The 72089-nt window shown below is 33.2% G+C and overlaps 2 protein-coding genes across 2 annotated transcripts; both read right to left on the bottom strand.

Annotated features, from left to right (window-relative positions):
- Positions 1 to 25687: 25687 nt before the first annotated feature.
- On the bottom strand, positions 25688 to 27241 carry LOC149150373 (uncharacterized). The gene is made up of 2 exons (XM_089441362.1): positions 26903 to 27241; positions 25688 to 26209 (listed from the first exon to the last, which is right to left on the bottom strand). The coding sequence occupies exons 1-2, from the start codon at positions 27022 to 27024 to the stop codon at positions 25999 to 26001; spliced, it is 333 nt and encodes a 110-aa protein (XP_089297488.1). The 5' UTR covers positions 27025 to 27241; the 3' UTR covers positions 25688 to 25998.
- Positions 27242 to 51103: 23862 nt separating this feature from the next.
- LOC149150374 (uncharacterized) lies at positions 51104 to 52346 on the bottom strand. The gene is made up of 2 exons (XM_089443541.1): positions 52150 to 52346; positions 51104 to 51568 (listed from the first exon to the last, which is right to left on the bottom strand). The coding sequence occupies exons 1-2, from the start codon at positions 52269 to 52271 to the stop codon at positions 51358 to 51360; spliced, it is 333 nt and encodes a 110-aa protein (XP_089299667.1). The 5' UTR covers positions 52272 to 52346; the 3' UTR covers positions 51104 to 51357.
- Positions 52347 to 72089: the final 19743 nt, after the last annotated feature.

Below are 72089 nucleotides of genomic sequence, written 5' to 3' on the forward strand. Positions count from 1 at the left end.
TGTTTTTTATTTTAGAGATATTTTTTAATTTTGACTTTGTATTTCCTTCTCATTTAACTATAGCTTCTTTTATATTATTATTATTATTATTATTATTATTATTATTTTACTTTTGTTTTCTTTTGTTTAATTTAATTTTATTGATTTCCATTTCCTTTATAGATTTTTTATTCTTTAAAATCTCCCTATTTTTATGGCTTTTCTTTTATTTTTATTTTTCTCATTTTAAGGTTTTCTTTGATTAATTAATAAATAAATAATTTAATAAAATATTATAACTATTGGTAGATCCTAGATTTTTGTGATCCATATTAATATGAGATTGTGCTGAGGATGAACCATATTAGATGGTTCCAAAAGTCAATCAAATCTTAACGATGTGATTAATATGAAAAGCAATGTCATATGACTATTGGTGTTATCAATATGAAAAGCAATGTCATATGACTATTGGTGTTATCAGTGGCATCTTTATGATTAAATAATGGATCAATGAATAAATATATTAATAAAACATTTTGATATCCTATTGAGCTATCCATCTATGTCATGATGATGAACCATAGTAAGTGGTTCCAAACATGTTGACTTGAAAATCTATTTGTGATTTACTCTAGAAAATAATCGATATGATTATTTATTTATTTTCTTATATTATATAGGAAAATCACCCCGTGGGCAATTTGATCGTCAAATTCCATCTTGGTCATGAAACTTAAATTATACTATATTAAGAGTAGCATAATTATATAAATTAAATGGCTGGGTAATTGTGCATAGGCATCAAAACACGTGGCTCATAAGATAGCTCACATTACCAAAATTAAAGATAATTATAATTTTATTTTAAATTGTTATTATTTTTAATATTTATTATCAATTAAAAAAAAAAAGATATGAGTTGCGCATATATACATTAAAAAAATATGTAACTTGTAAATAAGCTTTATTAGAATACCATAGGCCAATACTCCCGATTACTAATATGACATGTCCAAAATTCATAACTCTAATCCAAATTTAATTTGTTTTAATCAAAATCTTGAAATGATTTTTTCAAGAAGCCCCTAACTCATTTTGAAATCAATCCGAACCCTTTATATGTGCATTATATTATGAATATTCTCTAGATATTTTGTGGAGGTTAAATTTCCATTCTCCACCCAATTTTTTCACATGAATAAATTAAAATTATAGAAACCCAATTCCAAAAGAAAACGCTTATGAGCATAATTATATTTTTTCTTTTTAAATTTATGATCTTTTTAATTTAGTAATTTATAAAATCTTTGAAGCCATATGTTATTGTAATGAGACTTATGTTTCAATCTTGCATCATCAATGGGGTAGAAATCATTGCAGTGGTGGAATGGTGGGAGATGCCAAGTATAGGTATATATTGAAAATGTAATCTTCATGTAGGAAAATTCCTTGTATACGACCCCCAAGCATAAAAATCCACTGTAGAGGGAATATTTAACTTACAATATGGATAAGAATACCATATTAACTTTCACATAACAAGCATGAGAACTTAAGGCTTGGACAATGGTTTAGAGTGCCCAAAAAATATGGACTTAAGACCTAATAGAGCCTTATATCACTCATAGGCCATGCAAAAATCCTTAAACCACCACACAGGGATTGCAAAGGAAATCATTGATTTATAAGGGAGATTAGGGCATGGCCTAGGCTAGTCTTAAACGAGTAAATAAATCCACAACAACTACTTTTGAAATTCATGAGAATGCATGTCACTCCAAACAACCACACAATATTTATAAATGGAATGTTTGACTTACAAGTGGGATATGGGCATCACTTCAAGGATTTGTTCAACTAGGATAGGATTGTAGGACTAGGATAAAATTTGGGTTAAAAGCAATGACTTCAGGCCTAAGAGTTGCTTATAATATTCGTGTTCCATGGGCTTATTGAGACCTGCATCTATTACATGAAACCTCAAAATGCTGAGCATATCCTAAAGATTAACCCTATAAGGATAATATACTAGAAATTGCCCCTAAAGGTGCAAAGATACATCGAAGGTATCGAAGATTTGGGAAGATCATCTGGCCAATATTTGGGAAGATTTGTCTTTCATCATTGTGCTTGAAGTAGCAAGTTTGTCTTGTGATTATGCATACAATATCCTAAATGAATTATCACCAAAATATGTGAATTGTGTGTGCATTTACATCAATTGTCCAAAATTTAAGGATTGGGAGTGCGGTAATAAATGTCAAAACAAAACTCTTTGTATGGAGAAGCTTGCATTGGTACTCCTAGATATACCACCTTGTAGCCAACAACAGTATGGACATTGTGCAGTGATTGGTAATTTAGGCGACCTTTTAAAAACAAAGTTTGGAAAAGAGATTGACAATTTTGATATTGTCATTTGAGGGAATGGAGCTCCCACAAAGGTTAGTATGCTTAAAATCATGTCTCTATGTTTCATTTCAATTTTCCTTTATGATATTTTCCATTCAGGCTAAGAATAAATTATTACAATGAAGTGTTAAATTGTGATAAAATCCTCTAGTATTCTCTATCTAGTGAAATTTTATATCGAGTCACATTCTATGTCTTCTGCAAATTTAGAATTATTCACAATGTGTGGGGAAGAAAAGTATATTTCAGCTTCTCAATAGGGTCAGCCAAGGCCCTTAATAAAGTTATAGAATTGGATGGTAGTGTTTTCTATTCTATAGTTCATATCCATTTCATTCCATTCAAATACAATCTTAACATAACATATAGATGAATACAATTCCATTATTCTAATAATATGACATGTTTATCTTTTTTGCACAAACTGGGTAAGTTTTAATTATTAAAACTACCATCCATGACATTATGAGTAGAATGATTCGGGTAGGTAATTGACCTCAACTTAAAATATTTCTTTTAAAAGTATTATTATAGGATGCTAACTAACTTCAAAAATTTCATCTAACCTTTCCTCTCTCGCTTCACATGCCTCGAATGCCACTTAAGTTGCTTATACCCTTCACTAATATGGTCTCAGCGAAGGCAGGAAGTTCCAATTTGGAATCCTGTGTATCTGATGTTAGGCACATCCTTTGGATCTTCGGCCAAAGTCATAGTAGTCAAAGCACTTGAGTTTTCTCTCCTTATATGTGATTCTATTGACATTTATGGATTTACAGTGCACCCTGGTTACACTGAATGGTAATGCTTGTAGAGTATATAGAGCTAAATATTAATATTTTTAATAGCTAGAATCAAGATTTATGTAACATAAAATTTCACAATGCAATGATAGCATCAAGAGTAATGACAAGATGGCTTGAAGGCTCGACAATGTTGTTTCATATTTAAATAAACAAATAAAAGGCTCAGATGGTCATGCTTTATTCATGATTACCAATTACTTTCTTTTTATTTGGAAAAAATGTATAAACATATGAAGTAATGTGCCATTTTAAATTCAATGATGGTCTATGTGGCAATTAAAGAGGTACTTTTTTTAGAGGGTGGAAGCATGGACAATTAAATTCACTAAACAATTATTTAAAACGAACCAAAGATTAAATTTTATTGATATGAAACATTATGTCTTTTATTAACATTTTGTTGTTAATATTTTTTCATACTTTTATTAACATTTTGTTGTTAATATCCTTTGATACTTTTATTAGCATTTTGTTGTTAATATCATTTCATACATTTAGAAAGTATCATGTATTTTATAAATATTTTTTGTTAATATCCTTTCATACATTTAGATGTACTATAGTAATTTTTTTGAATATATTTTTAAATTATGACGAGATTTATTATAATACGGTTGTTAACCTTCATTTCAATATTTGAATTATTATTTTAATTGTGTATTACCAATTTAACACAAATACATTAAACAACCTAAATCTAATACAACAATTATTATTTTAAACCAATGTACAACTTTTCCAATTTAACAATCCTATCAAACAACATAAATCAATTACAATTGTTTAGATGGTTATGCAATCAGTGAGCTTCCTTGGCCCTCCATTCTTCTTGACCGACTAGTCCATGTGAACTCTCCAAAGATGACAATTTTGTGCATGACAAGAAGCCAAGGATGTGATGCTTTTCTCAGTCCAGGTCTTATTCCAATCATCAATATATTGACCCACATTATTTTGGGGTATTCCTAGGCCTATCAGACACTCCACAAATTTGGCTGGCATTGTTGGTGCTACATCTCCACAAATTTGGCTGGTGTTGTTGGTGCTACATGAACTGGATATATTCTACAACATGATTCTTGGAATGACATACTTGATTAGAAGGGAAATAATTTAATATTGTTTGTTACCCTTTGGGCTTTTGAAAAATTGGTTCCAAATCCAAGCCTTGCAATATTTATAATAATGAAACCACGATATAAATACAAATACCCTGAGGCGTCTTTAAATATGAAATAATGTCTGCCAGAAGACATAAGCCATTTAACGAAACAAAATGAAAGAGATTTCCTCACTGACAAGAGAAGGTGTCAAGTATACACAACCTAACAAGAAAGAGGTGGGACACAATAAAAATTTCAAAGACACTAAGGCTTCCCTAACTTATATTATCTACAATATTATGACTTAAATTACAACAACTCCACTTTATAATCACTTCCTTGCTGAAAAACACCAACATAGAAAACAAGACTAACATCGATAACTATAAAAAAACTATTAATTATATTACTACAAATACAAGACGATATATAATACATGTAACAACCATACATAAATATTGCATCAATGGACATCAACATGAGCTCTTTGCTGTATATGCTCTGCCTTCACCAATAGCAACTATTGCCTGCAAAAATGTTGTCCCCAATATAAAATACATAGCAACTACACCCTAACATAAATGTACACTGATATGACTAGAACTTTGGATTGACCTAACCACTAATAGATTAACCCACATAATATCAAACTCTAACCTGTATTCAAATCATATTTAACCATAATTTACTATATTTTACTATGATTTATTATAATTATATTATTGAACATGGTTGATCATTGACCATAATTAAGAATTGAGTGTGGTTGCTATATATTTAACTATGATGAACAAATAACCCACTAAATTTTAATCTATTAATTTAATCCACAAATCACTAACTCTAAAACAAATTATCCTTTCACGTCTAACTCACTAATCACTTTCCTAATTCTAAACCACTAACCTCTAAATTAACCATTAATTGTTTCTTGTTTAAAAATATAATAATATATTATTAATTAATATTCAACATACTTAAAATTTACATATAAATTAACACAAATTAAAATGATATTATCATTATCATGATAGAGATGAAACATAAAATGTTAATATAAACGAGTTATAATTGTTACTCTAGAAAAGAGATCTCCGTAATATAAATTAATAATATGATCATCAAAAAATTATGATGTCAATCATCAGTTAAGGTTATTTCATTCAAATTTGAGAAAGGCAATACCATCCATCCATATATATTCAATTTATTTGATTTGTAAAAAGTTATAACCGATTAAAAAATGCATTGTGCTCATTTGAGAAAAGACTTTGATTACATATTGGGACATATGTTCAGGAGGTTTGGATTTATGGAATATACAAATGAGTTGTCATGCCTAATTTTATGATGTCTTATAAAAGGTATGGTAAATCATTTTAGAATTATTTGAAGGAGTTGTCATGTCTAATTTTATGATGTTTTACAAAAGGCATGGTAAACCATCTTAGAATTATTTGATTTTTCTTTAATGCAAATGACTAAGAGTGATCAGATCATTTTATCTTACAACTTAAAAGATGAAATGAGCATTTGGGAGAGATTTTCTGCAGAGCAAGTTTAATAGTATCACCTTGCTGAACAACAACTCCTTTCTTTTCCACAAGTACAATATGGATAATATCTTCATAGTTTCCTCCATCCTGACAAAGAAATGCAACGGCTGAACAAAAACTCCTTTCTTTTCCACAAGTACAATATGGATAATATCTTCATAGTTTCCACAAAATGATGACAGAGCGTTTTCCTCCACTACTCCACAAAACGATGTTGTTGTTGTCGCTGTGGGACTGCGTATCTCACATTCAAATCTGTAGCCTTCTAAACCTCTGTTTCATCTCAGTCCTGCCAAAATAAATCCAAACCTAACAAGATGTTGATAATGTCATTAAATAAATAAATATGCCAAAATATAAATTAACATCAAATAACTTGCCTCATACGTTGAATGTTCTGAAAGGCTGTAGCAAGCATTCCGTGATTTTCTTCAGTTCTTCTGATGAGAAAAGGGATCACTTTCTCCACCAGTCCAAACATAACATATTTGCTCACTTGGAATCCCGCTTTCACCAGACCTAGCGATAGACTGTTAGTCATGCCCTTCTGTTGAGTGAATTGTAACCCACCATGACCTTTTCTCACAATCCCCAATTCTTCAGCCTTTGACGCAGCCAATTTTACTAACAAAGCATCGTCATTAGAAATGGATAAATCAAATCGTTATTATTTAACAATCTCGTATTAGAAAAATAAGAAAGTAGCAAGAACAAGCTTACCAGACTCGAAATTGTGAGTAGCTAGTACTAATGATGCTTCGCCCTTAGCAGCTTTTTCCAACAGCAATGTGGCGCAAACATTGTAACAATTGTGTGTGTCTAAAATCCGAGAATGTACAGGTGAAGGGGCGCCCAATGTTATCGCCTTGGCATTTTCTCTTGTGATTTCCCCCCACCAAACTTCCAATGCCAAAGTTTATATACCATATATTTCATACTAAATGATCATATACCATATTTTAGGGTTTATATACCATATATTTCATACTGAATTATCATATACTTCATTTTCCTAGTCATGGTTAATTAGAGAGTTAAGGGATAACAAATTATACATTTGGAAGTTAAGAATGTAGGATGATTGAGAGGTGATATTTCAGAATAAGTTGTACATATATGTAATTAATGGTGGAAGGAAGTACAGATTAATAATACACTAATCCCTACAGTTCCAAAATATAAGTTTTTATTGCTATTTCCATTTATAGTTTGAATGTATTAAATGAAGTAGAAAAACAAGTATATTACCAAATTAGAATCCAAAATGAAAATCCCACAAATAAGTCAAAACTACTTTGAAATCACAAAAGGTTGTACATATAAGGCATTACATTCAATTAAACCCTACAAAATAAACCTTAAACATTTTCTTCATAGATGATCATTATATACTAATTTATGGAAACTAGTGGCCAACTTTCATAATTCAAAGCTTGTGTGAAAGGAAGACGTTAATGCTAACTTAGGGACACGCAATAAAAACACCTCTCATGCACCAGTAGTAGCCAAAGGACATATGAAACTTACTCTAAGATTCGTTGATCCTCCCTAAAGTGGTGGTCACATCTACATTTATGTAAGTCAATGGAAAAGTTGAACAAATCCTCAACTAACTAGCGCACAACCTGAATCGATATTTGAAAAGCAATGTGTATTTTACTAAAAAGATGTGAATCACAATGGTGCTTGAAACCATGAACATGACTTTTCCATCATTGTTGATAAATAGTCATTCTTTGACACATTTTAAATTACTTCAAATTTATTTGTTCTTTCTTTCAAATATTACTTATGCATAAGTTGAAGGAGGTAGTTTTGGAACAAATTTTATAAAGAGAAAATGTATATTGTTGTTAGAAATAGTCAAATTCATTAAAGTGAATAAGAAAAATGCTACAAGTTGTGTATTTTTCTATTGTGCTTTAGGATTTCATAAGAAAATATAAGGATTCACATATCTTTATTTGGAAAGTGATTTATTAATTGGAATAGACTAGTAATGATATTAATATGTTCTTAATTTTAACTAGAATTAAAAAGACTTAACTAACAAATTAGTAAATGTTAATTACAATTAACCTTCCTCATCCTACCCTTGTTCAGTCTACCACAAATCATACTCCCTTAATCTAGCTCATTCAATATTATGCCAACATAATAACATGAAAGATAGTGGACATGTGACACCATGAAAACATATAGGAAACAAGAAGTTTAAATTAAGCCATTTTCATGAAGGTTCATCCATTCTTAACCGTTTATGTTTAGACCTTTCCCAAAGGAGAGGGGTGTTTTCTTTTGATTTCCAATATTTTACCATCAATGATAGAGCCTTTAAAGCGACCTCTTGATTTTGAGATTTGTATTTTCAAAGATACTTTTGTTCGTGGATAATCATATGTTCCAACATATGAATTTGGGGAGAGCAACCCAAATTTGTTTGAAGAGGACCTTTCCTTGGAATGTTCTAGCATAATTTTTGTGCCAAACCTTAAACAATTTTGCCATTGAGTTTAGCGAGATAACTCTTACAACTAGAGTTTATAATGTCTTGTACTATAATTCCTTAGTAAAGTTACATTATAGAAGGATATTTGAAATATTTTATTTAGTTGATAAGCATAATGGTAACCAAGAGGGACCATCGATGTCCTTCTTGACTAGCTTTTCCACTATGATAAAATTTCAATGAGCTAAGAGCCAATAGAAAAAGTTAATTATGTGGATGTTATTGGTTTTTTTAACATTTCATCATAATTTTGATTTAGGGGCCTCACCTTGTCAAAACAATATTTTTTGATATATTTTTTGACTGTGTATTCTAACTTTTACATCGTTGAGAGTCTTATTTATCTAGATGATTTGGGGCACACCTTGACAACTTTCGAAGGAATATTCTTACCAATTCTTTGAGATTGTCTAGAGAATTGTGAAAGTACCATCCTAGCCACCTCTCATGCTCATCCTAGCATAATAAATCCACTAGAGAATACTTATCATGTTATGCCAACCATTCTTGGACGGGAAGGAGGGGGTATGAATCACCTAGGGGAGGTTGTCCCATAATGTTGCAGTTTCAGATATTTATTGATCGACAATTTCTAGGAACCCATTTTATGTAGTTAATAATCAAAGAAGTTGTTCAGGATATTAACCTCCATATTGTGGAACCTCCTCGATGTGAAGGAGGAGAGTTAAGGAAAATAAATATGTTTCCATTTAAGTGTTTACGAATGATCATTGATTTCTACCATTCATCTTTTGAGGAGATGAGTCTCCATGCCAACTTCACACCAATGGGAATATTAATTACGGATGGATCTCTTATACCCAAACCACCATTACTTTTCGAAGTACACACGGTTGCCCATTTAAGCCTATTAAATTTTTTGTCTTCATTTTATCCCCTTGCTATATAAATTTCCTAATAATTTGGGAGTTTTTTTAAAATAACTCTTGTTGGGGCTAATAATGTGGAGAATTAGAAGAGGGGAATATATGAAAGAAACAAAATTAGTTATAATTATCCTTCTCGCTAAGTTCAACCATACGGATCCCCACTGTTCAAATTTTCCCCCAATTTGGATAGAATTGGTGTTCAATATAGGTGAGGAAATGGCGTAATGCAAAGGGGAATTCACAGATATTTCAACTCTGACCAATTTTATACAACTTTAAGTCCATCAATCTATTTAGCAAGTAGTTATGTAAATCACCAAAACATGGGGAATTAATGAAAATTAATACTTAAATGTCTCATGAAGCTTATATGAAGTGGAGGCCTTATAAGGTGTGTAAATACAATAATATAGGTTACGTAAAATTGAAGATGAAAGGGTAAGTTAGGAAAAAATGAGTTACATGGCATTGTTAAACATGTCAAAATTGGGTTTCAACAGTGTAGCTTCCTAATAATGAAATTTATGTGGAGGATGGATTGATGGGTGGCTCAAACTAGATGAAAATATGCTAAATATATTTCTCCCTTATCACCTTGATCTTGTAGGGGGGTCCTTTCCAGGGAAGCCAAAGATGAGACTAGTCAATTGTGAAGTAGCCTTCTAACATGGTGGACTAATCTCTACTAGGTAGCATACCCTAGGTTTTGGGGACATCTATGACCATATATCAAAGATCTAGTGGAATTGTGAGCTTGCAAGCAATTAGATAAGGATGTCTTTCCATTCCACTATGACCTTAACATAAATCTAATCTAGTTGTATAATTATGTTAATATTTTGGTTGGGGATCCCTACCTAAAATATTTTTCTTAGGAATTCCATATAACATGGAAATTTATTCCATATATATTTTAGAAAAAAATATTTCCTTATATGTTGATTTCACTAAAACAAATTGAGAATCCTTAGTGAACTTATCCACCACTGCCATGACGAAATCACGTCGCCTCATAGTCCAAGGCAATTTTGCAATAAAATCAATTGAAATAATTTCCCTCTTCCACTCTATAATGTGTATGGGTTGTAATAATATAATTGGATGCCTATGCTTAGCCTTCACCTTTTGGCATTCCAAACATCTGGCTCTATAAACATCCACTTCCTTTTTCATGCCTCGCCAAAAATATTGATTCTTGACAGCTAAAATTGTTTTCTAGTACCTTGGATGTCCAACATAGGGCACATTGTGCATCTCATTTAATACTATATTTTTCATCCCATACAAATTTGGCACATAAAATCTATCCTTGTACATGAGGATTCTGACCTCTTTCCGTTCATAATTTATGTACTTTGGATTTAAGTTACCTTGTTGTATCTCTTTTGTTTTCATGTATCACTGATATTAATTTTCAACCTCTAAAATTCTTGTCTTTAAATCAAATTTTTATACACTTATAACAGTAAGACGCACTTCATGCACCCTCTTGTTCATTTAATCAATTATCTTATTTTCCTTCCCCCTGATATCTTCTTAGTTTTGGAGTCATATTCATCTAGAAATATAGCCATGTAATTTGTTTGGCATTCAAGATTGGCTTTCCCAATAAATTGTTTAAACCATTGTGCCATGTTTTCAATTCAATCATATTTACCATGAGGTGATGATGCCTCCACATTTTTAAGGCATGAATTATGAATTCCAACTCCAAATTATGAGTGGGATACTTCCTCTCGTGCTCCTTCAAATTATTTAACTCGTAACATATTGCATGCCCATTTTACATGACGAATCTTTTAAGCCCTCCCATTGCATGCATCGATGCATAAAATAAAATCTTCATTTAATCATGTATATTAAGAATCAGTGCACTAGTTAATGATGATTTCAATTGCTAAAAATCATTTTCACGTTTATGAGATCACTTAAATTTCACACCCTTCTTTTGCAAAGAAGTGATTAAGCATTCTATTCTTGAGAAAGCCTCAATAAATATTTTGTAGACTTGGCTTGCTAATCCTATGAAGGATTTTACCTTAGTAATATTCCTTAGTGTTGGCTACTCATTGATTGGTTTGGTCTTCACTGGGTCCATTATCACACCTTCCTTGAGATGATATGACCTAAATAATGAATCTACATTTAGTAAAATGAGCATTCACCTAGTTTGGAGTACAATTGATGTTTCCTCAACACTTTTAAGACCATCCTAAAGTGTTGCTTATGTTTTTTTTCCAAATTTTGAGTAAACAAGGAGGTCATCCAAAAATACAATGAAAAACATGTCTGAATAATTATGGAAAATGCCATTCATAAGGTATATCAAGACACCCAATGTATTCGAAATCCCAAATCGCACCACCACAAACTCATAATTTCCATATCGAGTTCTAAATATTGTGTTACTAATGTCCTCCTTTGAATTATTACATGATGATATATTTACCTTAATTCAAACTTAGAGAAAATTATAGATGATCATATTTGATCAAAGAAGTCATCTTTAGTTGGCAAAGGATACTTATTTTTCCTTATCTCCTCATTCAACTACTTGAATTCTATACAAAAACAAACTGTACCATTTTTTTTTTGTTTTGACAAGGAGCTCTAGGGCACCCCAAGTTGACAAAGTTGGGTATATGTACCCCTTCTTAAAAATATCTTCTAGTTACATTTGCAATTATTTAAGCTCTACTTTTCTCATCCTGTATGGTGTCTTGGATATGAGGAAAACTTTTGGTACCAAATCTATGAAAAAATCAATTTCCTCCTTTGGTGTACAACTAGGGATTTCAAAAAATACATCCTCACACTCATAGCACTAGATAGTCTTCAATGCTTGGTGCATTTTCCCTAATGCATCTTCCTTGTCAGTTTCATGCCCTTTTCTAAGAGTCTTCTTTAGCTACATATTTTCTATTTCTCTGATAGAAATTGACATAGGAATCCCCTACACTTATCTTTGTTACCCTTCTCCATCTAGCGAAGTGAATGCCTTATAATAGAAATCCAATATATCATGGTGTTTTTCTCTCTAATCCATTCCAATTAGGAATTAAAATGAACCCAAAGGTATGGTATTTATATCTACTTTTGTGCAAAATACATTCGTGCCAATTTGGCATTTCATTTATCCTTTTGTTAACCCTTTATAGCTAGATAAAGCAACCAAGTCCAACCATTATTGGTTCTCTTCAAATGAAATCTTTTAACGAGTTTAGGATCAATATAACTATGCCTAATTCTAGAGTCAATTAAAATGGTAATTCAATTATCATTTATCTTACCTCCAAATTCAATCATATTAACTCGATTATAAATCAATATGTTGTCCAATGTTGCATAACTTTTGGGCATTATTCTACCCATGTCATCCATTGTATTGGTTCCTTGAATGTGGTGTATATTCCTCACTTTTTCTCCCTTTCAAGGGAATTATTTTTACATATGCTCTCCCTCACAACCCCAACACTTGATCATGGGCTGAAACATTGGATTTTCTGCCAATGAATCTACTCTCTTTGGTTCACTTTGAATTGGCTAAGATTGTTGATTTTCTTGAGAACTACTCCTGAAAAATGAAGGTTTGTATCCCTTCTTCCCTTTCTCTACCTTGGCCTTATATTCTTGTCATCCCAAGATTTTTGGAAGGCTAGCTTATTTTTGTTTTGCTCATAAAGAAAGTTTCCCTTCCTTATAGATTTCTCTAGTGTTTTAGGCACATGAAACTTATTTTTGTCACTATAAAATTATGGTAAACCATTTAAAAACCTTTATAATTTTACCTTCTCATCCTTAATGAAACAAACATACCTCAATATTTGAAGGAAGTTCCTTTTATACTCCTCCATTATCATGCTCCCTAGCTTGAGTTCAAAGAAATCCTACACTTGCCTATCATAGTAGAGCTTAGATAAGTATTTCTTCTAGAGATACCTCTTGAACTACCTCTATGTGATCCTATTATTATCCAAGAGCTTGTCTTCTTTGAGTTCAACGAAGCTCATTGATGTCTTACCCTATAAGTGATAAATTGCAATTTGGGTCTCCAAGTTAGATGAGTATTTGTGCAATTCGAGATATTTTTTCATCTCCAATAACTAGTCTTTGGCTTCCTCACCCTTCTAATGGCCACCATCAAATGTAGGATGCTTAATATTCTTCAGCTCTCTTTGAAAATCATTCAAGTTAGACTTCCTCCTTTGATTTTTAATCGGTGATATGCTTAGGCTACTTCCCAAACTATAAAAAAGATAATTACCCTTGGTTGAATGTGTTAGTGAGTGATGTTGTTTTCTACAACACTCCTAAAATCCCTTGAAATTTTGTCACTCCTTTTTTACGTCAGATTTGTGTTGTTCTTCCTACCCTAAATTAGATCTCTTGTCTATCTAACTCTACAAATGAATTAATCTTTGCAAAAATTGAGTATTAATATGGTGTTTCTCCTCTTGGGCCATAATCAAACTTTGATAATTAGCCTTATAGGTGAGAACTTATAGGGTATTTTTTAAGGATTCAAATATTATGCCTATATATAGTATTATAGGTGACTATTCTAGTTTGAAAAGTCATACATATAGAATATAGGAGACCATTCAACAAAAAATGTGTAAATTACAATAAAACTCATAATGTTTTGGTAAAATATCATCAATTTAATCATATATATGTAAAAAAATACACAAATTTTTAACCAAATGAGTGAATATTTTCTTAGAAAGTGCCTAAAAAAATCACAATAGAAAAATTTCCCCCGTAAAAATACTCCCTAAGCACGTCCATCTTGAGACTCCTCATGGTCTCTACCAAGTCTCTATTCTATGACTTGCTCCTTTTATCTCCATTTGGTTATGTTTCAGAATTGCCCATTCTAATATTCATTTCGTTGAATCCCTCTTCATGGATCTTCCATACTAGGAAAGTGTGCCAAGTGTCCAAGGAAAGGCATGCATGTTAGGTTTGTGTCCAATGGTAACTACAAGGTGGGTGAGTGTGTGTGACACACACACAATTTTTCTTTCCATTTGAGAGGAGACTGCATAGAGAAAATCCATATACTTGTTAGCAGTTACCGAATAGGATTTTGACCAACTCTGGGTGCCACACTAGCAAAAAACTCAGTAAATTTTAAGAACTTTTTCTAGATATCCAAGTCATAAACTTCCAGGGAATTTTTGAGGACATAATTGACATTTCTAAATGTCAAAAATTCCAAGGACTATAAACACATATAGTCCTAGGTATCTCATAAGAAAGAGATTGGATAAAGCTTTCCAATGAGATACTACAAATGCAAAACAACTTTAATATGAGAAAGTTACACCTGAAATAATAAAAAGAAAAAAAAAATTGGGCACTAATTTACATCCATTAGGCACAACTCCCTAACCAGAACTTAAGCTAGGACATAGAAGAAGCCACTAGAAATATTTTGCATAATAAAACACAACCATGGACTTAGATTTAAAATCAAGGTACTATGAAAATTATTAAGAAGATTTTGTAGTAATATAGGAGGATAAAGGGTATGGAAGATGCTCAAGGGTCCACAAAGTCTTTCAATTTTATAGTTATTTTTAGAATATGTTTTTTTATTTTTTTTAATTCTATTTGAAAATAAAATAATAATAAATATTCTCTATTGTTTTATGAACTTTATTTTTTCATTTTTCCTTTTCTAAGTTGTTTTTCCTCTACTCTCAGGGTGTAGATCAATTAGCAATATAGTGCATTTTTTAAGCACTCATTGCGGCATTGTTGGTTGAAACCCCGTATTAGTCATGTGTGTTTCCTAGGGTTGTGTTTGTTTGCTTAGAGGTTATAGTGGCAATGATCAAAATTAAACATATAACTTGTGATTACAAGCTCGTCCCAGTTGTCAATTTCACTAGTGTATAAAAGAAAAAGAAAAAGAAAACCTTATGATTTATTTTAATAAATATTAATTTTTTAGATTATGGTTTCAACAATGTTACAATGTTAACCCTAAAAAAAATGTTATACAAATAGCACATTTGTTCAAACCAAAGGTTGGTTTTATAATTTTGGTTGCAATAATATTGGTTTTCAAAGCTACAATTGCAAAGCAACTGCAATTTAAATTACCAAAAAAAGGCTATACTAGTAGCACCATTTTTTATTTAATGGTTTCTTTTAAGGTTATTGCAATATTATGAGGTTTTAAGACCATGGTAGGAAAATGTTATAATTTTAATACCAAAAAGGAATAAAAGTTATTCTAATAGCTCTACTTTTTGAAAAATAATTAAAAGAAATCACCTAAAAAATAAAAACTTTAAAGAGTTCTTGTCAAGTTGGTAACTATAATATTGTATTTTTTGATATTAACGTTATCAAAGCAATCAAAATTTTAATTAAAATTTGAAAATAAGAAATAAATTCATAAATACATATTTCTTCATAAATACAACTTCTTCCCCATCATTGCCATTTTATCAAACAATAGTATCATATAAAATCTTTCATTCTATTTAGCTAGGAATTATAATGGGATTAACATTCATTATAATCATCCATTTGTGTCCCATTTCCAACAAATATCTAGTTGAGCAATTTATCCTTTTTGAATACTAAAAATGTGAAAAAAACACATTGAAAACATTGATAATGACAAAGAGCAACAGAAGATACTTATTGATTATTCGTATGATGTAAATTATATCAATGTAGAAGAAATTGATGCATAGGAATCCAGAATACCCTCAAAGGACTGACGAACATGATGCAATTGGTATTATTAGTCCCTGCCCCTTCGAGCCTGTAGGGACTATTGTAATCGGTTTGCTGTATTTCATTAATAGTCTTCTTTGATTGAACACATTTAACTTAAGGTTTTCATCTCATAATTAGAAGCACCTTTTTCTCAACTTATGAACTTCTTCCGGCCACTATTTCATCCAATAAAAATATTTGACATCTTATTTGGCCTCATATCGAGGCAAGATGTAGAGGAAACGTACGATAAATGTCAAGTAATATCAAGAATTTCTGTTTCAATAAACTAATACCAGCATTACTTCATAAACATTTTCTGTTTAATGTGAAGACATTTGATTTCATTTTATTTTTTGGAGACACGTATTTTCTCCACAAAAGACATGTGGCAAACATGTGGCGAAAGCATCTCCACAAAGAACATGTGGCGAGAGCAGCCATCGATTCTGTAACAATCCTTCATTATCAGGGAGACTAGTTCATCATTTATCCGAATACTATCCAGTCGGAAGTTCCCATGGTTGTAATTTTTTTAACCTCCTGTACGCATTATTTGGTAAGACGTTTTGCTAATTAATTTTCTATTTTTGTCCAGTTTCATATCCTGCTATTAAATGTTTCTATTGACATCTTCTAAGCCATGGTATTTTGCAGGCAACAGATTACCTACTTGTTGTGGTGCCCGTACATGTATGCTCAGGTTGTTGTACACGATTGCTTGTTGAACCTCGTCTTGTGCTGCTACTTTCTTGGAACTTTCACTGGGAAGATACTGGGCAAAGCAAAATTCCCCGCTTAGATTATTTAAGCAGTTCTTCCAAACTGACTTGCAAGGACCGTCTCAGGCTCCTGGTTTCCTAGAGGATTATGCTTTTCTAATTTCTGGCCTTCTTGATTTGTATGAGGCTGGAGGCAGAACAAAATGGTTGTTGTGGGCAATAGAAATGCAATCAACTCAGGTAGACTTTGTTGCATATCAGGTACAACGGTAGTTCGAGTATAACTAAAAATACCAATAGAAATAGTAGTGAAATTACCCAGATAACAGTGGCACAAAAAGCATATTTATCTGTTTGTGTTACCCCTTTCTAGCTTGTGCGATTGCAAACACATGGAGTTGGAGTTCCTCATGAATTTATGTCTTTGTTGATAGAACGTTGAGCCATACCAGTCAGCCAATTAAGAGTCCTAGGGACATGCTTTCCACTCGTTTAGTTGACTGGCTTTAGAACTGTAGCTTCAATTGCGACTGATGAATTTCTTACTCAAATCAGTTGCTTATTCCTTTGTCGTGGAATCTGCACCTAAAGATTTCCACTGGGACTCGGTAAAAAGAATCTATTGCCAAACACCAGTGCTGCCGAACATTGTCAATCATAACTTCCTTAGTCTGTTGTCATAGCCATACATAAAATCATAGCTACCTTAGCTTGTTGTCATAGCCATACAGAAACAACGGTTGGTCCAAGAATGAACGACGCTCTTACTGGTTGCATTCAAAACCTGAATGAACAACGCTCTTACTGGTTGCATTCAAAACTTGAATGAACGACGCTCTTACTGGTTGCAATCAAAACCTAGCTTTTTAGCTGGTTGTTAGATAAACTCACCCACTCTCAGACAAACGTGAGGGCTCGCTTGCTTCCTCCTCCTCTTTAATGGATCTGAGAAAGAAATCAGAACTTACACATTCTGTGGTTTTCTTCTTCCCTGATTACACAAGTCAAAAACTCGCAGCATCGAATCCGATGATCTGGTCACAGAGGAATTTGGATCTGGCCGAAAAAGTTTGCTCTTTGTGAAACCTACTAGATTATAGGTATGAAAGAAAATGTGTAAGTTTGGTGAAAACATCTGTCAAAATGCATGTGTAAATATGGCTACAAAAATATGTCAAAATGCATGTGTAAATATGGCTACAAACATCTGTCAAAATGCATGTGTAAATATGGCTACAGATTGCTAACCAACGCCTATTTTTCCAAAGCATAGAATGCAGTGGTCCACTTTTATGAATTGCCAGCACAAGGGACACACTCTAACATCGTCTACTTATTTAAATGTCCATTAATTTTAAATCTTCCATATAATATTTTAAAGCCCAGCTTCGTAGTTGTCTCTTTTTCCACGCCATTCAGTAATTTTACATGTTTGTGTTAAAGTGTATATGAATAATAATCAACTATGCCTTATAACACTCCGACCTCATAGTCTCTGGCTCCCTCTGGCTCCAGTGATTTCTCTTCACTCAGCGGAAATACCAGCTTCATAGTCTACATACCGACTTCATAGTCTCTAGCTCCCATGTTTTCGCTTCACTCAGGGGACATATCAGTTGATAGTCCCTAGTCTCTGGCTAAGGTGATTTCTCTTCACTTAGCGGAAGGGACTTGCTAGTCTCTGGCTACCGTGTTTTTTCCTCGCTCAATAGCAAGGACTTGCTGCTTAGCAGCCTCTCTTGTTTGTTATAAAATTGGCAGGAAAAAAAAATGTGAATAAAAATGACAATTTATCGCCATTTATCAAACAATAGTATCATATAAAATCTTTCATTCTATTTAGCTAGGCATTGTAATGGGATTAATATTTTTGTTCCTCATCTTATTCATTATGATCATCTCTTTGTGTCCCATTTTCAACAAATATCTAGTTGAGCAATTTATCCTTCTTCTTCAATACCAAAAATGTGAAGAAAACACTTTGAAAACATTGATAATGACAAAGAGCAATAGAAGATACTTATCGATTATTCCTATGGTGTAAATTATATCAATGTAGACGAAATTGATGCATATGAATCCAAAATATCCTTAACCGACCGACGAACATGATGCAAGTGGTATTATTTGTTATAAAATTGGCAGAACAAAAATGTGAGTAAAAATATAATTTAGGTATTTTCGACGAGGGAGAAGGATTTTATAATAGAGTCATTCTCCATTATTTATTATTGAGTTAAGAGGTTCATTGCGCTGAGAGACTTATTCTACACCCTAAATGAAGGGATGTATAAGTATGTCCATTTTTCTATGCCCTTTTAACATATAAATAAAAATAAAAAACAAAAAATTTGTTTTAATATAAAAATAATGTTGGCTATAATAAAAAAATGAATATGTTATAAAGTAATTAGAAGTAAAAAAATGTGTGAGTAAGATGTTTAAATCTTATATTTTCCAAAAATATTTGAACAAAAGATTTAAATAAACTATTTGAAGATCTATATTAACTAATTTATGCCGATGTAAACTTCATATGTATCTATATATAGAAAAAAAATGTTCAAATAAAATATTTTAGAGCAGTGTATAAAAAAATATTCAATGTGGATTATCAATAAACTAGTACAACCACATTAAAAATATTAATGTGTTTGAGAGCCAAAGGCTTTATAAATATAACAAAAAAACTATTGCAACACGAAGAGTGTCTTACCAATGCACACATTTACCTGATTAACCATGTATAAAAAGGTTATTGGTCAACTTTAACTTGAAAAAAAAAATAAAAAAATTACATATCTTATTGTAAAAAGGATCATTTGCTTATATATTAATTTCCCCATCTAATTAGAATATGAATTAATTAGAATTGGAATAATCTCAAATCCCTAAGAAATTGGTGGGTGGGGAGACATGTGGACCATTTTGCTCAATAAAATTTGCTTATATATTAATTTCCACATCTAATTAGAATATGAACTTCTTAGAATTAGAATAATCTCAAATCCCTAGGAAATTGATGGGCGAGGAGCCATGTGGCACAAATCTAATTTAATTTGAGAAGAAAAAAAAGGAATTACACACCTAATTTGTTAAATAGACCATTTTGCTAAATAAAATTTGTTTATATATTTATTTCCCCATCTAATTAGAATAAGAGCTTATTAGAATTGGAATAATTTCAAATCCCTAAGAAATTGGTGGGCAGAGGGCAAAAATCTCATTTTTTTAATTTATTAAAAGTCAATGCAACCTAACAAACTCTTTAACACACTACAATAATTGATAAGCATTAAGACTAATAAGAATTAATTTTGAAATATATTTAAAAACATATTAATAAAAAAAAATCATTTTTATTTGCGTAATAAAATGTCTAGATGTACATGTTATGTAAAATACTTAAACATTTTAATTTGCGTAAAAAAAAGTTTTTTTGGTTAAAATTTTTATTTAGTCTTATATATATTTTAAAATACAATTTAAATAATAAAAATTAACACATTTTTTAGATTTTTAATTCTTTCTTTTTTTTATTTTGATGATGGATGAATAAGTTACACATCATACTAAGCTGTGAAATGACCTTTCCGTTGAACAAAGAAAATAACAAATAAAACACAAAATCACATGAAATGATCCAAAAATATTGAAGAGTCAAATAGGAAAAAGAGAATTAAGCAATACCCCTATTGTACCATATGTGTATCAAGGACCTCACGTTCTAAATATGAAAAATGAAAAACACATGGAACGGAGGGTAAGGTTGGAAGAAAAACGGAAAATTACACAACGCCATTCATGTCGATGAATCCAAACAAGTCACTTCACTGCACATAACAACTCTGGACTCGTCTCGCTATTTCGACCCGCGATGAAATTTGTTAAATTGCCCATCAAATACACTCCAAATTTTTCCATGGCTATCAATATTCCTGGGAGCAAAGAAATAGGACGAGTGTTTTCAGATTTGAAATTTTTACCCTCCGAGTACCTCGGTTGATCAATGAAATTGGCCCACACACTTAGCTCCTTGTTTATGTTATAGGTGTTGTTGTTTTTATTAGTCCCTGCCTCAGCATGGGACTATAGCGATAGATATCGATCCATTTCATATTAATTTAGGCGTACTGAACCATTTAACCAATGTTATAAATAAGCATTTCGTCGTTTTTTTTGTTTTATCCAAAGTTTTGTGTTCGAGGTCTTATTGCCGGGACCGATTGATTATACGATGTACTGATCCATTTAACCAATGTTTTTTCCGATATTGAAAGACGTCAACACGTTTTATTGTGACATGCGAACACATTTGCATGGACCACAAGTGTCACTTACAAATGTGGTAAGTGTCCTGAGTTTCTTTATAGTGTTGGACAACGAGGTACGATCGGGAGAGTGGTCCAACATGGGCTTTGGGCTATCAATTCTCCGCAGAAGGCAGCTACTAGCAACTAAGCTTGAAAGGGTAGTTTCAATCTCCAAAGGAAATAGAAGCCCATCCAAGTGACAAGCCAAAATGCTAGAATTCTAAGATGCCTTGCAAGATTAAAAGGACTGGACCGCAGGTATATGTAACATCCCCATTACCCAAAACTCGTTATTGTCCGCAACGATTTTGGATTCTCATTCATTATACGGTTGGTACAGGCGATTTCTAGATATTTATACAATAATATTCCCAATACAACGATAGCGATATCAGATATGATTGGCCCCATGGAGAAGATAGCCATTGATGGGAATCCAATCAAAAGCTTTTCTTTCTTTGTATCTGGTGCACCTCAAGTAAGTAAACAGACTGCTCAGGTTCCTTTACCTATATTCTAGTATTTTTGCTTGAAATCAAAGCAGTAGCACAGTAGCTTTTAGATTTCTATATTTTTGGGTATATTGTTTCAATTTCAATCATTTGGAACATTATTTGATGGATAGAGATTCAAACATATTCTTCCCACTTCAACAGATGTAAATATGTAATTTGTTTATGCAGTCACTGTCTGTGTTCATTGTGAGCTATATGGACACGGTTAAGATGGAAGTGATGGCTCAAAAGGCCTACATCGACGCGAATGCCCTGTGCCAGTGTTTCGTGGAGGCCTGTGGGGAGATAAAAAAAGGCTTCTATCGATCATAAATAGAAATATTAAATTACTCTGTCTAATTATTACTTTCGTATTCAAAATGGGCTGAACCAAATGGTCGCTATTTTTATTTTAATTATGTAATGTCAAAAATTTATAATTATAAAAACAAACTGAATATATGTAAAAGCATGCCTTCAGTTTGTTTGCAGCAGCAGCAAACTGATCCAGCGACTGCAAACAAAATGATCCAGTGACGTTTAAATGGGAAGATATATGCAAAATCATATCTTCAGTCTGCATGCAGCAACGACATACCTTTAGTTTGTAAATCCACGGACGTCCCTGAAGAAAAGGCCTCTGGAGCACTGTAGAGGGTCCGGGAAGCTTCCCTGTCAGGTAGGCAAGATCCTCTGTGAATCTATTTTTGTTCAATAAATTTGCTTCTCTTGTGAGGGCAAGAATCCTCCTCTTAAATGGATTTTACTCTTACTTAAAAATACCCTCTCTGATCTATAAACTGAGGAGCCGCAGTGGCATTTCTTAGATTCCATAGTGCCACATTCTTATATTTTCACATTCTCACATTCCCATACCCATTCATCTACATGCACCTATTTAGTTCAAAGTGGAAGGCTCTGGCAAAGGGTGGCGTATGAAGCTATATCTCGTCATTTATTCTTATGAATTTGCATTCATTTGTTAGGCAATGATGCTATATCTCCTCCGTTCTTACAGGCGATGCATTTGTTACATGTGACAACATTTCTTTGGACACATTTCTTACAAGCCACGCAATTGTTACAAGCAAGATGAGTATGGATGGCTCGTGGCTCTCTTGGAGACTATCCAAACGGTTATGCAATAGCGCGTGTAATGCATGCAGGTGGTCCACGGTAGTTGGATCTCCCGGACACCTGCACTTGCATGCGCTGCCCCACATGCTTGGGAATAAAGTTTTACATTTATCATATTTCTTACTTTATTTGTTACTAATATTATTTTCCAAATTCGTATGACTATTAGTAAGTTGATTATTAATATTATTTTCCAAATTTGAGTGAGTAGTGGCGAGTTGATTACGAATTCCTTCATTTAATTTAATAATGGCTAATTCTTAAAAATAAAAAATGTGCTTAGAGCTGCATGCTTTACATTTGTTACTTTGTTTTTTTTTCCAGGTGCCACTATTCCAGAACCTTGTTCATGTTTCAGTGTTATACTCTGGGCCAAGTGAGGGCTCTTTGCCTGTACTCAATTAAGGTGTCGATGCACTCGATGTCAGTACTTCATGCCAAGTTTCAATGTCATGTTTACATGCACTCTACCCAAGTTATCCGTGAAAAAATATAACACAAAAGTTGATTAAGGAGAAGCAAAGAAAGGATCCATAAATGAAAAGCCCATGACGGTGTGAAAGCTTCTTTGATTTCTTTAGTCCACCACAACTTCCATTGCCGGGTAAATTCGATACTCTATTCAGATCTCAATATAGTCATGTTAGTTTTGAGAGATACGAAAATGAGAACAGAGGTTAGGGTTTTCTTATTTTCTAATTGTACTAGGTGTAACTGTATTTGGCTTGAATTGTATAGCTCATATAAGTTCTGTAACATTTTGTATTAATATATGATATATCGTTGGCTTTGATGATAATTTTGTTCTTTGTTTTGTAGTGGCTCAACAACTGTGTTGGAAGGAGGAATTACACTACTTTCATGCTTCTTATGGCTTCAATCCTCATTATGGTGAGTGAAGGAAATTCATGCAAGGGCACTTGATCTAGGATAAACTAGATTATACTGTATTGGAACAACTTTTGCTTCATGAATGAGGTTAAATGGATTTTGTTTTTCCTTTCTTTTCCTAAAATGGTACATGCTACTTTAGACTCCGAAGTGTTTCAAAACCTCATGCATGCTTCCTAAATTTCTCAAATATGCTTTGCTATGACCGTAGACCAATGGCTCAAAAACGATCAAATTTTTGACTAAAATGGGCGAGTTGAACACATGCATATCTGGTTTTCCAGAGGTCAAACGCGCAGAGTGCCCATGGTTAGAATGGTTTCTGTGGATTTAGTATAGGTTTGGAATATGCTAGACGTCCCTTTCTTGATAGCCAAACATTCAGCACCTTGATTCATTATCTGGATTGGAGTTTCATAGTGTATGTGGTGTCCATTTTCAGCTTATACTGGAGGGAGGTGCAAGACTAGTTGTATTTATTCACTGCTTTGCAAATAGAAGAGACATCATTCATGAACTTGAGTTTAGGTTTGGAAATGGATTCTCGAGAGGGGATTTAGGAGTTATTGTGGTAAAATTCTTCTCATTAATGATGCTTTTTCTTTCAGTTTGAATGACAACAGTTTTATTGGTTTATTGAGCAATAGAATAACTATTAAAATTTATACTAATTAAGCCTCTTATCTGGGCGCAGGCTTTCCTTACTGTAGTTTCAGTGTATGCTTGTGCAGCCCTTGGGGAATTTTTTTTGTTCCACATAGTCCTAATAAAGAAGGTATGTGTGTGAAGATTACATAATGAGATTCCTAGATTATGGAATGCACAGATAGGGTGTAAAGATTATATTTTTAAGTAATTTTAATTTAATTTTAAGCTGAAAAGCAGCTGCTGAATTTTGCAAAGGTCATTTTAGAATATAATAACTTGACATATATTTGGCAGGGAACATATGACTACATTCTAGCCATGAGAGAAGAATGCAACATGGAAGATTTCTTGGATGAATCCGATTTGAGAGAACCCTCATCTCCAACTATCTCAGAAGAAAGTTTTGGCAGTGCATCACCAAAGTCTAATTTTCTCACGAGATTCAAATGCCTCTACAAGGTTATCATTCATCTCTAGTTTGTGTTGAAGTCACTTGCGGAAATTACGTGGTTTCCTGTTTATTGATACAGTTATTGCTTTGGAATGGATGAAATAGGAAGATTCCATAGAGTCAAGACACTTATCTCTCGGGCATGATTTGGAATCTAATTTAAAGCTACAAAGAGGGCTAGAGGAAGATCATCTGTGTTCAAGTAGTTCAAGAGCTCATCAATAGTTGACAATGGGGCGTTTACAGATAGTACTGATACTAATAATAGTAGGGTCAACGCCAAACAAGGTGATACTATTGTGAATACCAAAAATGAACTTAAAACATCATCCAATGGACCACCATTGTTACTGCCTATGCCTTTGGAAAGAAAATGTGGTCCATCCATCGGTCCTTCATAAAGAAATAGAATTACTCACATATAAATAAAAAACTAGGAATTATCTACAATAGCTTGGCTTTAAACCACAATATAACCATTCCTTAGATTATTGTTGTTTATTTTAAACAACAATATAACCATTTTTTAGATTACACGAGACTGCAATTTCATAAAAACTTAATTGACATTGTGTGAAACTAAGCACAAAACTGATCCAAACTCCTAAATATTCATTTTATAATTATTTAGTGTTTATTGACAATACGACAGGGACTACCGCTACCTTGTTTTTATAGAATTCAGTGCTTTTCAATAATAAGTTGATGATTTGACTTTGATTGTTAGGGAGTTCCACCGAGATCAATTAGAATTCAGTGCTTTTCAATAATAAGTTGATGATTTGACTTTCATTGTTAGGGAGTTCCACCGAGATCAATTTTCTGGTAACATTCATGGCGATCAACTTTATTGGCGAATTGGACATGCGCAAAAGTGACGTGCATAGAGGAGTTATAAATCAAATAAGCTTCTGATTCTAATTTTTATAAGGCCTCATGTCTCATAAACATCGTATGAAATCGTGTGAATGGTGAAACAAGTCTGAATTCAAAGTCAATAAAAAAATAATTAAACAATGATCCTAACTTCCTTAATCGTGTCAAAATATCAAGTTGGTAAGCCACCACTCATGATTGGCTGCTAAAATTTAAAAAACAAATCCAAAGAAATGAAACGCTGACAACAATGCAAAGGCGATAAACATGACTATGTACATTAATGTACAAGTTTGCAACCCGTGACAAATACTTTCCAGCCTTGGAATTTAGATTGGTAACCTAAAATAATTAGTGCTGCATCTCTCACAATGTTCAACGAAATTACAAGCATTGCTATGGTTTTTTTTTGCTTTCACATGGAAAGTATGGTGCGATGAATATTGAAATAGAAGCTGATAGACTGCCAGTCATGGCTCAAATTTGTAATGTTTGTCCACAGCTACAGAGACGTCCCAACTGCAGCTTGTACCCTTTGGAATGACCACCAAATCTCCTGCGCCAAAATCCACGTACTGGTCTGAAGATCCTTTCATATATGCTCTCACCTTACCTTTCACAAGGTAGAATGTTTCCTCTGCGTCGAATTTCAGTCGAAACTTGCCTGGAGGACATGCCCATCTTTTACACAGAAAATAGTTCAGAAAAACGTTGAAGTAGCTCAGAAAATAGTTAAGGAGTTTGCTGGGTAGTTAATTTGTACTTTTACTTTAAATACCCTTCACTAAAAACATCCATAGAAATATATTTCAAAATATTCATTCCTCATAGGAATACAAAATTGTATAGGTTGGGCAGGGTATATGGGCTATCTTTATGTCTTGTACAAAATTGTATGGGTTGAGCAGGGGTTATTTTTATTTCTATTGTAACTTTTAAGAATATTTCAGAATTTGAAACAATATTTTTATAATGTTTTATTGTTTGAATAATTTTGTTGTTTTTGTTCTTATTTTGAAATATCTTTAAAATCTGCAGTACAAACTAAATCACCTAAAAAGAAACTTCCAAAAATCAAATCACCATAAAAACTTCCAAAAATCAAATACCATTACTGGGTACACCAAATGGTTTGGGTTCAGTTTTCAAACCCATGTGCCATATGTTTAGGCTAAAGCCAATATGCATGATTAGGGAGAGAAATCATCACAGAGAATGCATAAGTTTTTCATGTGTTAAACTCTATGCATTCATAAAACCCTAAACTTAAATCTGGACAAACAGATGTACCTTCCCATCATATTTTCATGCACTGGAGCTATATATCGATAACTAAGAATATAACAAGGAAATGAATGAAGAGATGAAACTTACTTAGGCCAAGAACGGATATCGAGATCAGACAAGCGAGACTGCGAGGGGCGCCTCTCGATTCTGACTCCATATTTCTCCTCCACATTCCCACAGGCATCCTCATTCCCAATCCCTTCTGCCATATCAATATATTAACTGATCGATCAATTAATCGACTGACTATCTATGATACATCTATGCCTTAAATTGGGAATTATAAGCTCTGTATTCGGACCCAATTCCCTTCATATTCTCCCATGGCATCAACGAACCGACCCAGTTTCTCCTTTCTGAAAACGCAAACCACTCCTGGAAAATGACAGGAAAAAGAAAGTAAGTGGAGTCAGATATCTACAGACAATACGTTGCAAAATATGGGCGAATACACACGATGTTAGTGACACGATTTGGAGAGTAACTATTTAGAGAACGTGAAAAAGCATGGAAGCTCACAAGGTCAAAGCTGGAGGAAGATTTTGTACGTTACATGAATGTAGCAGCTCCATTAACTGATGTGGATTTTGAGACGATCGAACGAGAGATCTCGTCTCCAATATCATTGAAAATATAGAAGTGATATTGTTGTGAATGGTGGGTAGGTGTCATTTTACATCTCACTGAAGTTATAAGGGATTTCTTTTCCAGGTTAAATATCAATTAACATTTTTATATCTTATGTGAGATTTCAATTAATGTTAAATATCAAAATTATATAATATTATAAGATATTATTAAAATTGACATAATTATATAAATTAAATGATTGATTAATATTGATAAATATTAAAATAGTGGTCTTATCATATGACTCAAATTAAATGGTTGATTAATATTGATAAACATTAAAATAGTGGCCTTATCATATGACTCACATTACCAAAGACTAAAAATAATTATAATTTTATTTTAAATTATTATTATTAATTATCAAAACATATATATATATATTAAAAAAACATATAAATTGTTTTTGATGAGGACTTAGGGAGAAGTGTTTGTTAGGATCATTATTATGCCCAACCTTTCTGGTGAACCCTTCACCCATCTTTAAGGGTTCACCAGAAACGTTGGGCGTTATAATGATCTTAATACAATTCTCCACAAGTCCTCATCAACAACAATTTATTGACTTTAAAAATATCCATGCTAAAAAAAATTGTAAATAAGTTTTATTGCAATACTATGTATTATATGACACATGTTTTATATGACATTTAAGTGGACACGTGGTCACAACGGAAATTTATTCTAATTAATTTTTCAAATACTTTTTTTCAAAAAACTTATAACCAATTTTAAAATCAATATGAACCCTTTATATGTGCTTACTATTATGAATATTCCCTAGATATTTTGTGGAAGTTAAATTTTGATTCTCAACCTAATTTTTTTATATAAATAAATTAAAATTCTAGAAGCCTAATTCTAAAATAAACATGCTTATCAACACAATTATACTTTTTCCTTTGTTTAAAAAAATTTATGGTCCCTTTAATTTAGTAATTTATAAAATAGATTTATAATATCTTTGAAGCAATATGTCATTGTAATGGAACATAAGCCAAGGTTGCATTATTAATGGGATAGAAATTTTTGCAGTGGTGGAACAATCGGAGATGCAAAAGTATAGGTATATATTGAATATGTAATCTTCATGTAGGAAGATTCCTTGTAAAGGACCCCAAAGCATAACAAATTACTTGTAAAGGGAATCTTTAACTTAGAAGAGGGATAAGAGAACAATATTAAGTTTCACATAGCAAGAATGGGACTTAAGGCTTGGGCCATTGTTTAGAGTGCCCAAAAAATATGGGCTTAAGACCTAATAGAGCCTTATATCATTCATAGGCCATGCACAGATCCTTAAACTATCACATATGAATTGCAATGAAAATCATTTACCTATAAGAGAGATATAGACACCATCATGAATTTTTATGTAGAAAGGATGGGTCATATCCAAAGACATTGTTTAGGATTGATAAGTACAGAATTAGACTCTAATAATTGTTTATAGGGCTCATAGAGCATGAACAAGAATTTGACTATGACACAAGGATCATAGTGGGAAAATTTTGCCTATAATTGGGATATTGGTGCTAGATAAGTTTAGTGCATTAAGGATGAGTCTTCAATCTTAAGCCATATCACAAGGTCAAAAACCAAGGACTTAAACCTTAAGAATTTCTTCTATGGCCCACTGTCCATACATTAATCATAGCACCACCACATAGGCCTTATAGAGGGAATATTTGACTTACAAATAAGGTATATGAACTACTTTGAGGTTTTTGAACCCATGAAAGCTCTCAAGGCCTTAACCATTGTCCAAAGCTAAAAAATTAAGATTTAGAATCCAACATTTACTTTAGGGCCCATGATCATGCATATGGACCTATACCACTATACAATACCTATAGAGGAAATCTTTAACATGCAAGTTTTATATGGGGAGCATTTTAAGTTTTTTCCCAAGAAGGGTGGGTGTAGGATTGGACATGGCCTATGCTATTGTAAACTAGTAAATAAATTCCAAACACCTACTTTTGAGATTCATGAGACATGCATATTTCCCCAAACAACCATACAATATTTATAAATGAAATTTTTTACTTACAAGAGGGTTATGGGCATTATTTCAACAAATTCCTCGACTAAGATATGTTGGGTTGTGTTATATTCTTTCCACGTAGTTAACAGGGGGTTTGAAGGGCACCCATAACCCCACTTTATGGGGTCTGGGGCAGCACCCCAAAAAATTTTGGTTTTAGACCCTATGTTAGGTTGTATTGGATGCTTAGGCATGTATAAATATTTAATGTAACATTGAAAGGAACATAATAAAAAAGTCAAGCTGGTAGTCCCGGTTTTGGGATCCAAGGGAAAATCTCTATGTATATGTGTTTTATGTGTTATGATCTCGCATTATTTATTTTCCGTGTTTTAGAATTTGTATGCAGGGAATTTCTGTACGGGGTTAAAACCTACATTTGGTATTAGAGTTGTTTTGGCTTCAAGGGGATGCCTTTGTTGTTGAGGGGTTTCGCTCGGGCCTGTGGTAGACCCTGTTTAGTGGGAGATCTGCGAGATCGATTTTGGTGGTGAAAGAAGATGGAGAGCAGTGGAAATATAGAGATCGAGAAATTTAATGGTCAGAGTTTTGAGTTGTGGAAACTCAAGATGGAGGATCTATTGGTGGATAAAGACCAGTGGATCATGGTAAATCTAGGTACTAAACCAACGAGAGTGTCCGATGAAGAATGGAAGAAGTTGGATTGGAAGGCAAAGAGCACAATACGATTGTGTGTCTCAGATTCAGTATTGCTGAATGTATCAGGGGAAGCTACGGCAAAGGCTTTGTGCGACAAGTTAGGGACTTTGTACCAATCTAAGGCTCTGGTGAATAAACTGTTCCTGCGGAAAAAGCTGTATAACCTGACGATGAAAGATGGAGACTCGGTGATAGAGCATCTGAATGCATTTAATATTGTGGTAAGTCAGTTAGCATCTGTTGATATTAACATTTTAGATGAAGATAAGTGCATCAGTTTTTTTTGTTCTCTACCAGATTCGTGGGATAGTCTGGTTATTGTAATAGGTAGCAATGCAACTGCCTTGCATTTTGATGAAATAGTCTCATCCTTGCTGACAGAGGAGATGAGATGGAAAAATATGGAGAGCCAAAATGATGATGCCTTGTCTGTACAAGGGCGGACCCAGAATAGAAACAAAAATAAGTCATCGAGTGGGAGATCTAAATCTCCAGGAAAACCTGTAAAGGTGGTGTGCTGGAAATGTGGAAAGGAAGGGCACTATAAAAGGGACTGTAAATCTAAAGCTCCTGAGAAAGGAAAGGGATCTGATGAGGCTTCTTCTGTAGAGGTGAAAACCACCTCAGATGAAGGTGGGGATGTGTACTTGGCTTCTTCAAGTACACATGTAGATCATGAGGCGTGGTTAATTGACTCAGGTGCATCCTTTCACTTCACTCCCCATAGAGAGTGGTTCTGCGAGTATGAGAAATATGATGGTGGTGATGTCTTCTTGGGGGATGACAGGAAGGCTAGAATCGTTGGTCGCGAAAAAGTAAAGTTGAAGTTGCAAGGTGGAAGGATTAGAACGCTTCCAGGTGTTCTACATATTCCTGCATTAGCTAGAAATCTGATTTCTATTAGCAAGCTGGATGATGTAGGTGTAAAAACAATGTTCGAGAAGGATACCTGCAAGATGGTTCGGGGAGCACTGGTATTGATGCGGGGAGTTCGGATTGGAACTTTGTACAAGCTGCAAGGTAGCACTGTTATTGATGGGTGCAATAGTTCTATGGTACCTGAAAGTGGAACAGAAAATCTAGTGGTCTCTAGAGAGAAGACCATGATGTGGCATCAAAGGCTTGGAAATATTGGAGAAAAAGGCCTTTGGATACTTCATGGTAAAGGTGTGGTAGAAGGTATGAGTAATGTCTCTCTAGATTTTGATTTCTGTGAAAATTGTGTATATGGGAAGAAAAATCGGGTGAGTTTCCCCTCTTGTAGTAAGAGGGCGAAACAGATATTATAACTTTTGCACAGTGATGTGTTTGGACCTATGAAGTTTCCATCACTAGGTAAGTCTATGTACTATGTATCATTTATAGATGACTTCTCAAGGAATACATGAATATATTTCTTTAAGAAGAAATCTAAAGTCTTTGACAGGTTTAAAGAATTTAAGTCTCTGGTGGAAAACCAGACAGAGAAGAAGATAAAGGTGCTGAGGACAGATAACGGTGGAGAGTTTTGCAGTAAGGAATTTGAAGAATTATGTGAGAAGTGTGGTATAGCATGATAGAAGACTACTCCATATACGCCTCAGCAAAATGGAGTTGTAGAAACAATGAATAAGACGTTGATGGAAAGGGCAAGAAGCATGCTCAGTGGTGCCAGGTTAGGACAGGAATTCTGGGCAAAGGCGATAGATACTGCATGTTACCTGGTCAATAGGTCACCTTCATCAGCGTTGGAGGATAAGAATCCACAAGAGGTATGGATTGGTAAGAAACCCTCTCTTTCACATCTAAGGGTATTTGGATGTGATGCATATGTACATGTTCCAAAGGAGAAATGAACAAAGTTGGATAGTAAATCTAAAAAGTGCATCTTTATTTGGTATAAGGATGGTTTAAAGGGTTATAAGCTTTGGAATCCAGTCACACGAAAGGTTGTGTACAACTGAGATGTGGTGTTCAGAGAGGTGAAAGATGTTATTAAACATGAAATCCAACCAAAGGAACCCGATAAGATAGAGTTTAAGCTAAAGGAGGAAGAATCAGAAGATGAAGAACTACAAACTCCGGCTTTGAGAATATCAGTTCGAGAAAGAAGGTAGCCTGAAAGGTATAGTCCATCTGCTTTCTGTTCAAATTTTTCTTTATCTATTACTGACGATGATCCCAGAACTATGAAGGAAGTAGCAGATTCAGAGGATGGAAAACTCTGGAAAGAGGCCATGGTTGATGAAATGGCATCTTTGCACAAAAATGAGGCTTGGGATCTTGTGGAGTTGTCGGCTGGAAGGAAACCCATTGGTAGCAAATGGGTGTCCAAAAAGAAGACAAATGCAGAAGGAAAAGTGGAGAAATGCAAAGTTCGATTGGTAGCAAAAGGTTATTCCCAGGTGCCAGGAATTGATTTTGGTGATATTTTTTCTCATGTTGCCAAGGTAAATTCTATTAGATTACTTTTATCTGTTGCTTCTACTTTTGATTTTGAGGTAGAACATATGGATGTGAAGACAACATTTCTTCACAGGGATCTGGAAGAGGAAATCTACATGAAGCAACATGAAGGCTTTGCAGTGAAGGGTAAGAAAGAACTGGTATGCAAGTTAAATAAGTCTTTGTATGGGTTAAAATAGTCACCAAGGATGTGGTATCAAAAATTTGATACATTTATACGAGGACTTGGCTTCACTAGAAGAAAAGTAGATCAATGTGTGTATTTTAAATTAATTGGTGACCGTGTTATTTATCTAGTCTTGTATGTGGATGATATGTTGCTGGTTGGAAATGATAAAGAAATTATCTAGGATTTGAAGACCCAATTGTCCTCCAAATTTGACATGAAATATCTTGGTGCTGCAAACTATATTTTGGGCATGGAAATTAAAAGAGATTGGGCAAAGAGGAAGCTCTGGTTAAACCAGAGGAAGTATGTCGAGACAATACTGTAGAGGTTTAATATGCAGGATAGTAAATCAATGAAGGTTCCTATTCCTGTAGGTGTGAGGTTATCTGCTGAACAATGTCCCAAGACACAAGAAGAGGAAGAGGACATGTCCCGTGTTCCATATGCAAGTGCAGTCGATAGCCTGATGTATGCAATGGTTTGTACTAGACCAGACATTGCACATGTAGTGGGAGTATTGAGCAGGTTTATGTCAAAGCCAGGAAAGGAGCATTGGACAACAGTGAAGCGAGCTTTCAGGTATTTGTGTCGCACTATTGATTATGGTTTGATTTACCAAGGAAGACCAGGATTGGACAGAGTGTTGGATATTCATGGCTTTGTTGATGCAGACTGGGCTAGAGATTTGGATCAGAGAAGATCTACAAGTGGGTATGTGTTTAACCTATTTGGAGGTGCAGTCATTTGGATGAGTAAGAAACAATCTGTAATGGCACTATCAACTACAGAGGTAGAATACATGGCAACCACTCATGAAAGCAAGGAAGAAGTTTGGTTACAGAGATTGTGTTCAAGTATGGGGTTAGTACAGGAAGCTATAAGGATAGACTGTGACAACAAAAGTGCAATTTTCTCAGCAAAGAACCCTGCATATCATTCAAAGACAAAGCACATTGATGTTCAGTATCACTTTGTGAGGAATATGATAGAAGACAAAAAAATATTGCTTGTAAAGGTGGACACTTTGAAGAATACTGCAGATGCATTGATAAAATCTTTGAGCTCTGAGAATTTTTCTTGGTGTAGAGAGACAATGGGCATTTCAGGGCTGGGAAAATGACTAAGCTCTCTTATGGCCCCCTGTGGAAAGAAAACAACAAGTGGGAGAATGTTGGGTTGTGTTATATTTTTTCCACGTAGTTAACAGGGGGTTTGAAGGGCACCCGTAACCCCACTTTATGGGGTCCCGGGCATTTCCTCGGAAAATTTTGGTTTTCGACCCTGTTTTAGGTTGGGCGGACCCACGTATGGTTTTGTGCATGATTTTCACACATGTTTTTTGGACGCGATGGTTTTCGGTCCATGGTATTGAACGCGATGGTTTTTGGTCCATGGTGTTGGATGCTTCAGCATGTATAAATATGTATTGAAACATTGAAAGGAACATAATAAAAAATCAAGTTGGTAGTCCCAGTTTTGGGATCCAGGGGAAAAGCTTTGTGTATATGTGTTTTATGTGTTATGATCTCGCATTGTTTATTTTTTGTGTTTTAGAATTCGTATGCAGGTAATTTCTGTATGGGGTTAAAACCTACAAGATAGGATTGTAGGACTAGGATAACATTTGGGTTAAAATCAATGACTTTAGACCTAAGAGTTGCTTATCATTCTCATGTTCCATGGGCTTATTGAGACTCATGTCTATTACATGAAACTTCAAAATGGTGAACATATCTTAAAGATTACCCCTATAAGGATAATATAATATGTTGGATCCAAGTGCATGAACCGTGCAACATAAAAGAAACTAGAACGAAAAATTTCCTCACTCTTGTCCCTATACCATATACTTCATATTGAATGTTCATCTACATCATTTTCATAATCATGACTAATTAGAGTGCTGAGGAATACCAAATGCATTTGTAAGTGAAGAATGTCTTTTATATTTTAGGATGATTGAAAGGTGACATTTCTAAATAATTTATACCTGTATGAAGTCAATGAAAGAGGGGAGCACAAATTAATAATACACTAATCCTTACAGTCCCAAACTACAAGTTTATATTTCTATGTCAATTTATAGCTTGAATGTATTAAATGAAGTCGAAAAACAAGTCCATTACCAAATTAGAATCCAAATTGACAAATACCACAACTAAGTCAAAACAACCTTGCAATCGCAAAATGTTTTACACATAAGACATTACATTCAATCAAACCTTACAAATAAACTTTAAATAATTTTCTTCACAGACGATCACTATATGCCAATTTATGGAAAGTAGTGCTCAACTTTCATAATTCAGAGCTTGTATGAAAGGAAAAGTGATAACTTAGGGACATGTAAGAAAAACACCTCTCATGCAATATCAATAGCCAAAGGCAATATGAAACTCCATCTAAGATTTGTTGATCCTCGCTAGAGTCGTGGTGGCATCTATATCTCTGCAAGTCAATGGAAAAGTTGAAAACAAAACTAAAATAATTAATTTTCATAGTCTGCATCAATCCTTGTAAAGCGAGGTACATATTACTAAGAAGATACAAATCACAATGGTGTTTGAACTCATGAACATGAGTTTCCCAACAATGTTGATAAATAGTCATTCTTTAACACTTTTTAATTATTCAAAACTTATTTGTTGTTTCTTCCAAATATTACTTATGCATAAGTTGAAGGAGGTAGTTTTAGAACCAATTTTATAATGATAAAATGTATGTTCTCTTTAGAAATAGTCAAATTCATTGAAGTAAATAAGAAAAATGCTACAAGTACCGTATTTTTCTATTATGTTCTAGGATTTCATAAGAAAATATAAAGATTCATATATATTTCTTTGAAAAGTGATGTATTAATTGGAAAATACTAGTAATGATATTGGTACGATCTGAATTTTGACTTGAATTAAAAATATTTAACTAACAAATTACTAAAGATTAATTATACTTAACCTTCCTCATCCTACCCTTGTCCAAACTACAAAAGATCATGCTCCTTTTACTTACATAATAATTAAATCCTTAGAAAATCGCATGAAATATAGTGGACATGTCACTCCATGAAAACATATAGGCAACGAGAAGTTTGAATTAAGCCATTTTCATGAAATTTTAGTATACACCTTTCAATTCCTCATAATATGAAAATGAACTTTTTCTTTTTATAAACTCATTTATAATGATATTTTTAGGATCGATTTAAAGATTTAAGCCATTTTCATGAAATTTTAATATACACCTTTCAATTTCTCATAATATGAAAATAAACCTTTTCTTTTTATAAACACATTTTTAGGATAGATTATAAGCCACATATTTTTTATCCTTGTTACCAACAACATAAACTAATAAGCTATAAAAAAATGTAAAAAATTTATTGTAATTTTAAATTATATTTCTATATTTTTCATATATACAAAATGTATTTCATAAGTAAGTGTCCAATTCTTAACTAACAAGAGTGAAAACTTTAATTTTTCTTTCACCCTAACCAGACATTCAACAATTAATACATGTTTAGTTTTTAACTGATATGACCAAAGCTTTCCTCTACTTGATTCCCTTCTCCTTTTTCATTAATCCAATATTCTTATTTTGTATTTATGAATATATTGAAAAAGTTATTTTGCAATTTTGTAGCTTTTTATTATGAATTTGACATAAAAGGATAGGGATAATGAAATGGTTTATACATGTATAATAAAATCATTTAGTGAAACATTTATAATGCATTGAAATTGATATCAATATTTAATATCATTTTAAATCTTTACCATTTAAAAAATATGAATTTTTTAAATTAAAAGATTATATCCATTTTTAAGTCCAACATTTTAATACACACGGATGGAGGTTTTTCCCAAGCTAACAACTATTTTTTAAACAATATTTTGATGGACCACATTGACATAATTTAAAATTTGGATTTAAAAATAATTGTGATCTATTTAAAAACCTCCATACAATTCAATATTATATTAAATGAGACTTTACATGTGAAGAAACATGGGAATATTCGCTTAGATGGTGGAGAACGTTGATCATTATACGAACAAGTGCTGTAGGCAGCGGTAGGCCCTGCCAAGTTTGAAATTCTTATATTTAGTTAGTTAGGACATTAAAAATGTTTCTCTGTTTAATGATAAGTTTGAAAAAAATTGCTGACTGTATGAATAGTTCAGTAATGTATTCAAAAGTTTATGTATTCCGAGTGTGTATGAATAGTTGAGTAATGTATTCAAAAATTTAGTGTATTCCGGGTGTGTGCAGGGGTTTCCCTGGAGCACAACAATTTAAATGTGACATGTTGTATGATGTATGATTAATAACACTTTATTAATAGTTGGGTGTTATAATGATCTTAATACAATTTTCCACAAGTCCTCATCAACAAGAATTTATTGACTGTAAAAATATCCATGTTTAAAAAATTGTAGATAAGTTTTATTGCAATACTATGTATGATACGATACATGTTTATATAACATTTAAGTGGACACGTGGTCACAACAGAAATTTATTCTAATTAATTGTTTCAATTAGTTTTTTTCAAAAAACTTATAACCAATTTTGAAATCAATATGAACCCTTTATATGTGCATACTATTATGAATATTCCTTAGATATTTTTTGGAAGTAAAATTTTGATTGTCAACCTAATTTTTTATATAAATAAATTAAAATTCTAGAAGTCTAACTCTAAAATAAACATGGTTATCAACACAATTATACTCTTTCTTTTCTTTAAAAAAAATTATGGTCTCTTTAATTTAGTAATTTATAAAATAAATTTATAATATCTTTGAAGTAATATGTCATTGTAATGGGACATAAGTTCCAAGGTTGCATTATTAATGGGATAGAAATTGTTGCAGTGGTGGAATAGTGGGAGATTCCATGTATAGGTATATATTGAATTGGAATCTTCATGTAGGAAGATTCCTTGTATAGGACCCCAACGCATAACAAATTACTTGTAGAGGGAATCTTTAACTTAGAAGGGATAAGAGAACAATATTAAGTTTCACATAGCAAGGATGGGACTTAAGGCTTGGGCCATGGTTTAGAGTGCCCAAAAAATATGGGCTTAAGACCTAAAAGAACCTTATATCATTCATAGGCCATGCATAGATCCTTAAACTATCCCATATGAATTGCAATGGAAATCATTTACCTATAAGAGAGACATAGACACCATCATGAATTTTTATGTAGAAAGGATGGGTCATATCCAAAGACATTGTTTAGGATTGATAAGTACAGAATTAGACTCTAATAATTGTTTATAGGGCTCATATAGCATGAACAAGAACCTAACTATGACACAAGGATCATAGTGGGAAAATTTTGCCTATAATTGGGATATTGGTGCTAGACAAGTTTAGTGCATTAAGGATGAGTCTTCAATCTTAAGCCATATCACAAGGTCAAAAACCAAGGACTTAAACCTTAAAAATTTCTTCTATGGCTCATTGTCCATACATTAATCATAGCGCCACCACATAGGCCTTATAGAGGGAATATTTGACTTACAAATAAGGTATATGAACTACTTTGAGGTTTTTGAACCCATGAAAGCTCTCAAGGCCTTAACCATTGTCCAAAGTTAAAAACTTAAGATTTATAATCCAGCATTTACTTTAGGGCCCATGATCATGCATAGGGACCTATACCACTATACAATACTTATAGAGGAAATCTTTAACATGCAAGTTTTATATGGGGATCATTTTAAGTTTTTTCCCAAGAAGGGTGGGTGTAGGATTGGGCATGGCCTAGGCTATTGTAAACTAGTAAATAAATCCCAAACACCTACTTTTAAGATTCATGAGACATGCATATTTCCCCAAACAACCATACAATATTTATAAATGGAATTTTTGACTTACAAGAGGGATATGGGCATTATTTCAACAATTGACTGTCAGTCATGCCCTTCTGTTGAGCGAATTGTAACCCACCATGACCTTTTCTCACAATCCCCAATTCTTCAGCCTTTGACGCAGCCAATTTTACTGACAAATCGTCGCCATTACCAATGGATAAATCAAATCCTTATTATTTAACAATCTCGTATTAGCAAAATAAGAAAGTAGAGAGAACAAGCTTACCAGACTCGAAATTGTGTGTAGCTAGTACCAATGATGCTTCGCCCTTAGTAGCCTTTTCCAACAACAATGTGGCGCAAACATTGTAACAATTGTGTGTGTCTGGAATCCGAGAATGTACAGGTGAAGGGACGCCCAATTCTATTGCCTCGGAATTTTCTCTTGTGATTTCCCAACAAACTTCCAATGCCAAAGTTCCTAGCTGTGGTTTATATACCATATATCTCACACTGAATGATCATGTACTTAATTTTCATTGTCGTGGTTAATTAGAGAGTTAAGGGATAACAAGTAAGTTAAAAATGTAGGATGATTGAGAGGTGATATTTTAGAATAATTTGTACATATATGTAATCAATAGTAGAAGGAAGTACAAATTAATAATACACTAATCCCTATAGTTTCAAAATATAAGTTTTTATTGCTATGTTCATTTATAGTTTGAATGTATTAAATGAAGTAGAAAAATAAGTATATTACCAAATTAGAATTCAAAATAAAAATCTCACAAATAAGTCAAAACTACCTTGAAATCACAAAAGGTTGTACATATAAGGCATTACATTCAATTAAACCCTACAAAATAAACCTTAAATATTTTCTTCATAGATGGTCATTATATACTAATTTATGGAAAGTAGTGGCCAACTTTCATAATTCAAATCTTGTATGAAAGGAAGAGTGTTAATGCTAACTTAGGGACATGCAAGAAAAACACCTCTCATGCACTAGTAGTAGCCAAAGGACATATGAAACTTACTCTAAGATTTGTTGATCCTCCCTAAAGTGGTGGTCACATCTACATTTATGTAATTCAGTGGAAAAGTTGAACAAATCCTAAACTAATTAACGCACAACCTGAATCAATACTTGAAAAGCAACGTGTATTTTACTAAAAAGATGTGAATCACAATGGCGCTTGAAACCATGAACATGACTTTTCCACCATTGTTGATAAATAGTCATTCTTTGACACATTTTAAATTATTTAAAATTTATTTGTTACTTCTTTCAAATATTACTTTTGCATAAGTTGAAGGAGGTAGTTTTAGAACAAATTTTATAAAGAGAAAATGTATATTGTTGTTAGAAATAGTCAAATTCATTGAAGTGAATAAGAAAAATGCTACAAGTTGTGTATTTTTATATTGTGCTTTAGGATTTCATAAGAAAATATAAGGATTCACATATCTTTGTTTGGAAAGTGATGTATTAATTGGAATAGACTAGTAATGATATTAATATGTTCTTAATTTTAACTAGAATTAAAAAGACTTAACTAACAAATTAGTAAATGTTAATTACAATTAACCTTCCTCATCATACCCTTGTTCAGTCTACCACAAATCATACTCCCTTAATCTAGCTCATTCAATATTATGCCAACATAATAACATGAAAGATAGTGGACATGTCACACCATGAAAACACATAGGAAATAATAAGTTTAAATTAAACCATTTTCATGAAGGCTCATCCATTCTTACCCATTTATGCTTACACCTTTCCCAAAGGAGAGGGGTTTTTCTTTTGATTTCCAATATTTTACCATCAATGATCGAGCCTTCAAAGCCACTTCTTGATTTTGAGATTTGTATTGTCAAAGATACTTTTGTTCCTGGTAGTCATATCTTCCAACATATGAATTGGGGAGAGCAACCCAAATTTGTTTGAAGAGGACCTTTCCTTGGAATGTTCTAGCATAATTTTTGTGCCAAACCTTAAACAATTTTTGCATTGAGTTTAGCCAGATTACTCTTACAACTAGAGTTTATAATATCTTGTACTAGAATTCCTTAGTAAAACTACATTATAGAAGGAGATTTGAAATCTTTTATTTAGTTGATAAGCATAATGGTAACCTAGAGGGACCATCGATGTCCCGCTTGACCATATTTTCCACTATGATAAAATTTCATTGAGCTAAGAGCTAATAGAAAAAGTTAATTATGTGGATGTTATTGGGTTTTTTAATATTGCATCATAATTTTGATTTAGGGGCCTCACCTTGTGAAAATAATATTTTTTGATATATTTTTTGACTGTGTATTCTAACTTTTACATCGTTGAGAGTCTTATTTATCTAGATGATTTGGGGCACACCCTGACAACTTTCCAAGGAGTAATCATACCAATTCATTGAGGTTGTCTAGAGAATTGTGAAACTACCATCCTAGCCACCTCTCATCCTCGTCCTAGCATAATAAATCCACTAGAGAATACTTATCGTGTTATGCCAACCATTCTTGGATGCGAAGGAGGGGGTATGAATCACCTAGGGGAGGTCGTCCCATAATGTTGCAATTTCAGATATTTATTGATCGACAATTTCCAGGAACCCCTTTTATGTAGTTAATAATCAAAGAAGTTTTTTAGGATATTAACTTCCATATTGTGGAACCTCCTCGATGTGAAGGAGGAGAGTTAAGGAAAATAAATATGTTTCCATTTAAGTGTTTACGAATGATCATTGATTTCCACCATTCATCTTGAGGAGATGAGTCTCCAAGCCAACTTCACAGCAATGGGAAGATTCATTACAGATGGATCTCTTATACCCAAACCACCATTACTTTTCGAAGTACACACGGTTGCCCATTTAAGCCTATTAAATTTTTTGTCTTCACTTTATCCCCTTGCTATATAAATTTCCTAATAATTTGGGAGTTTTTTAGAATAACTCTTGTTGGGGATAATAATGTGGAGAATTAGAACAGGGGAAGATACGAAGAAACAAAATTAATTATAATTATCCTTCTCACCAAGTTCAACCATACCGGTCCCCATTGTTCAAATTTTCCCCCAATTTGGATAGAATTGGTGTTCAAGATAGGTGAGGAAATGGCGTAATGCAAAGGGGAATTCCCAGATATTTCAACTCTAACCAATTTTTATACAAATTTAAGTCCATCAATCTATTTAGAAAGTAGTTATGTAAATCACCAAAACATGGGTAATTAATGAAAATTACTACTTAAATGTCTCATGAAGCTTATATGAAGTGGAGGCCTTAAAAGGTGTGTAAATACAATAATATAGGTTATGAAAAATTGAAGATGAAAGGGTAAGTTAGGAAAAAATGAGCTACATGGCATTGTAAAACATGTCAAAATTGGGTTTCAACAGTAGATTCCTAATATTAAGAGTTATGTGGAGGGTGGATTGATGGGTGCCTCAAACTAGATGACAATATGCTAAATATATTTCTCCCTTATCACCTTGATCCTGTAGGGGGATCCTTTCCAGGGAAGCCAAAGATGAGACTAGTCAATTGTGAAGTATCCTTCTAACTTGGTGGACTAATCTCTACTAGGTAGCATACCATAGGTTTCGTGGACATCTATGACCATATATCAAAGATCTAGTGGAATTTTAGGCTTGCAACCAATCAGATAAGGATGTCTTTCGATTCCACTATGACCTTAACCTCAATCTAATCTAGTTTTATAATTATGTTAATCTTTTGGTTGGGGATCCCTATCTAAAATATTTTTCTTAGGAATTCCATATAACATGAAATCTCTTTCATATATATTTTAGAAAAAAATATTTCCTTATATGTTGATTTCACTAGAATAAATTGAGCATCCTTAGTGAACTTATCCACCACTACCATGATGGAATCATGTCGCCTCATAATCCAAGGAAATTTTGTAATAAAATCAATTGAAATAATTTACCTCTTCCACCTTATAATGTGTATGGGTTGTAATAATCTAGTTGGATGCCTATGCTTAGCCTTCACCTTTTGTCATTCCAAACATCTGGCTCTATAAACATCCACTTCCTTTTTCATGCCTGGCCAAAAATATTGATTCTTGACAACTAAAACTGTTTTCTAGTACCTTGGATGTCCAACATAGGGCACATTGTGCATCTCATTTAATAATATATTTTTCATCCCCTACAAATTTGGCACATAAATCCTATCCTTGTACATGAGGATTCTGACCTCTTTCCGTTCATAATTTATGTACTTTGGATTTAAGTTACCTTGTTGTATCTCTTTTGTTTTCATGTATCACTGATATTAATTTTCAACCTCTAAAATGCTTGTCTTTAAATCAAATTTGTATGCACTTATAGCAATAGGACGCACTTCATGCACCTCTTGTTGATTTCATCAATTATCTTATTTTCCTTCCCCCTTTGTGCTTAGTTTTGAAGTCATATTCATCTAGAAATTATAGCCATGTAATTTGTTTGGAATTCAAGATTGGCTTTCCCAATAAATTGTTTAAACCATTGTGTCATGTTTTCAATTCAATCATATTTCCCATGAGGTGATGATGCCTCCACATTCTTAAGGCATGAAATATGAATTCCAACTCCAAATTATGAGTGGGATACTTCCTCTCGCGCTCCTTCAAATTCTTTAACTTGTAACATATCGCATGCCCATTTTACATGAGGAATCTTCTAAGCCCTCCCATTGCATGCATCAATGCAAAAATAAAATCTTCATTTTAATAATCTATATTAAGAATCAGTGCACTAGTTAATGATGATTTCAATTGCTAAAAATCATTTTCACATTTATGAGATCACTTAAATTTCACACCCTTCTTTTGCAAAGAAGTGATTAAGCATGCTATTCTTGAGAAAACCTCAATAAATATTTTGTAGACTTGGCTTGCTAATCCTATGAAGGATTTTAACTTAGTAATATTCCTTAGTGTTGGATACTCATTGATTGATTTGGTCTTTAGTGTGTCCACTATCACACCTTCCTTGAGATGATATGACCTAAATAATGAATCTATGTTTAGTAAAATAAGCATTCACCTATTTTGGAGTAAAATTGATGCTTTCTCAACACTTGTAAGACCATCCTAAAGTTTTGCTTATGTTTTTTTCCAAATTTTGAGTAAACAAGGAGGTCATCCAAAAATACAATGAAAAATGTGTCCAAATAATTATGGAAAATGTCATTCATAAGGCATATCAAGACACCTAGTGCATTTGATATCGCAAATCGCAGCACCACAAACTCATAATTTCCATATCGAGTTCTAAATATTGTGTTACTAATGTCCTCCATTTGAATTATTACATGATGGTATATTTACCTTAATTCAATCTCAGGGACAATTATAGATGATCATATTTGATCAAAGAAGTAATCTTTAGTTGGAAAAGGATACTTATTATTCCTTATCTCCTTGTTTAACTACTTGAATTCTATACACAAACAAAATGTGCCATCTTTTTTTTTTGACAAAGAGCTCTAGGGCACCCCAAGTTGACGAAGTTGGGTATATGTACCCCTTCTTAAAACTATCTTCCAGTTAATTTTGCAATTATTTAAGCTCTACTTTGCTCATCCTGTATGGTGTCTTAGATATGAGGAAAACTCTTGGTACCAAAACTATGAAAAAATCAATGTCCTTCTTTGGTGTACAACTCGGGATTTCAACAAACGCATCCTCATATTCTCGTAGCACTAGATAGTCTTCAATCCTTGGTACATTTTCCCTGATGCATCTTCCTTGTGGGTTTCAAGCCCTTTTCTAAGAGTCTTGTTTAGCTACATATGTTCTATTTCTCTTATAGAAATTAACCTAGGAATCCCCTACATTTATCTTTGTTACCCTTCTCCATCTAGCCAAGTGAATGCCTTATAATAGAAATCAAATATAGCATGGTGTTCTTCTATCTAATCCATTCCAATTAGGAATTAAAATGAACCCAAAGGTATGGTGTTTATATCTACTTTTGTGCACAATACATTCATGTCAATTTGGCATTTCATTTATCATTTTCTTAACCCTCTATAGCTAGATAAAACAACCAGGTCCAACCATTCTTGGTTCTCTTCAAATAAAATCTTTTGATGAGTTTAGGATCAATATAACTATAACTAATTCTACATTCAATTAAAATGTTAATTCAATTATCATTTATCTTACCTCCAAATTCAATCATATTAACTCAATTATAAATCATTATGTTGTCCAATGTTGCATAAATTTTGGGCATTATTCTACCATGTCATCCATTGTATTGGTTCCTTGAATGTGGTTTATATTCCTCACTTTTTCTCCCTTCTGAGGGAAGTATTTTTACATATTCTCTCCCTCACAACCCAAAACTTGATGGGCTGAAATATTGGATTTTTTTCCCAATGAATCTACTCTCTTTGGTTCACTTTGGATTGGCTAAGATTGTTGATTTTCTTGAGAACTACTCCTGAAAAATAAAGGTTTGTATCCCTTCTTCCCTTTCTCTACCTCAGCCTTATTCATGTCATCCCAAGATTTCTGGAAGGCTAGCTTATTTTTGTTTTTCTCATAAAGAAAGTTTTCCTTCCTTATAGATTTCTCTAGTGTTTTAGGCTCATCAAACTTACTTTTGTCACTATAAAATTATGGTAAACCATTTAAAAACCTTTATATTTTTATCTTATCATCCTTAATGAAACAAACATACCTCAATATTTGAAGGAAGTTCCTTTTATACTCCTCCATTATCATGCTCCCTAGCTTGAGTTCAAATAAATCCTACACTTGCCTATCATAGTAGAGCTCAGATAAGTATTTCTTCTAGAGATACCTCTTGAACTACCTCTATGTGATCCTATTATTATCCAAGAGCTCGTCTTCTTTGAGTTGAACCCACCACATTGATGTCTTAGTGATAAATTGCAATTTGGGTCTCCAAGTTAGATGAGTATTTGTGCAATTAGAGATATTTTTTCATCTCCAATAACTAGTCTTTAGCTTCCTCACCCTTCTAATGGCCACCATCAAATGTAGGATTCTTAATATTCTTAAGCTCTCTTTGAAAATAATTCAATTTAGACTTCCTCCATTGATTTTTAATCAGTGATATGCTTAGGCTACTTCCCAAACTATAAAAAAGATAATTACCCTTGGTTGAATGTGTTAGTGAGTTAATTTGTTGTTTACAACACTCCTAAAATCCCTTGAAATTTTGGCATTCTCCTTTTTAACTTGAGAGTTGTGTTGTTCTTCCTACCCTAAATTAGATCTCTTATCTATGATTCTAACTCTACAAATGAATTAATCTTTGCAAAATTTGAGTATAAATATGGTGTTTCTCCTCTTGGGCCATAATCAACCTTTGATAATTAGCCTTATAGGTGAGTACTTCTAGGGTATTTTTTAAGGATTCAAATATTATGCCTATATATTATAGGTGACTATTCTAGTTTGAAAATTCATACATATATAATATAGGAGACCATTCAACAAAAAATGTGTAATTTACAAATAAAACTCAAATTTTTTTGGTGAATATCATCAATTTAATCATATATACATAAAAAAATAGGCAAATTTTTAACCAAATGGGTGAATATTTTCTTAGAAAATGTCTAAAAACAATCCAAATAGCAAAATTCCCCCCCTAAAAATACTCCCTAAGAACCTCCATCTTGAGACTCCTCATGGTCTCTACCAAGTCTCTATTTTATGACTTGCCCCTTTTATCTCCATTTGGTTATGTTTCAGAATTACCCATGCTAATATTCATTTCGTTGACTCCCTCTTCATGGTTGTAGGATCCTTGAGCATCTTCCATACTAGGAAAGTGTGCCAAGTGTCCAAGCAAAGGCATGCATGTTAGGTTTGTGTCCAATGGTAACTACAAGGTGGGTGAGTGTGTGTGACATACACACATTTTTTCTTTCCATTTGAGAGGAGTCTACATAGAGATAATCCATATACTTGTTAGGAGTTACCGAATATGATTTTGACCAACTCTAGGTGCCACACTAGCAAAAAAACTCAGTAAATTTTAAGAACTTTTGCCAAATATCCATGTCATAAACTTCCAGGGCATTTTTGAGGACATAATTGACATTTTTAAATGTCAAAAATTCCAAGGACTATAAAGACATATAGTCCTAGGTATCTCATATGAAAGAGATTCAATAAAGCTTTCCATTGAGATACTACAAATGCAAAACAACTTTAATATGAGAAAGTTATGCTTAAAATAATAAAAAGAAAAAAAGAATGGGCACTAATTTACATCCATGAGGCACAACTCCCTAACCAGAACTTAAACTAGGACATAAAAGAAGCCACTAGAAAGCTTTTGCATAATAAAATAAAACCATGGACTTAGATTTAAAATCTAGGTACTTTGAAAATTATTAAGAAGATTTTGTAGTAATATAGGAGGATAAAGGGTATGGAAGGGTCCACAAAATATTTCAATTTTTCAGTTATTTTTAGAATACGTTTTTAATTTTTTTTAATTCTATTTGAAAATAAAATAATAATAAATATTCTCTATTGTTTTATGAACTTTATTTTTCCATTTTTCCTTTTCTTGGTTGTTTTTTCTCTACTCAGGGTGTAGATCATTTAGCAATATAGTGCATTTTTTAAGCACTCATTGCAACATTGTTGGTAGAAACCCCCTATTAGTCATGTGTGTTGCCTAAGGTTGTGTTTGTGTGCTTAGAGGTTATAGTGGTAATGATCAAAATTGACCTTGTAACTTGCGAGTACAAGCTCGTCCAAGTTGTCAATTTCACTAATGTATAAAAGAAAAAGAAAAAGAAAACCTTACGATTTATTTTAATAAATATTATATTTTTAGATTATGGTTTCAACAATGTTACAATGTTAACCCTCAAAAAAAGTTCTACAAATAGCACATTTTTTCAAACCAAAAGTTGGTTTTCTAATTTTGGTTGCAATTATATTGGTTTTCAAAGCTACAGTTTCAAGGCAACTACAATTTAAATTATCCAGAAAAGGCTATACTAGTAGCACCATTTTTTGTTTAATTATTTTTTTAAGGTTATTGCAATAATATGAGGTTTAAGACCACCATTTTTTGTTTAATTATTTTTTTAAGGTTATTGCAATAATATGAGGTTTTAAGACCATGGTAGGAAAATGTTATAATTTTAATACCAAAAAGGAAGAAAAGTTATTCTAAGAGCTCTACCTTTTGAGAAATAATTAAAAGAAATCATTGATTATGACCTTCTAAAAAATAAAAACTTTAAAGGGTTCTTGTCAAGTTGATAACTATAATATTGCATTTTTTGATATTAACATTATCAAAAGAATCAAAATTTTAATTAAAATTTCAAAATAAAAAATAAAAAATAAATACAACTTCTTCCTCATCATGGTCATTTTATCAAACAATAGTATCATATAAAATATTTTATTCTATTTAGCTAGGCATTATAATGGGATTAACATTTTTGTTCCTCATCTTATTCATTATAATCATCTATTTGTGTCCTATTTTCAACAAATATCAAGTTGAGCAATTTATCCTTCTTGAATACTAAAAATGCGAAAAAAACACTTCGAAAACATTGAGAATGACAAAGAGCAACAAAACATACTTATTAATTATTCCTATGGTGTAAATTATATCAATGTAGAAGAAATTGATGCATAGGAATCCAAAATACCCTCAAAGGACCGACGATCATGATGCAATTGCTATTATTTGCTATAAAATTGGCAGGAAAAAAAATGTGAGTAAAAATGACAATTTATTGCCATTTATCAAACAATAGTATCATATAAAATCTTTCATTCTATTTAGCTAGGCATTGTAACGGGATTAATATTTTTGTTCCTCATCTTATTCATTATAATCATTTATTTTTGTCCCATTTTCAACAAATATCTAGTTGAGCAATTTATCCTTCTTCTTAAATAATAAAAATGCGAAGAAAACACTTTGAAAACATTGATAATGACAAAGAGCAACCGAACATACTTATTGATTATTCCTATGGTGTAAATTATATCAATGTAGAAGAAATTGATGCATAGGAATCCAAGATACCCTCAACGGAGCAACGAACATGATGCAAGTGGTATTATTTTTTATAAAATTGGCAAACAAAACTAGGAGTAAAAATGATAATTTAGGTATTTTTGAGGAGGGAGAAGGCTTTTATAATAGATTGATTCTTCATTATTTATTATGGAGCTAAGAGGTTCATTGAGGAGAGACTCATTCTACACCTTAATATGAGGGGATGTGTAGGTATGTCAGTTTGTCTATGTCCTTTTAACATATAAATAAAAATAAAAAATAAAAATGTGTTCTAATATACAAAAAAGTTGGCTATAATAAATAAAAAAACAATATGTTATAAAGTAATTAGAAGTAAAAAAAATGTGTAGGTAAGATGTTTAAATCTTATATTTTTCAAAAATATTTGAACTAAAAATTTAAATAAACTATTTGAAGATCTATATTAACTAATTTATGTCGATGTAAACTTCATACGTATCTATATATAGAAAAAAATGTTTAAATAAAATATTTTATGTGGTGTATAAAAACTATTCAATGTGGATTATCAATAAACTAGTACAACCATAACAAAAAAACTATTACAACACAAAGAATGTCTTACCAATGCACATATTTACCTGATTAACCATGTATAAAAAGGTTATTGGTCAACTTTAACTTTAGAAGAAAAAAAAAGAAATTACACATCTTATTGTAAAATGGATCATTGGCTTATATATTAATTTCCCCATCTAATTATAATATGAACTAATTATAATTGGAATAATCTCAAATCCCTAAGAAATTGGTGGGTGGGGAGACATGTGGACCATTTTGCTCAATAAAATTTTCTTATATATTAATTTCCACATCTAATTAGAATATGAACTTATTAGAATTAGAATAATCTCAAATCCCTAGGAAATTGGTGGGCGGGGAGCCATGTGGCACGAATCTAATTTAATTTGAGAAAAAAAAAAGAATTACACATCTTATTGTAAAATGGACCATTTTGCTACATAAAATTTGTTTATATATTAATTTCTCCATCTAATTAGAATAAGAACCTATTAGAATTGGAATAATTTCAAATCCCTAAGAAATTCGTGGAGGGGAGGAATCTCAATTTTTTTAATTTATTAAAAGTCAATGCAACCTAACAAACTCTTTAACACACTACAATAATTGATAAACATTAAGACTAATAGTAATTAATTTTGAAATATATTTAAAAACATATTAATAATAAAAAACCATTTTAATTTACTTAATAAAATCTCTAGATGTACATGTTATGTAAAATATTTAAACATTTTAATTTGTGAAATTAACTATTTTAATTTGCCTATAAAATATCTAAACAATTACATATATATTATATATCATTTATATATATATATATATATATAATGAAAATTTAAATTTTTATGGTTAAAACTTTTATTTAATCTTATATATATTTTAAAATATAATTTAAATAATGAAAATTAACACATTTTTTAGATTTTAAATTTTTTTTTTTCATATGATCAAAATTGAAATTTTGATGGTGGACAGACAAATTACAAAAACAGTCCAACTAAAAGTAAAGTTAGAAAAAAAAAAAAGTTACACAACCCATTCAAAAGTCACCTCACTGCACATAACAACTCTTGACTCGTCTCGCTGTTTCGACCTGCGATGAAATGTGTTAGGCAATTTGCCCATTAAATACACTCCAAATTTTTCCATGGCTCTCAATATTCCTGGTTAGAATAATCAAAACGAGCAAAGAAATATGACGGGTGTTTTCAGATTTGAAATTTTTACCCTCCGAGTACCTCGGTTGATCAATGAAATTGGCCCGCACACTTCACGATTCACAAGCCCCTCGTTTATGTGGTTGTTGTCTTTATTTTTATAGAATTCAGTGCTTTCCAATAATAAATTGATGATTTGACTTTAACTTTCTGGTAACATTGAAGGCGATCAATGAAATTGGCCCCCATACTTCACGATTCACAAGCCCCTCGTTTATGGGCAAGTGCTATTTCGTAGATTATTGCAACATTAATGTGGCCTGATATTGGGCTGATATAAGAAATTACAACACGCCGCGCTGTGATGAGAGAGAAAAAGAAAAAGCGTTGTGGTTGTTGTCTTTATGTGGTTGTTGTCTTTATTTTTATAGAATTCAGTGCTTTTCAATAATAAATTGATGATTTGACTTTAATTTTCTGGTAACATTCAAGGCGATCAACCTTAATGGCGAATTGGACATGCGCAAAAGTGACGTGCATAGAGGAGTTATAAATCAAATAAGCTTCCAATTCTGATTTTTACAAGGCCTCATGTCTTGGAAACATGGTATCAAATCATGTGAATGGAAAAACAAGTCTGAATTCAAAGTCAATAAAATATAATTAAACAATGAGCCTAACTTCCTTAATCGTGTCAAAATATCAAGTTGGTAAGCCACCATTCATGATTGGCTACTAAAATTTAAAAAAATTCCAAAGAAATGAAACACTGACAACAATGCGAAGGCGATAAACATGACTATGTACATTAATGTACAAGTTTGCTACCCGTGACAAATACTTTCAAGCATTAGAATTTACATTGCTAACCTGAAATAATTAGTGCTGCATCTCTATCAATGTTCAGCGAAATTACAAGCATTGATAGTGATTTTTGTTTTCACATGGAAAGTATGGTGCAACGAATATTGAAATAGAGGCTGATAGACTGCCAGTCATTGCTCAAATTTGTAATGTTTGTCCACAGCAACAGAGACGTCCCAAGTGCAGCTCGTTCCCTTTGGAATGACCACCAAATCTCCTGCACCAAAATCCACGTACTGCTCTGAAGATCCTTTCATGAATGCTCTCACCTTGCCTTTCACAAGGTAGAATGTTTCCTCTGCGTCGAATTTCAGTGGAAACTTGCCTGGAGGACATGCCCATCTGTTACACAGAAGATAGTTCAGAAAAAAGTTAAACTAGATCAGAAAATAGTTAAGGAGTTTGCTGGGTAGTTAACTTCTACTTTTACTTTAAATACCCTTCACTAAAAACATTATAGAAATATATTTTCAAAATATTCATTCTTAAAAATCCATTTATGGGTTGGGTAGAGTATATCGGCCATTATTATGTCCATTATAAATTTAGAATTTGAAAAAATATTTTTATAGTACTTCATTGTTTCTGGATCATATTCTGAAATATTTCTAAAATCTACGATCCAATTAAACTCAACCAAATAAATCACCAATAAAAACTTCCAAAAATCGTAATCAAATGCCATTACTGGGTACACCAAATGCTTTGAGTTCAGTTTTCAAACCCATGTGCCTGTTTAGGCTAAAGCCAATATGCATGATTAGGAAGAAAAGTCATCACACACAATGCAGAAATTTTTCATGAGTGTTAAACTCTATGCATTCATAAGATCCTAAACTTAAATCTGGACAAACAGATGTACCTTCCCATCATACGATAACTAATAACATAACAGAGGAAATGAATGAAGAGATGAAACTTACTTAGGCCAAGAGCGGATATCGAGATCAGACAAGCGAGACTGCGAGGGGCGCCTTTCGATTCTGACTCCATATTTCTCCTCCACATTCCCACAGGCATCCTGATTCCCAATCCCTTCTGCCATATAAATTTATTAACTGATCGATCAATCAATTGACTGACTATCTATGATACATCTATGCCTAAGATTGGGAATTATAAGCTCACAATTCCCTTCGTAATCCCTTCTATGAAGTGATATTGCTGTGAATGGTGGGTAGGTGTCATTTTACATCTCGCTGAAGTTATAAGGGATTTTTTATCCAGGTTCAATTTCAAATAACATTATTATATTTTATGTGAGATTTTAATTAATATTAAATATCAAAATCATATGATATTAGAAGATATTATTTATATTAATATAATTATATAAATTAAATGATTGATGAATATTGATAAATATTAAAATAGTGGTATTATTATATGACTCAAATTAAATGGTTAATTAATATTGATAAATATTAAAATAGTAGTCTTATCATATAACGCACATTACTAAAGAATAAAAATAATTATAATTTTATTTTAAATTATTATTATTTTTAATATTTATTATTAATTGTGAATATATATATATATATATATATATTAAAAAACATATAAATTGTTTTTGATGAGGACTTAGGGAGAAGTGTGTGTTAGGATCATTATTATGCCTAACTTTTCTGGTGAACCCTTCACCCATCTTTAAGGGTTCAACAGAAACGTTGGGCATTATAATGATCTTAACACAACTCTCCACAAGTCTTCATCAACAACTATGTATTACTAATATTACATGTTCAAAATTCATAACTCATATTCATATGATACAATACATGTTTATATGACATTTAGGTGTATATTTGGTCACAAGCCAAATTTAATCTAATTAATTTTTTCAAATAGTTTTTTTCAAAAAACTCATAACCAATTTTGAAATCAATATGAACCCTTATTATGTGCATACAATTGTGAATATTCTTTTTATGAAAGTTAAATTTTGATTGTCCACCTAATTTTTTTATATAAATAAATTAAAATTCTAGAAGCCTAATTCTAAAATAAACATGCCTATCAACACAATTATACTCTTTCTTTTCTTTAAAAAAAATTATGGTCTCTCTAATTTAGGAATTTAGAAAATAAATTTATAATATCTTTGAAGCAATATGTCATTGTAATGAGACATAAGTTTCAAGGTTGCATTATTAATGGAATAGAAATTGTTGCAATGGTGGAACAATGGGAGATGCCAAGTATATGTATATATTGAATATGTAATCTTCATGTAGGAAGATTCATTATATAGGACCCCAAAGCATAACAAATTCCTTGTAGAGGGAATCTTTAACTTACAAGAGGGATAATAGAACAATATTAAGTTTCACATAGCAAGGATGGGACTTAAGGCTTGGGTCATGGTTTAGAGTGCCCAAAAAATATGAACTTAAGACCTAATAGAGCCTTATATCATTCATAGGCCGTGCACAAATCCTTAAACTATCACATATGAATTGCAACGAAAATCGTTTACCTATAAGAGAGATATAGACACCATCATGAATTTTTATGTAGAAAGGATGGGTCATATCCAAAGACATTGTTTAGGATTGATAACTAGAGACATAGACTCTAATAATTGTTTATAGGGCTTATAAAGCATGAATAAGAACCTGAATATGACACAAGGATCATAGTGGGAAAATTTTTCTTATAAGTAGGATATTGGTGCTAGATAAGTTTAGTGCATTAAGGATGATTCTTCAATCTTAAGCCATATGACAAGGTCAAAAACCAAGGACTTAAACCTTAAAATTTTCTTCTATGGCTCATTGTCCATACATTAGTCATAGCACCACCACATAAGCCTTATAGAGGGAATATTTGACTTACAAATAAGGTATATGAACTACTTTGAGGATTTTGAACCCATGAAAGCTCTCAAGGCCTTAACCATTGTCCAAAGCTAAAAACTTAAGATTTAGAATCCAACATTTACTTTAGGGCCCATGGTCATGCATAGGGACCTATACTACTATACAATACCTATTGGGGAAATATTTAACATGCAAGTTTTATATAGGGAGCATTTTAAGTTTTTTTGCAAGAAGGGTAGGTGTAGGATTGGGCATGGCCTAGGCTATTGTAAACTAGTAAATAAATCCCAAACAACTACTTTTGAGATTCATGAGACATGCATATTTCCCCAAACAACCATACAATATTTATAAATGGAGTTTTTTGCTTATAAGTGGTATATGGGCATTATTTCAACAATTGTCTCAGCTAGAATAGGATTGTAGGACTAGGATAACATCTAGGTTAAAAGCAATGACTTCAGAACTAAGATTTGCTTATCATATTCATGTTCAATGGGCTTATTGAGACTCATGTCTATTACATGAAACCTCAAAATGGTGAACCTATCCTAAAGATCACCCCTATAAGGATAATATAATATGTTGGAGCCAAGTGCATGAACCGTGCAACATAAAAGAAACTAGAAGGAAAAAATTCCTCGCTGTTGTCCCTATACCATATACTTCATAATGAATATTCATGTACATCATTTTCATAATCATGACTAATGAGAGAGCTGAGGAATACCAAATGCATTTGTAAGTGAAGAATGTCTTTATATTTTGGGATGATTGAGAAGTGACATTTCTAAATAATTTATACCTATATGAAGTCAATGAAAGAGGGGAGCACAAATTAATAATACACTAATCCTTACAGTCCCAAACTACAAGTTTATATTTCTATGTCAATTTATAGCTTGAATGTATTAAATGAAGTCGAAAACAAGTCCATTACCAAATTAGAATCGAAATTGACAAATACCACAACCAAGTCAAAACAACCTTGCAATCGCAAAAGGTGTTACACATAAGACATTACATTCAATCAAACCTTACATATAAACCTTAAACAATTTTCTTCACAGACGACCACTATATACCAATTTATGAAAAGTAGTGCTCAACTTTCATAATTAAGAGCTTGTATGAAAGGAAAAGTGCTAACTTAGGTACATGTAATAAAAACACCTCTCATGCACTATTAATAGCCAAAGGCAATATGAAACTCCATCTAAGATTTGTTGATCCTCCCTAAAGTGGTGGTGGCATCTATATCTCTGCAAGTCAATGGAAAAGTTGAAAAAAAAACTAAAATAATTAATTTTCATAGTCTGCATCAATGCTTGTAAAGAAATGTACATATTACTAAGAAGATACAAATCACAATGGTGCTTGAACTCATGAACATGAATTTCCCAACAATGTTGATAAATAGTCATTCTCTAACACTTTTTAATTATTCAAAATTTCTTTGTTGTTTCTTCCAAATATTACTTATGCATAAGTTGAAGGAGGTAGTTATAGAACAAATTTATAATGATAAAATGTATTTTCTTGTTAGAAAACGTCAAATTCATTGAAGTAAATAAGAAAAATGCTACAAATACTGTGTTTTTCTATTATGCTCTAGGACTTCATAAGAAAATATAAGGATTCATATATCTTTCTTTGAAAAGTGATGTATTAATTGGAAAATACCAATAATGATATTGATATGATCTCAATTTTGACTTGAATTAAAAATATTTAACTAATGAAGTACTAAAGATTAATTATAGTTAACCTTCCTCATCTTACCCTTGTTCAAACTACATGCTCCTTTTACTTACTTCATTTAATGTTATGCCAACATAATAATTAAATCCTTAGACAATCACATGAAAGATAATAGACATGTTACTCCATGAAAACATATAGACAACCAATAATTTAAATTACTCCATTTTCATGAAATTTTAATATTCACTTTTCACTTCCTCATAATAATATGAAAATGAACTTTTTCTTTTTATAAACACATTTTTTACTTTTAAGGCGGATTTCGAGACTTTTAATTATAAAGTAAACAATTTTTATCTTTTTTATTAACATCATAAACTATACAAAATATAGAGAACTTATTAAAATTTTAAATTATATTTTTATATTTTTTATAGTTACGAAATGTGTTTCATAACTAATTATCCAATTCTTAACTAAAAAATAAAACTTTCGTTTTTCTTTCACTCATGAAACATTCAACAATTAATATATGTCTAACTTTCATCTTTCCTCTGCTTGATTCCCCTCTCAATTTTCATTAACCAATATTTTTATTTTATATTTATAAATATATTAATAAAGTTATTTTGCAATTTTCTAGCTTTTATTATGAAATTGACATAAAAAGACCGGGATAATGAAACATTTTATAAATGTATAATGAAATCATTTAGACAAACGTCTATAATGCATTGAAATTTATATCCATATTTAATATCATTTTAAGTTTTTATCTTTTATAAAATATGATTTTCTTAAAATTAAAGGATTACATCCATTTTTAAGTCCAACATTTTAATACACATTAATGGAGATTCCTGCAAAGCTAACGATTGTTTTTTAATCCATTTTTTGATGGACCACATTGACCTAATTTAAAATTTTCATTTGAAAATAATTGTGATAATTGTGATAAAGTTATTTTTCAATTTTCTAGCTTTTATTATGAATTTGACATAAAAGGATAGGGATAATGAAACATTTTATAAATGTATAATGAAATCATTTAGTCAAACGTCTATAATGCATTGAAATTTACATCAATATTTAATATCATTTTAAGTCCAACATTTTAATACACATTAATGGAGATTCCTGCAAAGCTAACGACTGTTTCTTAATCAATTTTTTGATGGACCACATTGACCTAATTTAAAATTTTCATTTGAAAATAATTGTGATATATTTAAAACCCCTCCATACAATTCAAAATTATGTTAAATGGCACTTTACATGCGAAAGAACATGGGAATATTCACTTAGATAGTGGAGAACGTTGGCGGTGGATGTTGATCTTTATGCGAATAATGATGACACGCATGCAAGAAAAATGTGATATTCTAACCATTATAATTTGAGTGTTGAGTAGTTCTTCAACCATTATAATGTTTTTCTAGATATTATGTAATATTTTTGTTTAATTTAAAGTACGTTCTTATAGGGTGAGAATTCTCTAAAATGGAATGTCGAAGGAAAATTTATCTATGGTAAATGTAATGTCCTCCAAATGTAGAGCTATTTTTATTTACATTCTTTTTAGTTTTAATGATACTTAATACCATATTCATCATCATGTTTGTTGAGATTTTTTAAATTAGATTAAGTTTGAGGGTATTTTGGTTTTCTTTATATGGTATAAAGCACATATGCAAAGGAAATAAATGTAAAGCATATATAAAGGAAATAAATGTAGGTTATTTATAATTTAAAAGCAATAATGATGTTATGTTTTTTCTTGCTATTACTTATATTTTTATTTTTCCTATTTTTTTTATTAGAATGAGAATATATATTTGTATTAAAATTTATATCGATTTTACAATATTTTCACTAAGAGAGATATGTTTGTGTCCCATATTACTTTTTTATCTATTTGATCTACCAAAATTATAATATTTTCAATAGATATTTTATGTTGTATTTGTGAAAAAAGGAGTTTTGTAGGTATATACCTTACAAAAATTACCACCCAAAAGAAAAAACATACAATTATGTTGACAGTGTTGAACCCGCCAACATTCAAGGGATCTCCCTAGTAAGAAGTCCCAATTAAACCTTAGAACATTTGGAGTAGGAGTCCCGGTGGTGGGTGGTAATGTAATGCCTTGACCGCGATAGCGCGCAGAGATAAGTATGATAACTTTGGGCTGAAGCAAGTGTATGACCCTGCGGTTTGTCAAGTAAGATGCATGGGGGTTCTAACACATAGAGGGAAAAAGGAAGTGTGCCCCTTAGAAGCCTATAATAGTACGTAGCTTGAAAAGAACACACGAGTTGAATGAAATCACAATCTAAAATGTGGAATAGTCCACAAATTAAAGTGACAGGTTAATCCAACAACACACATTCAACAAGATTCATACAATTTCATACAAAGTAGTTCATAAAAAATGCATAAGTTAAACAACATACATTGCTAAAGCATCCAGAATAGTCTAACTACAATAACCACATATGCATGAAAGCGTGTTGGCTTGGTTATTATTATTATAAGTGAAAGTTTCATCCATACATACACCATTGACAACCACTATCCCCAATAGTGAAACATTAGAGTCAAGAACATATGTTCCTCCAAAGAAGTAACTTTCTCTACGCTATGGAGAAGCCAAGGCTCGTCATAATACTCCCAAGCTTTCTCTAAGCCTAAGCCTAGCCAAAAGCACCGTCTAATAGTTGTGAAGTCCTATTTATAACAAAAGGTGGGGTGACCCTTAACATTCCCCTTTGTGAGTCTTTTACTACCCTCAAGACTCTACAAATTCTTTACAAATAACTCATTACATAATATGATGACCTTTCATATTCCACTAATGACACTTGGAATTTCACTTACAACATATTCACAAATAATATTACATTTTCCACATGTACCCATGTGAGACAAAATAGGCTAGAGACAGACTACTATGACCCTGAAATTTACAGAAAAACCAACTCGGCAACCTCCACCTGATGCTTCTCAGTCACATACTCATGCTAAGTTGGGTACTGTGAGATGATGTCCCCAAACTACTCGATGGTGTATTTCTGATAGTGGACTCTTCCATCCATAGCATCTAGGTATATGGTATTGGAACATATATCCAACTCATCCTGACGCATATGCAGCATGGTGTTCACCATGACAGGACCACCAATGTACTTCTACATGTTATGTTCGTTGAGCTCCAAGTCATCCTTGGTGGCCTCTCACCTTAGTTGCTCCATGTACATGTCGATCTCTAGTCAGACTTGGTTCTTGTGTTTAGCCTCGGTGAGGGAACTGACTAAAGGGATCTTGTGCATTCTCACCATGACATCCAAACTCTTGTACAACCGTGCATATGAGGCATGTATCCTTGTGATGAATGGGGCGAGCTGCTCATAGTTCTAGATCAACATCTAGACCTTTCCTTTCTTCAGCTTTGTCTGAGGCTTCATCATCTTTGGCAAGTGAAGTGGGGTCCCTTTGCATTGCATTGTCCATTCTTGCAAATGGGCGATGACAACATGTATGTCCCTGAGAGTTTGCACAAACTTTTTTCTCCGCTGTTGTAGGCCATGCACATGGACAACTTCTTTATGCACGGTGACGAATTTGTCATAGAGCTTCTGCATGGTAGTCTCAAGCGTTGATACTTCATCAAGTATTTCTTTCCTCATCTCTGCCATTGTGAAAAATGCTCTCTGCTCTCTAAGTTTTTTTGCCTCTTTCCTAGCCGCTTGCAAGTTCTTTTCCATTTGTTCATTCTCAGCCAACAAGAATTTGACATTAGAGCTTGTGGCAACTTAATAGGCCAAGGTGGCATCAACAATGACAGTTGGATGTTGTCTGACATCTGACACTATCACCCTTTCCTTCCTGAATGCAGGTGATGCGTGATCATCTGGAAAGTGTTTTCTCTGCGCCTATACAATCTTCTTCTATAACTCATCAAATGAAAGATTGTACACATCCATCACCAGACCATCATCAAGGAGAACAACCTCTCCTTGCTTGCTCAGGACTGGTTCTGACACTGGAGGTGGAGGAGACTGAGAGGTGACCTCAGGTGCTCTTGGCATGAGGTCGGTGTCTTCATTCTATGGCTCATCCCCCAACTCCATGTCCATCACTTCATTCAGTTGATCAATTTGTTGAGCAAGCTCCCGATCCTACATCTGTTTACCCTCTTCTTCAGTTGTTGGCTATTATGACTCCTCAACCTATATAGGTGATGTTTGTTCTATCATCACACCTTTCCTTTCTTCTTCCTCCTGTTTCTACTTCTCTTCCCTTTCTCTCCTTCTCAGCTCCTACTCTTCCTTCAACTTCTTCTTTGTTTCTTGCAACTTCCATTTTGCTTCCTCCAGCATTTGATTTTCTTTCTTCCTTCGCTCTGCCCTCTTTATATGTTGTTGCCTCTTTGCCTCCACTGTCAAAGCCTATTTCTCAGTGATAATATATTCTCGCATCTTGTATCTTTTCTTAGCCTCTAGGTTCTCAGTAATATTCCTCTTGCCTTTGTCCTTCACCGGATTGTTGCTTATTGTTGTTGTTATTGTTGCTTCCTGCATTGCTACCACCTATAGAGTAGCCTTCCAAGTTGTGGCTATACTGACTAGCTCATGGAGGCATTGAAATAGTATCTCTAAGGGTCCTCCTCGTGCCAATCGAATGTCACATGGATCCATGGATAGTACACCTTCGCACAATGGTTCTTGAAAATATGGTGGGGATCATATGGATTGAAGTCTTTGGTGCTGAACTCAAACTTCAATATCTCCTTAGCTACGACATCAACATATTTCAAGCTCTTAATCTCATATATTCGACATGCAAAGATGATCAAGAATTGGTAGGCCTTCATGAGGGACTTTGTATTGTAAACATGATTGGGTGTCTCTTTGAACTTTGATGGCTCTTTCACCCATCACTTGAATATATCTATCATGTTCACCTGGTTGCGGGTGGCGTAGAAAAGTCTGTCCATGTGCCTCACCGACTAAGGTAGATGATACATCTGATGATAGTTCTCTGCCCTGAAAGTGGCAAGCTCTATCACGTTGGAATTTCTCAATGTCATAGTTTCTGGATTTGTGTGTGAGGCAATCCAGCTAATAATGTCTACACATGGGAATGTGGGGTACCTGCATGCAACCTTGTAAAACCCTAACCACTAGATACTGATATAAACCTATCAGTCCTCTAAGTCCTCCTTGAATTCCTCCACAAAGGTAACATTGATTTGTTTCCATGTTAACTTCATACCCTTCTCTATTGGCATTATGATGCATGTGTTGTACTTGATGGCAACCTACATGTAGCATAACAAATCACTTGTATATGGTAACTAGATGAATCTACAGGAGAGATGTTAGATGTGACAGAATGGATGGCAGTTGTGTTTACAGATGTGACAAAATGCAGGGTAGTTCAAAGGAATTATTTCAGAAGTAATATGGAAAATCACATTATAACAGGTCTATTTAGAGGGAACAAAGTAATGGTACAAAAGAATAGGATGAAGGAACAAAGGACTATAGATCAGAATAAAAAAATTGAAGAAAGAGAATGGTTTAAGAAGTATACGTTGGTTCACCTTGTCCAAGTACCATATACACATGGGCTCATGAAACAGAAGAAGAGTATACATATGCACGCACTTTCACAGAAAGAAAAGTGTGTATGGGATGGAAAATCAAGGTTTTGGTCTAAGGTATTGGTCTGAGGTTTTGGTCCGAGGTTTTGGTCTGAGGTTTTTGGTTTGAGGTATTGGTCTGAGGTTTCAGTCCGAGGTATTGGTCCGAGGTTTTGGTCTAAGGTTTTTGGTCCGAGGTATTGGTCTGAGGTTTTGGTTCAAGGTATTGACAAAGGATCTAAGTATATAAGGAGGAGAAGATCAAAGGGCTAAGAGTATAAGTAATGAATATCTTATGAAGTCTTATATAAAAATCAAATATGCATGTTATGGGTTTCTGATGCTTTGCTTGATCTAGACTAAGTATGCACCTGAGTGTTTGATGATGGATGAGATATAATGATGGATCAGGATCATAATGATTTATCATTATGTGATCTGATAATGGATATGCTAGATCGGATTGATAACGCATGTTTTATCCTTTGAATGTGATGATCTGGGTATGTCTGAAGTCAAGAATTGCAGCGAAGTTATAAGCAAGTATTTGTAGATCTATACACTAGTTCGCTTTGGTGAAGCTGCATATACACGCTGATTCGGCTCTTCCAAGTAGCGTGTTCAAAAGAAAAGCTTGATGTTCAGAAATGACTAATTTATCTACTTAGTGATGTTACTTTAATTTTGTCTATCAATGAAGGCTTCTTAGATCTGAAAGTAAAAGTGAATGCATAAGGAGTTTGTGTCTGATTAATTGATTGATTAAGTGTGAAGGATTATCTCTACTATTGACTGTCTAGATCTCTATAAACTGATAGTAGATGTTCAGAATATTACTAATTGGTACAGATATAATTCAGAAGTTTTTATGATTCAGTAGTTTTGAAGGTATACGCGGGTTTTGTTAAGGAAGTAGTGTATACAGGCAGGTTGGGTTCAGGAAAGTAACATATACATTTTGATGTATGATTTTTGAGGTTATAGCTAATTTTGAATGATGATGCAGGTTTCTGGGTTTAGATCTCTGCTTTGGTTATAGTGATATGTCTTTTCCAGTTGATTGGTTGAATTTGATTAAATTTGAATGGTTGTTTGATTCAGTATGTCAAAGGTTCAGTGATTGTTTGATTCAGTAAGTCAGAGATTTCAGTGATTGATTGATCCAATTATGGTTGATTCAGATATTGATGATTCAGTTTTAGTTATGTCAGAGATTGATGATTGAGTTTCAGTGGTTGGTTGATGCAGATGTATTTGATGGTTGTATTGCAGTGATGATTGATTTTGAGCTTCAATGTTACTAATGGGTCCAATGTGAAAATTTGATGAAACATGGCCTTCATATTGTGTTGTGGTGTACCAGGAGTATCCAGTATGAAAATTTATGAAACGTGGTCCCTGGAGGATACTGAGGGTTGGAGCCTTCAGTGAAGAAGTCAAAGCTTCCTGCCAGTAGAGGCTAGTGATTTGATCAAGGGGTTGGAGCTCCCTTCTAGTAGCAGCTGGAGAACGAGTTAAGGTTGTAGCCTTCCGTAGGCCAGTGCCTACATACTAGTAAACATATCAGCTAGTACAAGATCTAGGGGGTTGTAGCTCCCTTCCAGTAGAAGCTGGAGAATGAGAGAAGGTTGTATCCTTATGTAGGTTAGTGCCTGCACACTGGTATGAGTCTGCACTAGTACATGATTGTAAACAGATTATTCTTTATATTAAAAAGAAGACAAAGACAACAACAACAGATGGTTTTTCTCCCGCATTGAGTTTCCACCTTAAATCTTGGTGTTCATGTGTGTTGCTTACGTGTGATGGTTTATTCTATTATTACTGCACATGGTTACAGTTTAATGTTTAACAAAGTACTGATGCATTGATTAAAGATCAACATATGATGAATTAATTGAATCATAAGTTCACTGGATATACGTTGGTTGCCTTAAGAACAATTGTGTGCACACATTAGTTCCCTTCACAGAAGTAGTGTATATAAATTTGATTATGGAAATGAAAAATTTATTTATTAGTAAATACTAATTCACCCCCCATCTCAGTATTATTCCCAACAATTGGTATTAGAGCAGGTCCTTTGGAAAAAGCTTGATCGCTTGAAGGAGATCTGTAGTAACAATGGGAAGGAAGCAAAAGAAGAAATCACCTCAAAAGAAGAAGGCATCTCAAAGGAGCTGTGACAGTGGGAGAGATGATTGGCCATTATGTGGAAGCAACTCTTCAGATTCAGAATCACCTCAGAATGAAAATGAACAAGAAAAAGAATTATCGTGTATGAATTTATTGTCCTTTGGTGATACATTTCTCTGTTCATTTGAAGATAATGAATGTGACAACGAAACAACTGAATTTTCTCTCATGGGTGAAAGAGAAAGAAATCAAATACAGGAAGAATTTAAAAAGCTCATAGACATGATTAGAGATCAAAAATATCTAATTGATACAAGGGAATGCCTACAAAGAATAAGTTAGCATATTAACATCTCATTTGGAGCAAGGAAACAAAGTAAAGAAGTAGTACAAGGAAAAGGAAGATCAATGTCAAAAGTTGCAGCATGAAGTGACATCATTGAGAAATGAAGTGAATGAAAAGGACACAACAACCAAGGAACTTATAGAGAGAACCAGTTACTATGAAGGCCTTGAAGTTGTGATCACTTCTCTAAAGGAAGATCTTAAAAATTCAAATAAGAAGAATGAAGAACTACTTCAAGCAGCTGAAGAACAAGAACATGAAGTTCTCTAATTAAGGCAACAAGTGGAATAAGGAAGAAAGGTTGAAGAAATTATGAAGAAGTAGTATCTTGAAAAGGAAGAGAAATATTAGGTTGAGGTAAATATCCTAAAAGGTAAATTAGAAGAAAAGGATAAACTTTTACGATTTCAATATAGTACTAAGATTTTGGATGATATTCTTAGTATTCAAAGGTCTCCTGCCATCAAATTTGGTCTTGGTTTTCATGAAATTGTTAAAGTTGAATCTAGATCACAAACTGAAGCAAGGAACTCTAGTGAAAAATATAAATGCTCAACAAGGAGATAAGAGGTAATACCCATCAACAACCAAGGAAAGAAAGTCTTCAAAGAAAATCATTTACTCCTAACTGTGGAAGTGTTAATTGATTCTTTCCTCTGATGAATATTGTTGAACATTTTATATGCCATAATTTTGGACATGTTGCAGCAAGATGAAGAAGTATAATGGTTCAAGCTAATAACCTTCACACAGAAAGATCATGAGCTTCCAGGTACTTTAAGGGATATTGTTTTTCTTACAATATGTTTGGTCACAAAGCTATTGACTATTATAGAGGAAATATGAAACATATAAGATGTTATGCTTGTAACAAGTTTGGGCATATAGCAAAAGAATGCAGAATCAAATTTCGGCCAACATACCAAAAGGAGAAAACTTCATCACACTCCAAGGTATGGAAGAAGAAGGAAGTACAGACAAAAACATGAGGCATAAATCAGCATACAAATAGAACAGACTCAAGAGAAACTGAAAGTATGAGATTTCAATATTCTAATTCTCATATGCAATTATCATGAAGACAAGTCACGTATATACGTGAGTTCAAAGTTGCTCAGTCATGTATATGTTGGTTTGATGAAGAAGCAATAGGATAGACTCAGGAAAAGGGGTCTAATAAGGTTCAACCAATTATCAATTATCTTTTCTGTTCTCATTGATGATGATTACAATTTGTTGATGTTATGTAGAAGTTATTTTGACCCTCATAAGTTGTTAATGACTTTATGTATAACTAGTTGATGATGATGCCTTGATGATCCTTACTGCTATATCAATGATCAGATCTGATAGTGAATAGTTGGCACAGGTTCAGGGGGAGAATATGATATTCTTATAATAATGCGTTGTTGGCACTATGGTTAGAAGTCTTTGGTACTTATGTTGTTGAAGTGTTTAAATGATACGTCATGCTATGCTGCAGTCATGAGTTTCTTATGATGAAATCTCAAATGATACTTATATTGCTTAAGCCACATAGTTGTTATTCAAATCAGATTTATGGATGATTGAGGATGACTCTTTTTGATGATGCATATATGGTATGTTGCTTACATGGTGATCTTCATAAGGACAAGGAGAAGAACAAAGCTTGAGTACACAACTTCATTATTTGATAAGTGTCATTTCTTTTATGCTGTTGTCATCATGCCTTCAAAGATGCATAAAATTCATATGGTGTAGTTACGGTGCAGGTTTCCCATAGTTCTTAGCTCTCACATGATGTATTGGTTGAGGATTGTTGCTCTTGATGGTATCCAGAAAGTTTGACAAATGACTATGAGCTCATGGTTTGCTAGATACATATTGTTATCTCTTTGATGGATACACATTATGCTAGATACATGGATGATTACTTAAGTTGCATATTGATAAATATTTTTGGTTGGCCAAAATAATGGTGTTATTGCAGGTTTCATGAAGACATAAATATTTGAAGACATGGATATTTGGAGACATGGCTTAATCACATAATTATGATGACTTCTTACTTTATGATGATAGGTTTGATACTCACATATGTTGATTATCGTGGTTGATTCTTATCAGATGTGGGGTGTTTCCTAGTGATGATACATGGTTGATATATTGAGGGTTCTTGTGGAAAGATGATGCAGCTATTGATGATGATGTTATGATCATAGATGATGACTATGGTGTTTTCACATACATATGATATGATGTGAATGATTTTTCATTACTGCTTGGAGATATGATGTATGCTTAGTTGATTCATGGAAGGTTATGATAAGGCTCTTTTTACTAAGGAAACAGAGCAAGTTGATCTTGATGAGATCAAGAGGATGAGTTGATATCTATATGTGGCATACTTTGTCACAGGTTGATGATATTTACATTGTCATATCTTGGGAATTGATGATGGACATATACAGGTTTTTGGTCTAGATATTGTTGACAGATGCTTATGGTGCAGATCATATATGGTGTATGATAGTTGTTGATGACTATCATGATCTTGTTAGATATTTGGTCTTTGTTATAAATGTCATGTATATCATTCGATGTAAAGTTCTTACAAAGGCCCATGATGTAATAATATGTCTATGTATGTCATAGTCTTTTAAGAGTCCTTTTTGGTTATATGAGGTAATTTGTACCCCTACTATGCATGGGAAGGATGATTTAGTAATTGCTATTTCTCAATCATGTATAAACAATTGGTATATCCCCACTTGGTTGGGTAGATGAGTCAAATTTTGTATATCCCCACTTGGTTGGGATATTGATGTATGTATGAGTCATTGAGTTATAGAGTCATGTTAATCTTTTGGAAAATATTTTTGCAGACTCTACATGTTCTCAAGGGGAGCATGGACAGTTTAATGCATCTCAGCATGTACAAAGGGGGAGTTTAATTAGAAAATTGATCATGTTCCCAGGGGGATCATGATCAATGTTCATATTTAGTTGTTTAGATATGGAAGTCTTCATTTTGGTCAGCCCTTTGCCCTTGGTCTCAAAAGGGGAGAATATCTTGGTCCTGCCTTTGCCCTTGATGTCAAAGGGGGAGAGTATTTTGGTGTTGCTTGATATCTCTAATAGGTTCAATAGCTTGAAGCAATAAACACCCATATAGTTTCCATCAAGTCCAAAGGGGGGATTGTTGGCATTATGATGCATGTGTTGTACTTGATGGCAACCCACTTGTAACAGAACAACTCACTTGTATATGGTAACTAGATGAATCTACAGGAGAGATATCAAATGTGACAGAAAGCATGGCAGCTGTGTTTACAGATGTGACAAAATGCAGGGTAGTTCAAAGGAATCATTTCAGAAGTAATATGGAAAATCACATTTTAACAAGTCTATTTAGAGGGAACAAAGTAATGGTACAAAAGAATAGGATGAAGGAACAAAGGACTACAGATCAGAATCAAGAAATTGAATAAAGATAATGGTTTAAGAAGTATATGTTTGTTCACCTTGTCCAAGTAGCGTATACATGCGGGCTCAAGAAACAAAAGAAGCGTATACATATGCACGCACTTTCATAGAAAGAAAAGCGTGTATGGGATGGAAAATCAAGGTTTTGGTTTGAGGTATTCGTTTGAGGTTTTGGCCCAAGGTTTTTGGTCCGAGGTATTGGTCCGAGGTTTTGTTCCAAGGTATTGGTCCGAGGTTTTGGTATGAGGTTTTGGTCTGAGGTTTTGGTCTGAGGTTTTTGGTTAGAGGTATTGGTCCGAGGTATTGAAAAAGGATCTAAGTATATAAGAAGGAGAAGATCAAAGGGCTAATAGTATAAGTAATGAATATCTTATGAAGTGTTAGATAAAAATAAAATATGCATGTTATGGGTTTCTGATGCTTTTCTTGATCTAGACTAAGTATGCACCTGAGTGTTTGATGATGGATGAGATATAATGATGGATCAGAATCATAGTGACTTATCATTATGTGATTTGATAATGGATCTGCTAGATCTGATTGATAACGCATGTTTTATCCTTTATATGTGATGATCTAGGTATGTCTGAAGTCTGGAATTGCAGAGAAGTTATAAGTAAGTATTTGCAGATTTATGCATTGGTTCACTTTGGTGAAGGTGCGTATACACGATGGTTCAGCTCTTCCAAGTAGCGTATTCAAATGAAAATCTCGATGTTCCGAAATGACTAATCTATCTTATCAGTGCTGCTATTTTATTGTTGTCTGTCAATGTAGTCTTCTTAGATTTGAAAGTAAAACTAAATGCATAAGGAGTTTGTGTCTGATTGATTGATTTATTAAGTGTGAAGGATTATCTCTACTACTAACTGTCTAGATCTCTGTAAATTGACAGTAGATGTTCAATATATTACTAATTGGTACAAATCTGATTCAGAAGTTTTTATGGTTCAATAGTTTTGAAGTTATACACAGGTTTTTGTTAAGGGAAGTAGTGTATACAAGCAAATTGAGTTTAGTAAAGTAGCATATACATTATGATGTATTATTTTTGAGGTTACAGTTGGTTCTGAATGATGATGCAGGTTTTTGGGTTGAAATCTATGCTCTGGTTACAGTGATCTTTTTGTTCCAATTGACTGGTTGAATTTGATTAAGTTTGAATGATTGTTTGATTCAGTATGTTAGAGGTTCAGTGATTATTTGATTCATTATGTCAGAGATTTCAGTGATTGAATGATTCAGTTATGGTTGATTCAGATATTGATGATTGGGTTTCAGTTATGTCAGAGATTGATGATTGAGTTTAAGTGATTTGTTGATGCAGATGTATTTGATGGTTGTATTGCAGTGGTGATTGATTTTGAGCTTCAATGTTACTAATGGGTCCAGCGTGAAAATTTGATGAAACATTGCCTGCATATTGTGTTGTTGTGTACCAGGAGTATCCAGTATGAAAATTTTTGAAACGTGGTCCCTGGAGGATACTGAGGGTTGGAAACTTCAGTGAAGAAGTTAAAGCTTCCTGCCAGTAGAGGCTGGTGATTTGATCAGGGGATTGGAGCTCCCTTCTAGTAGCCGCTGGAGAATGAGTGAAGTTTGTAGCCTTTTGTAGGTTGGTGCTTGCGTACTAGTAAACATCTAAGCTAGTACAAGAGTTAGGGGGTTGTAACTCCCTTCCAGTAGAAGCTGGAGAAGGAGAGAAGGTTGTAGCCTTCTGCAGGTGGGTGCCTGCATACTAGTATGAGTCTGCACCAGTACAATATTTCAAATAGATTATTCTTTATATTAAAAAAAGACAAAGAAAACAACAGCAGGTGGTTTTTCTCCCGCATCGGGTTTCCACCTTAAATCTTGGTGTTCATGTGTGTTGTTTATGTGTGATGGTTTATTATGTTATTACTGCACATGGTCATAGTTTAATGTTTAGTAAAGTGCTGATGCACTAATTAAAGATAAATATATGATGAATTAACTGAATCATGAGTTCACTGGATATACGTTGGTTGCCTTAAGAACAGTTGCATACACACGCGAGTTCCCTTCACTGGAGTAGTGTATATAAATCTGATTGTGGAAATGAAAAGGTTATTGATTTGTAAATACTAATTCACCCCCCCCTAGTATTATTCCCAACATTCTCAATGAACAGCTCAGTGTCTGCATAAACTGGCAAGTTAACTAACACCTTTTCAACTACTTCCCTAGTACTACTCTCGATAGTTTCCTTTGATGCATCTCTCTTGGAAGCCATGTTAAGTGTAACTACTAGAGAGATTCTCAAAAACTGTTGTACCTGGAGATGGAGAAGACACTCATGGCATGCAAATGTTAGCTTAAAACCAAAAGAACTTCAAGAGAAGATCAAGCAACAAAATGAGAAAATGATGGGAAGGATTGCACAATCTTGGTTTACAGAGGTGACTGGTTGCTTGCTGGAACTATGCATTTCCCAGTCCCAGCAGTCAGTGAGGGAGGCTTGCTGACTGGAACTCCACAATGTGTAGTTCAGATTGGGCACAGGCCAGGAGAGACTATGCATTGCACAGGCCAGGAGAGATTGTGAATTGCACATGCCAGGAGAGACTGTGCATTGCACAGTCTCCATGGTCAGGACTAGGAGACTAGCTCCTGGAACTGCGCAATGCACAATTAGAGCCAGGCATAGGCTACCTCTACACAATTCTAGAAGCCAAGGTTGGGCCTTGATCTCCTAGAATGCATAGTGCATTCAAGGGAAGGTGAGATACGAGTAAGGGAAGCCTAGATCTCCCCAAGAGTAGCATGAAAATAGGCATATCTGAAGGATGGTGAGATGTTGGGTGCATATCTGATCGAGTAAAGATACATGCAAGTCAAACAAGTGCAGGAATAAATCAAACTGAAGGAAAATGATGCATGTGGAGATGGTTATTGTAACGACAACCATTAGTGCAAAAATTGGGTAATGCATGCGGCATTTAGGAAAGGCAATGAAAAAATTAAAACAACACTTCTACAAGCTAAAACAAGCTTAAATTCTAGCAGTTGTTTGATAAAACAAGTGAAACATCACCCTCATAAACAAAACAAGCAAAAGCGAAGAAAAACGGAAAATACTAGAAAAGCAAGAATTACCCAGGAAAGCGACGACGATTACACTGAAGGTTCCTTGATCTCCTCGGGAATACCATAGCTACAAGATCGAACGTGAAAATGAGCTCTAGCTACGCAAATTAAATAGATTTTTCCAATTTAATGTTTATGACGTGAAGGCCAAAAATCAAGGAAAAGGTGACACTTGGTGAAAGTTTCCAAAATAACTCAAGTGTCTCCTCCGGGCTACTAAATATAGATCCCTATTTTCTTGGGATGTTTTTTTTCTTTTTACGTTTTTGGGAAAAGATACCATGTATTGCCCAGAGAGATTGTGCAGTTCTGGGAAGGACTGGGAAACCCATTGGCTCATGCACTGAGCAACTTCTGAGCAAGAGGCTTCTGCGTAATTTCTGGGTTGAGTGGCTTTGGGCTGCCTCTTAGGCTCTGCGCACTTTCCCAGCTGAACCTAGCTGAACGTTGGTTGTCAACTGGTTCTACGCAATTTTGGAGTTGAAGGCTCACTGTCAGCTTAGACTATGCAATTCCTGAGAGCAAGGTTGGTTTCCCTCAAGGATCACGTAGTTCTCTGAGGCAAGCCTGAAACTAGGTTGAAACCAAGTCAAGAGATCGGCTTGTGGGTCAGCTAGTAATTCAAGTAAGAAAACACAAGCCATGATGCAAAGATGAGACTCCATCAAAGCATAAGTACCTAGTTTAGTACAAGATTAGTTGTTGTAATTTAGAATGGAGGCTCCAAAATGAAGCATAGGCAAAATTTTGGAGGGTGGTTGTAGTTGCTAAAACATTGACGACACACGGGTAGAACTCTAGCTCTCTATATGAACCTTGTCTCGTTTAAAGCGAGTCTAACTCTTCTAGAAGTATTGATTGATTCTTCGATTGTCATAACTTCTTCACTAGCTTGAGTTAAAGATGTAGTCCCTTCCATTCTATTTAGCGACAACACACATACCAAGCCAAGTCAAGCTAAGCTATTTCAATTGACGATGAGGGGTATATAGATGCACGAGTAATATAGATTGTCTAAGTTTTAGTTTCATCCTAGGTGTTTCTCTGCTGCCAGCATGCCTGGACAGTACCTTGATGGAGTCACTTCAGGAACACAAGCGTTGCTCTGTTGTCAACAATCCTAGATAGTAACCTGACAAAGTTACTTTCTTCACCTCTCTGCGCAAGAATCCTTTCTCTTCTTTAACCCTTATTTTATCTTTTTCTTTAATTATTTTTAAATAATTGTGCATAGGCACTTACTTATTTCATGAGGTGAAAGAGAGATCCGAACTTATTGAGAGTAGAAGAGGTTGTCCCTTCCTAGAAGGATGTTCATATATACCTTTGACATACTTGTTAAGGTTTTCCCCCTCTCCTTACTCTACTTGACTGAGTTGACAAGGGTTAACCAAATATAGAAAACTGATTAGAGTATGCGGTACTAGTTAAGAGTGCAAGCATCGTGATTTCAACATGATTCTCTCTTAAAGCAATGTATTTTCCATCAGGGTATCATCGACTAAAATAAATGCAAGAATCTCATAAAGAGAGGGATTATACAGATATCCATGTGTTGATATTTGTACAAGTTCCTCTTGGATTTCATCTTGCTTGTCTCAAGAAGCCAAACACAGTTTCATGTGGAAACTAAC

This window comes from Pinus tabuliformis, chromosome 9, assembly GCF_031772625.1.
Source record: "Pinus tabuliformis cultivar Carrire ecotype Pingquan chromosome 9, CPIR1, whole genome shotgun sequence".
NCBI classification, from domain to species: Eukaryota; Viridiplantae; Streptophyta; class Pinopsida; order Pinales; family Pinaceae; genus Pinus; species Pinus tabuliformis.

Excerpts from the sequence above, each read along its gene's own strand:
- LOC149150373 (XM_089441362.1), bottom strand. The coding sequence starts at position 27,024 with ATGGCAGAAGGGATTGGGAATGAGGATGCCTGTGGGAATGTGGAGGAG. Across the intron at positions 26,210-26,902 it reads GATATCCGTTCTTGGCCTAA|ATGGGCATGTCCTCCAGGCA; the intron begins GTAAGTTTCATC and ends TCTGTGTAAAAG.
- LOC149150374 (XM_089443541.1), bottom strand. The coding sequence starts at position 52,271 with ATGGCAGAAGGGATTGGGAATCAGGATGCCTGTGGGAATGTGGAGGAG. Across the intron at positions 51,569-52,149 it reads GATATCCGCTCTTGGCCTAA|ATGGGCATGTCCTCCAGGCA; the intron begins GTAAGTTTCATC and ends TCTGTGTAACAG.